The 72,089-nt window shown below is 34.8% G+C and overlaps 1 protein-coding gene across 1 annotated transcript; it reads left to right on the top strand.

Annotated features, from left to right (window-relative positions):
* The first annotated feature begins 41,927 nt into the window (after window positions 1–41,927).
* Window positions 41,928–45,254, top strand: LOC139858040 (serine/threonine-protein phosphatase PP2A catalytic subunit). Its single transcript, XM_071846891.1, has 6 exons — window positions 41,928–42,340; window positions 42,660–42,774; window positions 43,823–43,931; window positions 44,073–44,150; window positions 44,576–44,767; window positions 44,861–45,254. Exons 1-6 carry the CDS (start codon window positions 42,088–42,090, stop codon window positions 45,032–45,034), a joined length of 921 nt encoding a protein of 306 aa, XP_071702992.1. The 5' UTR covers window positions 41,928–42,087; the 3' UTR covers window positions 45,035–45,254.
* The last annotated feature ends 26,835 nt before the right edge of the window (window positions 45,255–72,089 follow it).

Raw genomic sequence — 72,089 nt, 5'->3', positions numbered from 1 at the left:
TAACACTACGCGATAAATAATCAATGTAAGCTATGTTCTTCTTTTTAAATTAATGTCTCGTACTTAAGTTATTATTATGCTTATTTGAGCCAAAGTAATCATGATGTTGGACTAAATATTAAAGACGGGGTTATTGGGCTTTGTACCTTAATTGGGGTTTGGACAAAAGAACGACACTTGTGGAAATTAGACTATGGGCTATTAATGGGCTTTATATTTGTTTAACTAAATGAAAGTTTGTTAATGTTAATATAAAGATTTACAATTGGGCGTCCCTATAAATTACCATATACACTCAATCGGACACGATGAGCGGGGTATTTATATGTACGAATAATCGTTCATTTAACCGGACACGGGAATGGATTAATAGCCACTAGAATAATTAAAACAGGGGTGAAATTACATTCAAGGGTAATTGGTGTAATTGTTAACAAAGTAGTAAAACCTTGGTTTACACGCAGTCGATAACCTGGTGTATTCATTAAACAAAGTATTAAAACCTTGTTACAATTCGAATCCCCAATTAGTTGGAATATTTAACTTCGGGTATAAGGATAATTTGACGAGGACACTCGCACTTTATATTTATGACTGATGGACTGTTATGGACAAAAACCAGACGGACATATTAAATAATCCAGGACAAAGGACAATTAACCCATGGGCATAAAACTAAAATCAACACGTCAAACATCATGATTACGGAAGTTTAAATAAGCATAATTCTTTTATTTAATATTTAATTTCCTTTATTTTATATTTAATTGCACTTCTAATTATCGCACTTTTATTTATTGTTATTTAATCGCACTTTTAATTATCGTACTTTTTAATTATCGCAATTTTATTTTATCGCACTTTTATTATTCGCAATTTCATTATCGTTATTTACTTTACGCTTTAATTTAAGTCTTGTATTTATTTTATATTTTACATTAGGTTTTAACTGCGACTAAAGTCTTAAAATCGACAAACCGGTCATTAAACGGTAAAAACCCCCCTTTTATAATAATATTACTACTTATATAATTATATATATTTTATATAAATATAGTTAAAAATATAGTAAGTATCACCAGCTCCCTGTGGAACGAACCGGACTTACTAAAAACTACACTACTCTACGATTAGGTACACTGCCTATAGTGTTGTAGCAAGGTTTAGGTATATCCCACTCGATAAATAAATAATTAAAACTTGTCATAATTTGTAGCATTCCGCATTAAAAATATATAACTATCACGTACCCCCACGCTACCACATCAAGTTTTTGGTGCCGCTGCCGGGGAGTCGGCGAAATTTTTCTATTTTGTTTTTAGAAAAACAATATAAAATCTTTAAAAAAAAATAAATAAATAAATAAAAATTAAAAATTTTTAAAACCGAAAAAAAAAATTAATTATATATATATATATAAATCTATTTTTATGTTTTTATTATAAAGTATTTTTATTTTATTTTAGTTTGTAAAATTAAGTTTTTATTTAAATTATATATATATTTTATATTTTATATGTTAAAACAGAAAAATTAAAAATTAGAAAAACAGAAAATAAAAATAAATATAAATTAAATACAAATTGAACCTTTGGTTGAACCCCCATTTGAACCGGCTCTGCAGGTCATGCGACTCGCATGACCGTAGCCTGAACCCCATGCGAGTCGCATGATGGGTGCTGACAGGCCAGGTTTTACCCTAGTTACGCATTAATTACGGTGTAATATTATATTATTATTATTAAAACCCTATTTAGGTTATTTGTTTAATATTATTTAGTTTTATTAATTTATAATATTTACTTATAATTAGTTTATTAAATATATAAAATTAATACTTTTATAATTTAAAATATAAAAATAATATTTTTATAAAAATATATAATTTTATAACTTTTTATTTCTTTTTCTATTTTGTATTTTTTTAATCGTTTAGCGTAATATTTGTATTTTTATCGTTCGTAGTTAGTTTTTAGTCTAGTTTTTTTTGCCATAATTATTTTATATTTCTAGATTCTTAGGCTTTGCCGTAAAATCTCTTAAGTGCTTTTTCTTTAGATTAAGACTTAGGCGCTTTAGAATTTTGCGACGCCGTTTATAGATTTTAGTGCCTAATAAATTGCCGTTTTTCCTTTAGAATTGCATTTACCTTTAGACTTTTAGGCGCAACTTTTTAGATTTAGTTTTTAGACTTTTAAGTTTCGACGTTTTTCTTTTTTATTTTTATTTTTCGACGTTTTTCGACGCGCAATCTATTTATTTCTTATTTCTCGACGCTCTAGTTTTTAGGACCTAGAATTTTCTCTATTTCTTATCTAATTCTCAAAACGGAAAGAAAAATTATTTAAGCGGTTAAGTTAATGGACGTTGACATTTTTCTGGTTCGTATTAATAGTTGGATTTGTTAGTGGCTAGTTGTGGGCTTCCGATTTAAAAGGTCCTGGCTACCTGCTGCATCTTTTGGCTATTCGAAACGTGGGCAAAAATCAGAAAAGTCTATTAATTAGACAACTTATATAAGTTTTTCTATTTTTATAACTAATAGGATCATTTGTGAATGTAGCTAAAATTTGGCCGTCGCAATAAAATGGAAAATTTTGAAAACAAGGCCTTGGAAACTCTTTTTGAACTCCAAAATCAATTAAATCAATACTCTCAACCGAGTGTTGATGACAATTCGTTCAGTCAATCTTGGATCACAAATGACGAAACAATAACTGGTTGTGAAATCTGTGGAGATTATCACTCAACATGGGAATGTTATTATTACGTTCCTATGGAAAATTACGTACCCACAGAACTTGAATGGAACGATTATGAAGAACGCAATTCAAACTGGGATTATTCCCAAGAATATATCCAAACTCAACAACCAGAAGACGAGGAAAATTACGTGTCCGAAAATTCTTTAGACAATATGAGAATCAAACTCGAAGAACTTGATGCTCAAAAGGAACAAATGAGAGAGTTTGTAAATAGGCAAGCTGAAACTCTATCAGATTACACACCTGTTGATCTGAGGAGTCGTGTGCAAGAAAATCTCAAATCATCGAATTTTGATGAATTCGAGAGCTCCGAAATCACCAACTATCCCGATGATACTTTTTATTCAGTCTTATCAAATTCACAACATATCGACACATTAGCCTCTACCGACGAAATAATCAATCCATCAATGGAGGATGAAGAAGAAGAAAGGGTGACAAATTGGTACTCTTGGGAAAACGATAACGTTGAAAATTTTACCCCCGAGGCCAAACCGAACTTTACCATCCCACAACTTTCCAACCCAATATTCTCAATAGACGAGTCATCTACTGAAGATGAACTACGAGCTGTAATAGATAATGACACCTCGGATTTCACCCAATTGGGTAATAAAGGTGAAAACTTTAATCCCGAGAATAAACGGAAGGACACTTTTGGAATTGACCACCCTATAGATATAAGTATGTCGGTGTATATCGATCCATTTGACCAAGAACCAGAAAAGAGACATATCCATTTACTAAAAGCTACACTTAAAAAAGAATTAAGTAGTGACGATCGGGTGAGTCTAAACTTTAAACCCATTGATATATTATACACCACCCGAGATATAAATAACTGGCTCACTATTCTAATTCGTGGAACTTATTCTACCGACTTCACATGTCGTCAGCTAAGTGTGGGGAAGTCTAACCCCACTTAACGTTAAAATAGGGGTTCAGGTTAGTACATAACTCGTTAATAACCATGCATGATAAGTTAGGGTAAAATATGTATTTTCAAAAAAATTAGCAAACAGTTCAGAAAAGCAACCATTTTTTGAAGAAAAACATGTGTGATAAAACAAAAAGGAAGGAACGATGAGGCGCGCCATCTATCATTCGTCGAGCTTTGTAAGTACAAACTAGGTATTCTTAATCACTTTTCTACACTAATCACCCTCATGAATTTATAATTAGAGTCTGATTTCATGCAAATGAGGGCATTGCATGATCTCAAGTGTGGGGAAGGGTTATAAATTCTCTCGGGTTTACACTTGGTTTATTTGCCAAATTTTGTGAAAATTTGAAAAAAATTTCAACTAAATGAATTTAAAATCATGTTTATACATATTTATGAACAATGAAAACTAGGTGTTAATACCGAAATTATCGTTACCTTAAAAAGGACATAAATTGAGAAACAACCCAAAACGCTTGAATTCATTTAAGAATGGAATAGAAGAGAATAAAAAGGCAAAGAAATAAACTAAGTGTGGGGAGAATGTACCAAGTTATTCAATTAAAAATTATCTATCACATGTTTCTGTAAAGTTATTGCAGGTGCTTTTGTTTTGAACTAAATTAATAGTTTTACCCGGTTTATTGTGATACTTTTGAAAGAAAGATGGATCTACACGATGAATCAATTCCATCATTAGAAGGAAGTAAAGTCTTCCGAAAAAGACACGCGCTTCTTGATTTAGGTCAAGAAGTTGTCGTCCAGACCAGCTGTAGGTTGACGAAAAATCTAGAAAAGTCATCACTAAAATCGGCTGGAAATCCACGGACCTCAGCATCAAACAGGGTCGCCAAGTGGTCAGATTTATCCTAACCATGAGAAGGATTTATCTCGTACAATGGGGGGGCACCGTGCAAATTAGCTTGATAAGACTAATGAATCAGATCCCCAGAAAGGATAATCTCCTTTAAAGATCAAAAATCAGCTTTTAAGCCTGATATTACTCAATCCTTGAGATTGACCTTAAAGATTGAGAATTCAAACTCATGGAATTCGATGATATCTAAACTCGAGCTTGAACGAGAAAATATTTTGATCAAAAATACAAACCGATTTGTTTTCTGAAAATCCATTTTCAATGCGTTCATTACTATTGAACGTAAAATCCTAGGAATTCACCTGGAATTCATTAGGTCACCTGAACCAAATCGGGTGTCAACCGTAAGAACGGTGGTTGCATAGCATGGTCGAAGACAGGACCTTGTGCCAGACCGAAAAATTATAGGATGATCTTTACTATTGCTCCTACCAAGGATAGTTCTAGCATCCGACACGTTTAAAAAGACCATAATCATCTGCATGTCACAAGACATTGCCTTAACAGTTTCTTGCTCATCGCTTTCCTTTACAACCGGACGGTAGTTTACCGAAAGGTAATATACGGAACAAGTAAACTGGATGTATGATTTCCGATACCGGGATAGCAGTGGATTACACGAACCTAAAAGTTTTAAGCCAAAATATTGATCCACAAATATATTCTGCAAACACCGATGATGGATCAAATCAGAAAACTTGTTCAGGGTAAAATCTAGCTTGAATTTTCAAAAGATCAAATGTTTTCATAAAGATCCAATTTCCTAAAGGATCTAAATTTTTATAGTCATGTGGGACTGTAAACCGCCTTTCAAATGTGCACTTTGCTTTGGAAACCGAAAGTAAATCGGCTATTTGATTGCAAGTGTCGTTGACCTAAACCCGAGGCAACTGTGGATGACACACCCACCTTTAAACCACATCGTTACTATCATTGTTTATACCGCCATATCAAAATCACTAATGTATAAAGTGTGAAGAATAAAGAAGTGATTTGTGTGATGTATTATATTATTTCAAGACTGTATTGCTTGAGGACAAGCAACGCTCAAGTGTGGGGATATTGATAAGGCTAAAAAGGAACATATATTTCATAACATTATCCCCCAAGAAAGACAAGATTTTAGTTGCAATTGTTCCATATTCAAGTAATATTCGTTTATATTAAATAAGTGCGAAGACAAAAGGCGAAAATGAAGATTTGAAGACGGAAAGGTCCAAAATGCTCAAATGTACAAGATACAATTAAAATGGTTCAAATTATTGATGAGGAACGTCTAAAAATAACAAGAGTACAAGTTGCGGAACGCAAAGTACACGATATAAAATAATACGCGAAGACGTCCAAAAATCCGGAACCGGGACCCGAGCCAAGAAGAAACGCCCGACGCAACGGACCAAAAATATCTAGTCTACTATGCACAAGAATAAAATATAATATATAAATAATTATATTAATTATTTATATATTTATATTTATTTTAAATTATGTCGACGAACAAGAAAACAAAAATGATTGAGCTGGATTCTGGTGGCCATGCGAGTCGCATGGCCAGAAGGCTATTTCCCATGCGAGTCGCATGAGGATCAGAATCAGGCCTGGTCTATAAATTTGCCATTTTTCGTCCGAGTTTAAAAACACACCACACACATAATAATAATAATACTCTGTAATAAATAAATATATATATAATATATATAGTATAGTGTAGTTTTATATTAGATTAGTTCGGGTTATGTAAAGGTTATTTTATGGGTTTTAAAGTCGGAGCTCTGTCCGTGTAACACTACGCGATAAATAATCAATGTAAGCTATGTTCTTCTTTTTAAATTAATGTCTCGTACTTAAGTTATTATTATGCTTATTTGAGCCAAAGTAATCATGATGTTGGACTAAATATTAAAGACGGGGTTATTGGGCTTTGTACCTTAATTGGGGTTTGGACAAAAGAACGACACTTGTGGAAATTAGACTATGGGCTATTAATGGGCTTTATATTTGTTTAACTAAATGAAAGTTTGTTAATGTTAATATAAAGATTTACAATTGGGCGTCCCTATAAATTACCATATACACTCAATCGGACACGATGAGCGGGGTATTTATATGTACGAATAATCGTTCATTTAACCGGACACGGGAATGGATTAATAGCCACTAGAATAATTAAAACAGGGGTGAAATTACATTCAAGGGTAATTGGTGTAATTGTTAACAAAGTAGTAAAACCTTGGTTTACACGCAGTCGATAACCTGGTGTATTCATTAAACAAAGTATTAAAACCTTGTTACAATTCGAATCCCCAATTAGTTGGAATATTTAACTTCGGGTATAAGGATAATTTGACGAGGACACTCGCACTTTATATTTATGACTGATGGACTGTTATGGACAAAAACCAGACGGACATATTAAATAATCCAGGACAAAGGACAATTAACCCATGGGCATAAAACTAAAATCAACACGTCAAACATCATGATTACGGAAGTTTAAATAAGCATAATTCTTATATTTAATATTTAATTTCCTTTATTTTATATTTAATTGCACTTCTAATTATCGCACTTTTATTTATTGTTATTTAATCGCACTTTTAATTATCGTACTTTTTAATTATCGCAATTTTATTTTATCGCACTTTTATTATTCGCAATTTCATTATCGTTATTTACTTTACGCTTTAATTTAAGTCTTGTATTTATTTTATATTTTACATTAGGTTTTAACTGCGACTAAAGTCTTAAAATCGACAAACCGGTCATTAAACGGTAAAAACCCCCCTTTTATAATAATATTACTACTTATATAATTATATATATTTTATATAAATATAGTTAAAAATATAGTAAGTATCACCAGCTCCCTGTGGAACGAACCGGACTTACTAAAAACTACACTACTCTACGATTAGGTACACTGCCTATAGTGTTGTAGCAAGGTTTAGGTATATCCCACTCGATAAATAAATAATTAAAACTTGTCATAATTTGTAGCATTCCGCATTAAAAATATATAACTATCACGTACCCCCACGCTACCACATCAGTTATAATGATAAATACCCCATTCGTTTTAATACACGCAAACCAACGTGTCCTAAACTCAAATAACATACGTCCGTTAAAAGGCTAGCGCTCTAGCTCGGACGGGGATGTCAAGCCCTATGGATCCATATACTGTTATTCGCGCCCACCAGTCCATATCCTATGTACTGGCAGCTACTAGTTACCAAAGCTAAGGGATTTTCGATTCAAACTCAGTGTAGAATTTAGTATGTACTTGTATCCATTGCGTTTAAAATAAATTGCATGTATTCTTAGCCCAAAAATATAGATTGCAAAAGCAATTAAAAAGGGAGCAATGAAACTCACCCATATAAATATTGTATATCGGTTAATAAAGCATTTGCATGTATTCTCAGCCCAAAAATGTAGAGAGTAAAAGGGATCATATGAAACTCACTGTTTAATATTGATATACAATATTGCAGGAAAGCACGTAGACACATCGGAGATGATAAACACGAGGTTTGATTCACAAAAATACCCCCGAACATTACCCATAATTTCCTTGGCAATAACCCATATTTTCCTTGGCTCTAGCTCGCTTGAAAACTTGTTTTGAAAATTACTTGGACAGCACACCGTCGTAATTTTTTTTTGTACATTATTATTTTTGTATCGCAAAAATAATAACACTAATAATAAAAATAATAAGATTAATAATAATCTTAATAATAATAATAATAATAATAATAATAATAATAATAATAATAATAATAATAATAATAATAATAATAATAAATAATATAATAAATACGGAGTAAAAATAATGAATTGAATCAGAAGCAGAAATCGTGAATTTATAGATGTGGCCAGCAAAAGGGTGCCATGCGATCGCATGGCTTCCCAAGCAATTTCCCATGCGATCGCATGGGAAGGTATGACAGGTCACAAACTTTTAACTTTTTATTTGTCGACATAATTATTTAATATAAATATAATATATTTAATTTATATAATTAATTATATATTATATTAAATTTACGTGCATAGTTAACTTGTAATTTTTGTTCCGATAAGTCGTACATCGTCACTCGACTTATGTCCCGGTTCCGGTTTTTCGAACGTCCTTACGTACGCTTAGAAAACTAGCAATTTTCGTTACGTGACGTGTACCTTTATCAAAAATTAAATTTAATCATTGATAACTATGTCACTCTAAGTGTAGCTTTAATCAATTAAGTGTTTTGGTTATTTGCTTCTATAAATCATCGTTTCGCAGTATATACATATCCATATATATATTTTATTTATTTATTTTGAAACAGTGTTTACTGCAGCAAAGTTACTGTAGCAAAGTCAATTTCACTGTAGCAAATAGTGATTTTCGAAAACACTGTAGCATTTTTGGGTACTGTAGCAATTTCAAAATACTGTAGCAAATTAGTGTTTTACTGGTTCATCTTAAATGCTTTAGTTAACTTATCTAAATATCAATCGAATCAATAAACGAATGTTACTATCGTTTACTAAATAACTTGAAATTATATATATGTATATATCTTTTTAATATATAAATCAGTTTTTAAATACACCTTGAAAGTTATCTATAAATAAATTTTAATAATAAATATTTCAACTTATCATATATATTCAAATAGATATTTAAACCAATAAGTTTAATGTACGGTATCAAACAATTAATACATTGTTACCTTTTCAAGTTATAGTATATATGTATCTATTTACATATAATTGTTCGCGAATCGTCGAAAACAACCGAATGGTATTTAAATATATAAAAGTAGTTCAAAAATTTTGAGATTCAGTTTTACAGACTTTGCTTATCATGTCGGAAATGTTAATCATACAAAGATTAAGTTTAAATTTGGTCAGAAATTTTTGGGTCATCACAGACTGTCACGGGGTGGCGTGTTTGTATTGACTATCGAAAGTTGAACGACGCCACACGCAAACACCACTTCCCGTTACCTTTCATGGATCAAATGCTAGAGAGGTTAGCGGGAAACAGCTTTTATTGTTTTCTTGATGGTTTTTCGGGCTATTTTCAAATTCCTATCTCGCCTGAGGACCAGGAGAAAACTACTTTCACGTGCCCGTATGGCAAATTTTCATACCGACGCATGCTCTTTGGCCTTTGCAATGCTCCGGCCACTTTTCAAAGGTGCATGATGGCCATATTCCACGATATGATAGAGGATTGCATGGAGGTGTTCATGGATGACTTTTCAGTCTTCGGTGACACTTTTAATTCATGCCTTCTGAATTTAGAACGGATGTTGGAACGGTGTGAAAAGTCTAATCTTGTGCTAAATTGGGAAAAGTGCCATTTCATGGTTCAAGGGGGCATAGTTCTCGGGCACAAGATTTCTAGGGATGGTATCGAGGTGGATCCTGCGAAGGTAACGGCTATTAAGAACCTTCCACCTCCCACCGATGTTAAGGGTGTTCAGAGTTTTCTCGGGCACGCCGGTTTTTACCGGCGGTTTATTAAGGATTTTTCTAAAATTGCTAACCCGATGAACAAACTCCTCGAAAAGGACACGCCTTGGAATTTCTCCGACGAGTGCCAAAAGGCATTCGATCTTCTTAAGGAGAAACTGATCAATGCACCAATCATAATTGCTCCGAATTGGTCCCTTCCATTCGAGCTTATGTGCGATGCTTCTGACTTTGCTGTTGGCTCAGTTTTGGGTCAAAGGGTCGAGAAACATTTTTGACCCATATACTATGCAAGCAAGACCTTGCAGGGAGCACAATTGAATTATACTACCACTGAAAAGGAACTCCTTGCGGTGGTATTTTCTTTTGATAAGTTCCGGTCCTACTTAGTCTTGTCTAAGACTATAGTTTTTACGGACCATTCTGCTCTGAAGTACCTATTTTCGAAACCGGATGCAAAACCTCGACTGCTTAGATGGATCTTGCTTTTGCAAGAATTCGACATTGAGGTCCGAGATAAGAAGGGTGCTGAAAATCTAGCGGCTGACCACTTGTCTAGACTCGAGAATCCAAATCTCGAAGTCCTTCACGAATCGGATATCCATGATGATTTTCCCGATGAATATCTCATGGCGATGGACAAGGTGGACGAGCCGTGGTACGTGGACATTGCTAATTATCTCGTTGGGGGATTCTTGGAAAAAGGGTGGTCGCATCAAAAGAGGAAGAAATTCTTCAGTGACCTTAAGTACTATTTCTGGGAGGCTCCCTATCTTTTTCGTTGTTGTCCCGATGGGGTTATCCGCCGGTACGTTTCCGGTGAGGAGTGTATGCGTATTTTGACCGAGTGCCATAGTGGGCCTACCGGTGGTCATTTTGGACCCCAAATCACGGGGCGTAAAGTCTATGATGCCGGCTTCTTTTGGCCGACAATTTTCAAGGATGCCCACCGGATTTGCAAGTCATGTGATTCTTGTCAAAGGGCCGGTAAAGTCACCAAACGAGATGAGATGCCTCAACAAAGCATCCAAGTTTGTGAAGTATTTGATGTTTGGGGGATTGACTTTATAGGGCCATTTCCGAAATCTCAGAATTATAGTTACATACTCGTTGCCATTGACTACGTGTCTAAATGGGCCGAAGCGCAAGCTTTACCCACAAACGATGCACGAGTTGTGATTTTCTTCCTTAAGCATTTATTCTCTCAATTTGGAACTCCTAAAGCTTTAATTAGCGATAGGGGTACTCATTTTTGTAACGCCCAAATGGAGAAGGTATTGAAGCGATATGGAGTTCTCCATAAAGTTTCTACTGCATACCATCCCCAAACGAGCGGACAAGTTGAGAACACCAATCGAGCTCTCAAAGGGATTCTTGAGAAGACTGTGGGGTCGAATCCGAAGGAGTGGGCGAACAAGCTCGATGAAGTTTTTTGGGCATTTCGAACCGCCTACAAAACGCCAATTGGTACTGAAATGTCCCGTTCTTATTGATTAAAAACGTTCCATATTAATTGATTTCGTTGCGAGGTTTTGACCTCTATATGAGACGTTTTTCAAAGACTGCATTCATTTTAAAACAAACCATAACCTTTATTTCATCAATAAAGGTTTAAAAAGCTTTACGTAGATTATCAAATAATGATAATCTAAAATATCCTGTTTACACACGACCATTACATAATAGTTTACAATACAAATATGTTACAACAAAATAAGTTTCTTGAATGCAGTTTTTACACAATATCATACAAGCATGGACTCCAAATCTCGTCCTTATTTAAGTATGTGACAGCGGAAGCTCTTAATAATCACCTGAGAATAAACATGCTTAAAACGTCAACAAAAATGTTGGTGAGTTATAGGTTTAACCTATATATATCAAATCATAATAATAGACCACAAGATTTCATATTTCAATACACATCCCATACATAGAGATAAAAGTCATTCATATGGTGAACACCTGGTAACCGACATTAACAAGATGCATATATAAGAATATCCCCATCATTCCGGGACACCCTTCGGATATGATATAAATTTCGAAGTACTAAAGCATCCGGTACTTTGGATGGGGTTTGTTAAGCCCAATAGATCTATCTTTAGGATTCGCGTCAATTAGGGTGTCTGTTCCCTAATTCTTAGATTACCAGACTTAATAAAAAAAGGGCATATTCGATTTCGATAATTCAACCATAGAATGTAGTTTCACGTACTTGTGTCTATTTTGTAAATCATTTATAAAACCTGCATGTATTCTCATCCCAAAAATATTAGATTTTAAAAGTGGGACTATAACTCACTTTCACAGATTTTTTTACTTCGTTGGGAAGTAAGACTTGGCCACTGGTTGATTCACGAACCTATAACAATATATACATATATATCAAAGTATGTTCAAAATATATTTACAACACTTTTAATATATTTTGATGTTTTAAGTTTATTAAGTCAGCTGTCCTCGTTAGTAACCTACAACTAGTTGTCCACAGTTAGATGTACAGAAATAAATCGATAAATATTATCTTGAATCAATCCACGACCCAGTGTATACGTATCTCAGTATTGATCACAACTCAAACTATATATATTTTGGAATCAACCTCAACCCTGTATAGCTAACTCCAACATTCACATATAGAGTGTCTATGGTTGTTCCGAAATATATATAGATGTGTCGACATGATAGGTCGAAACATTGTATACGTGTCTATGGTATCTCAAGATTACATAATATACAATACAAGTTGATTAAGTTATGGTTGAAATAGATTTGTTACAAATTTTCACGTAGCTAAAATGAGAAAAATTATCCAATCTTGTTTTACCCATAACTTCTTCATTTTAAATCCGTTTTGAGTGAATCAAATTGCTATGGTTTCATATTGAACTCTATTTTATGAATCTAAACAGAAAAAGTATAGGTTTATAGTCGGAAAAATAAGTTACAAGTCGTTTTTGTAAAGGTAGTCATTTCAGTCGAAAGAACGACGTCTAGATGACCATTTTAGAAAACATACTTCCACTTTGAGTTTAACCATAATTTTTGGATATAGTTTCATGTTCATAATAAAAATCATTTTCTCAGAATAACAACTTTTAAATCAAAGTTTATCATACTTTTTAATTAACTAACCCAAAACAGCCCGCGATGTTACTACGACGGCGTAAATCCGGTTTTACAGTGTTTTTCGTGTCTCCAGGTTTTAAATCATTAAGTTAGCATATCATATAGATATAGAACATGTGTTTAGTTGATTTTAAAAGTCAAGTTAGAAGGATTAACTTTTATTTGCGAACAAGTTTAGAATTAACTAAACTATGTTCTAGTGATTACAAGTTTAAACCTTCGAATAAGATAGCTTTATATGTATGAATCGAATGATGTTATGAACATCATTACTACCTTAAGTTCCTTGGATAAACCTACTGGAAAAGAGAAAAATGGATCTAGCTTCAACGGATCCTTGGATGGCTCGAAGTTCTTGAAGCAGAATCATGACACGAAAACAAGTTCAAGTAAGATCATCACTTGAAATAAGATTGTTATAGTTATAGAAATTGAACCAAAGTTTGAATATGATTATTACCTTGTATTAGAATGATAACCTACTGTAAGAAACAAAGATTTCTTGAGGTTGGATGATCACCTTACAAGATTGGAAGTGAGCTAGCAAACTTGAAAGTATTCTTGATTTTATGTAACTAGAACTTGTAGAATATATGAAGAACACTTAGAACTTGAAGATAGAACTTGAGAGAGATCAATTAGATGAAGAAAATTGAAGAATGAAAGTGTTTGTAGGTGTTTTTGGTCGTTGGTGTATGGATTAGATATAAAGGATATGTAATTTTGTTTTCATGTAAATAAGTCATGAATGATTACTCATATTTTTGTAATTTTATGAGATATTTCATGCTAGTTGCCAAATGATGGTTCCCACATGTGTTAGGTGACTCACATGGGCTGCTAAGAGCTGATCATTGGAGTGTATATACCAATAGTACATACATCTAAAAGCTGTGTATTGTACGAGTACGAATACGGGTGCATACGAGTAGAATTGTTGATGAAACTGAACGAGGATGTAATTGTAAGCATTTTTGTTAAGTAGAAGTATTTTGATAAGTGTATTGAAGTCTTTTAAAAGTGTATAAATACATATTAAAACACTACATGTATATACATTTTAACTGAGTCGTTAAGTCATCGTTAGTCGTTACATGCAAGTGTTGTTTTGAAACCTTTAGGTTAACGATCTTGTTAAATGTTGTTAACCCAATGTTTATAATATCAAATAAGATTTTAAATTATTATATTATCATGATATTATCATGTATGAATATCTCTTAATATGATATATATACATTAAATGTCGTTACAACGATAATCGTTGCATATATGTCTCGTTTCGAAATCATTAAGTTAGTAGTCTTATTTTTACATATATATTTCATTGTTAATACACTTAATAATATATTTACTTATAATTTAACATAATTAACCAAGTGTATCAATATCTTAATATGATTCATATGTACCTAGTAAGACGTTGTTATAACGATAATCGTTATATATATCGTTTTCGAGTTTCTTAAATTAATAGTCTCATTTTTATGTATATAACTCATTGTTAAAATACCTAATGAGATACATACTTATAATAAAATCATGTTAACTATATATATAACCATATATATGTCATCGTATAGTTTTTACAAGTTTTAACGTTCGTGAATCACCGGTCAACTTGGGTGGTCAATTGTCTATATGAAACATATTTCAATTAATCAAGTCTTAACAAGTTTGATTGCTTAACATGTTGGAAACATTTAATCATGTAAATATCAATCTCAATTAATATATATAAACATGGAAAAGTTCGGGTCACTACAGTACCTACCCGTTAAATAAATTTCGTCCCGAAATTTTAAGCTGTTGAAGGTGTTGACGAATCTTCTGGAAATAGATGCGGGTATTTCTTCTTCATCTGATCTTCACGCTCCCAGGTGAACTCGGGTCCTCTACGAGCATTCCATCGAACCTTAACAATTGGTATCTTGTTTTGCTTAAGTCTTTTAACCTCACGATCCATTATTTCGACGGGTTCTTCGATGAATTGAAGTTTTTCGTTGATTTGGATTTCATCTAACGGAATAGTGAGATCTTCTTTAGCAAAACATTTCTTCAAATTCGAGACGTGGAAAGTGTTATGTACAGCCGCGAGTTGTTGAGGTAACTCTAGTCGGTAAGCTACTGGTCCGACACGATCAATAATCTTGAATGGTCCAATATACCTTGGATTTAATTTCCCTCGTTTACCAAATCGAACAACGCCTTTCCAAGGTGCAACTTTAAGCATGACCATCTCTCCAATTTCAAATTCTATATCTTTTCTTTTAATGTCAGCGTAGCTCTTTTGTCGACTTTGGGCGGTTTTCAACCGTTGTTGAATTTGGATGATCTTCTCGGTAGTTTCTTGTATAATCTCCGGACCCGTAATCTGTCTATCCCCCACTTCACTCCAACAAATCGGAGACCTGCACTTTCTACCATAAAGTGCTTCAAACGGCGCCATCTCAATGCTTGAATGGTAGCTGTTGTTGTAGGAAAATTCTGCTAACGGTAGATGTCGATCCCAACTGTTTCCGAAATCAATAACACATGCTCGTAGCATGTATTCAAGCGTTTGTATCGTCCTTTCGCTCTGCCCATCAGTTTGTGGATGATAGGCAGTACTCATGTCTAGACGAGTTCCTAATGCTTGCTGTAATGTCTGCCAGAATCTTGAAATAAATCTGCCATCCCTATCAGAGATAATAGAGATTGGTATTCCATGTCTGGAGACGACTTCCTTCAAATACAGTCGTGCTAACTTCTCCATCTTGTCATCTTCTCTTATTGGCAGGAAGTGTGCTGATTTGGTGAGACGATCAACTATTACCCAAATAGTATCAAAACCACTTGCAGTCCTTGGCAATTTAGTGATGAAATCCATGGTAATGTTTTCCCATTTCCATTCCGGGATTTCGGGTTGTTGAAGTAGACCTGATGGTTTCTGATGTTCAGCTTTGACCTTAGAACACGTCAAACATTCTCCTACGTATTTAGCAACATCGACTTTCATACCCGGCCACCAAAAATGTTTCTTGAGATCCTTGTACATCTTCCCCGTTCCAGGATGTATTGAGTATCTGGTTTTATGAGCTTCTCTAATACCATTTCTCTCATATCTCCAAATTTTGGTACCCTAATCCTTTCAGCCCTATACCGGGTTCCGTCTTCCCGAATATTAAGATGTTTCTCCGATCCTTTGGGTATTTCATCCTTTAAATTTCCTTCTTTTAAAACTCCTTGTTGTGCCTCCTTTATTTGAGTAGTAAGGTTATTATGAATCATTATATTCATAGATTTTACTCGAATGGGTTCTCTGTCCTTCCTGCTCAAGGCATCGGCTACCACATTTGCCTTCCCCGGGTGGTAACGAATCTCAAAGTCATAATCATTCAATAATTCAATCCACCTACGCTGCCTCATATTCAGTTGTTTCTGATTAAATATGTGTTGAAGACTTTTGTGGTCGGTATATATAATACTTTTGACCCCATATAAGTAGTGCCTCCAAGTCTTTAATGCAAAAACAACCGCGCCTAATTCCAAATCATGCGTCGTATAATTTTGTTCGTGAATCTTCAATTGTCTAGACGCATAAGCAATCACCTTCGTTCGTTGCATTAATACACAACCGAGACCTTGCTTTGATGCGTCACAATAAATCACAAAATCATCATTCCCTTCAGGCAATGACAATATAGGTGCCGTAGTTAGCTTTTTCTTCAATAACTGAAACGCTTTCTCTTGTTCATCATTCCATTCAAATTTCTTCCCTTTATGCGTTAATGCAGTCAAGGGTTTTGCTATTCTGGAAAAGTCTTGGATGAACCTTCTGTAGTAACCAGCTAGTCCTAAAAACTGGCGTATGTGTTTCGGAGTTTTCGGGGTTTCCCACTTTTCAACAGTTTCTATCTTTGCCGGATCCACCTTAATACCTTCTTTGTTCACTATGTGACTGAGGAATTGAACTTCTTCCAACCAAAATGCACACTTTGAAAACTTAGCGTACAATTCTTCCTTCCTCAATACTTCTAACACCTTTCTCAAATGTTCACCGCGTTCTTGGTCATTCTTTGAGTAAATAAGTATGTCATCAATGAAAACAATGACAAACTTGTCAAGGTATGGTCCACACACTCGGTTCATAAGGTCCATGAACACAGCTGGTGCATTAGTTAAACCAAACGGCATGACCATAAACTCGTAATGACCGTAACGTGTTCTGAAAGCAGTCTTCGGAATATCATCTTCTTTCACCCGCATTTGATGATACCCGGAACGTAAGTCAATCTTTGAATAAACAGACGAGCCTTGTAGTTAATCAAATAAGTCGTCGATTCTCGGTAGTGGGTAGCGGTTCTTGATGGTAAGTTTGTTCAACTCTCGGTAGTCGATACACAACCTGAATGTACCATCTTTCTTCTTGACAAACAAAACAGGAGCTCCCCACGGTGATGTGCTTGGTCGAATGAAACCACGCTCTAAAAGTTCTTGTAATTGGCTTTGCAGTTCTTTCATCTCGCTGGGTGCGAGTCTGTAAGGAGCACGAGCTATTGGTGCAGCTCCTGGTACAATATCTATTTGAAATTCAACGGATCGATGTGGGGGTAATCCCGGTAATTCTTTCGGAAATACATCGGGAAATTCTTTTGCAATGGGAACATCATTGATGCTCTTTTCTTCAGTTTGTACTTTCTCGACGTGTGCTAGAACAGCATAGCAACCTTTTCTTATTAGTTTTTGTGCCTTCAAATTACTAATAAGATGTAGCTTCGTGTTGCCCTTTTCTCCGTACACCATTAAGGGTTTTCCTTTTTCTCGTATAATGCAAATTGCATTTTTGTAACAAACGATCTCTGCTTTCACTTCTTTCAACCAGTCCATACCGATTATCACATCAAAACTCCCTAACTCTACTGGTATCAAATCAATCTTAAATGTTTCGCTAACCAGTTTAATTTCTCGATTCCGACATATATTATCTGCTGAAATTAATTTACCATTTGCTAATTCGAGTAAAAATTTACTATCCAAAGGCGTCAATGGAAAACTTAATTTAGCACAAAAATCTCTACTCATATAGCTTCTATCCGCACCCGAATCAAATAAAACGTAAGCAGATTTATTGTCAATAAGAAACGTACCCGTAACAAGCTCCGGGTCTTCCTGTGCCTCTGCCACATTAATATTGAAAACTCTTCCGCGGCCTTGTCCATTCGTGTTCTCCTGGTTCGGGCAATTTCTAATAATGTGGCCCGGTTTTCCACATTTATAACAAACTACATTGGCATAACTTGCTCCGACACTACTTGCTCCGCCATTACTCGTTCCGACACCATTTGTTCCTTTCGTTCTATTAACCCCTGGTCCGTAGACCTCACACTTCGCCGCGCTATGACCATTTCTTTTACACTTGTTGTAAAATTTGGTGCAGAACCCCGAGTGATACTTTTCACACCTTTGGCATAGCTGCTTCTGATTGTTGTTGTTGTTGCGGTTATTATTGTTGTTGGGATGATTGTTGTAGTTGCTGTTGTTGTTGTTGTTGTTGTTGTTGTTGTTGTTGTTGGGCCGTTTGTTGTAGTTGCGATTGATGTTGCGATTGTTGGGATAATTGTTGCGATTATTGTTGTAATTGATGTTGTTGTTGTATTGGTGATTCTTATCACCGTTTTCCTCCCACTTTCTTTTGACTTGCTTCACATTGGCCTCTTCAGCAGTCTGTTCTTTAATTCTTTCTTCAATCTGGTTCACTAGTTTGTGAGCCATTCTACATGCCTGTTGTATGGAGGCGGGCTCGTGTGAACTTATATCTTCTTGGATTCTTTCCGGTAATCCTTTCACAAACGCGTCGATCTTCTCTTCCTCATCTTCGAACACTCCCGGACACAATAGGCACAATTCTGTGAATCGTCTTTCGTACGTGGTAATATCAAATCCTTGGGTTCGTAACCCTCTAAGTTCTGTCTTGAGCTTATTGACCTCGGTTCTGGGACGGTACTTCTCGTTCATCAAGTGCTTGAATGCTGACCACGGTAGTGCGTACGCATCATCTTGTCCCACTTGCTCTAGATAGGTATTCCACCATGTTAACGCAAAACCTGTGAAGGTATGCGTAGCGTACTTCACTTTGTCCTCTTCAGTACACTTACTTATGGCAAACACCGATTCGACCTTCTCGGTCCACCGTTTTAATCCGATCGGTCCTTCGGATCCATCAAATTCCAAAGGTTTGCAGGCAGTGAATTCTTTGTAGGTGCATCCTACACGATTTCCCGTACTGCTAGATCCAATGTTATTATTGGTATGTAGCGCAGCCTGTACTGCGGCTATGTTTGAAGCTAGAAAAGTACGGAATTCCTCTTCATTCATATTCACGGTGTGTCGAGTAGTCGGTGCCATTTCCTTCAAAATAGTTAAATGGAACAAGTTAATCATACAGAATATTAAGAGTAGTTAATAGTATTTCGTAGCATAATATGAACTCGTTTATAAAAGCTTTTTCTTCATATTAGCGTTTTATAAGTTTAAATTCGGGTAGTACCTACCCGTTAAGTTCATACTTAGTAGCTAATATACAATTCAACTACTACAATTCTATATGAAAAACTGATTATAATAATATTTCGCGTTCAAACTTTTACACAATATTTTACAAACTTACAATATCGCTTATTTTACATATAGCATGAAATATAGCACACAATAAATTTGATACAAGATGGTTGTGAAGATAATTCTAGCTAGTACACAAGTCGTTCAGCAAAGGCAATAAAGACACGTAATTCATACGTCCAGAAACAAGTCATGCATTCTGGTTTTACTAGGATTACTTCCCAACCTTGGTCTTGTGGAACATAACCGTTATGGCTGTTGATAAGACAGCGTGTTGTAACGTCGTCAAAGGGACGAGGGTTACGTAATGTCCAACAGTCCCGTAACAATCTAAAAACCTCATTTCTTACCCCAATTACCGACTCCGTCACTTGTGGAAACGTTTTGTTTAATAGCTGTAGCCCGATGTTCTTTTTCTCACTTTGGTGAGAAGCGAACATTACTAACCCGTAAGCATAGCATGCTTCTTTATGTTGCATGTTAGCCGCTTTTTCTAAATCATGAAGTCCTATATTCGGATACATTGAGTCAAAATAATTTCTTAACCCGTTGCGTAAAATAGCATTTGGGTTCCCCGCAATATATGCGTTAAAGTAAACACATCGTAACTTATGGGTTTCCCAATGTGATATCCCCCATCTTTCAAACGAAAGTCTCTTATAAACCAAGACATTCTTGGAACGTTCTTCGAATATCTTACAAACTGATCTCGCCTTAAATAGTTGTGCCGAGGAATTCTGACCGACTCTAGACAAGATTTCATCAATCATGTCTCCGGGTAGGTCTCTTAAAATATTGGGTTGTCTATCCATTTTGTGTTTTTAAACTGTAAAATAGACAAGAGTTAGATTCATAAAAAAATACTTATTAATACAAGCAATTTTTACATATATCATAAAGCATAAGCACACTATATTACATATATTACACCACACGAATACAACTATCTTATTCCGACTCGCTCGTTTCTTCTTCTTCGGTTTTGGTTCGTTTTGCCAAGTTTCTAGGGATATATGATTTTCCCCTAATACGAGCCGTCGTGATCCACATTGGTTTAGAAAAACCTGGTGGTTTAGAGGTTCCCGGGTCATTGTTACAACTTAAGGACTTCGGAGGTTGACGATACATATAAAGTTCATCGGGGTTGGAATTAGATTTCTCTATTTTTATACCCTTTCCCTTATTATTTTCTTTTGCCTTTTTAAATTCAGTTGGGGTAATTACTATAACATCATCGGAATTCTCGTCGGAATCCGATTCATCGGAGAATTGGTAATCCTCCCAATATTTTGCTTCCTTGGCGGAAACACCATTGACCATAATTAACCTTGGTCGGTTGGTTGAGGATTTTCTTTTACTTAACCGTTTTATTATTTCCCCCACCGGTTCTATTTCTTCATCCGGTTCCGATTCTTCTTCCGGTTCCGATTCTTCTTCCGGTTCCGACTCTTCTTCCGGTTCCTCTTCGGGAACTTGTGAATCAGTCCACGAATCATTCCAATTTACATTTGACTCTTCATTATTATTAGGTGAGTCAATGGGACTTGTTCTAGAGGTAGACATCTATCACATAATATCAAACGCGTTAAGAGATTAATATATCACATAATATTCACATGTTAAAAATATATAGTTTCCAACAAAATTTGTTAAGCAATCATTTTTCAAGTAAACACGGTCGAAGTCCAGACTCACTAATGCATCCTAACAAACTCGATAAGACACACTAATGCAAAATTCTGGTTCTCTAAGACCAACGCTCGGATACCAACTGAAATGTCTCGTTCTTATTGATTAAAAACGTTCCATATTAATTGATTTCGTTGCGAGGTTTTGACCTCTATATGAGACGTTTTTCAAAGACTGCATTCATTTTAAAACAAACCATAACCTTTATTTCATCAATAAAGGTTTAAAAAGCTTTACGTAGATTATCAAATAATGATAATCTAAAATATCATGTTTACACACGACCATTACATAATAGTTTACAATACAAATATGTAACAACAAAATAAGTTTCTTGAATGCAGTTTTTACACAATATCATACAAGCATGGACTCCAAATCTCGTCCTTATTTAAGTATGCGACAGCGGAAGCTCTTAATAATCACCTGAGAATAAACATGCTTAAAACGTCAACAAAAATGTTGGTGAGTTATAGGTTTAACCTATATATATCAAATCATAATAATAGACCACAAGATTTCATATTTCAATACACATCCCATACATAGAGATAAAAGTCATTCATATGGTGAACACCTGGTAACCGACATTAACAAGATGCATATATAAGAATATCCCCATCATTCCGGGACACCCTTCGGATATGATATAAATTTCGAAGTACTAAAGCATCCGGTACTTTGGATGGGGTTTGTTAAGCCCAATAGATCTATCTTTAGGATTCGCGTCAATTAGGGTGTCTGTTCCCTAATTCTTAGATTACCAGACTTAATAAAAAAAGGGCATATTCAATTTCGATAATTCAACCATAGAATGTAGTTTCACGTACTTGTGTCTATTTTGTAAATCATTTATAAAACCTGCATGTATTCTCATCCCAAAAATATTAGATTTTAAAAGTGGGACTATAACTCACTTTCATAGATTTTTTTACTTCGTCGGGAAGTAAGACTTGGCCACTGGTTGATTCACGAACCTATAACAATATATACATATATATCAAAGTATGTTCAAAATATATTTACAACACTTTTAATATATTTTGATGTTTTAAGTTTATTAAGTCAGCTGTCCTCGTTAGTAACCTACAACTAGTTGTCCACAGTTAGATGTACAGAAATAAATCGATAAATATTATCTTGAATCAATCCACGACCCAGTGTATACGTATCTCAGTATTGATCACAACTCAAACTATATATATTTTGGAATCAACCTCAACCCTGTATAGCTAACTCCAACATTCACATATAGAGTGTCTATGGTTGTTCCGAAATATATATAGATGTGTCGACATGATAGGTCGAAACATTGTATACGTGTCTATGGTATCTCAAGATTACATAATATACAATACAAGTTGATTAAGTTATGGTTGGAATAGATTTGTTACAAATTTTCACGTAGCTAAAATGAGAAAAATTATCCAATCTTGTTTTACCCATAACTTCTTCATTTTAAATCCGTTTTGAGTGAATCAAATTGCTATGGTTTCATATTGAACTCTATTTTATGAATCTAAACAGAAAAAGTATAGGTTTATAGTCGGAAAAATAAGTTACAAGTCGTTTTTGTAAAGGTAGTCATTTCAGTCGAAAGAACGACGTCTAGATGACCATTTTAGAAAACATACTTCCACTTTGAGTTTAACCATAATTTTTGGATATAGTTTCATGTTCATAATAAAAATCATTTTCTCAGAATAACAACTTTTAAATCAAAGTTTATCATAGTTTTTAATTAACTAACCCAAAACAGCCCGCGATGTTACTACGACGGCGTAAATCCGGTTTTACGGTGTTTTTCGTGTCTCCAGGTTTTAAATCATTAAGTTAGCATATCATATAGATATAGAACATGTGTTTAGTTGATTTTAAAAGTCAAGTTAGAAGGATTAACTTTTATTTGCGAACAAGTTTAGAATTAACTAAACTATGTTCTAGTGATTACAAGTTTAAACCTTCGAATAAGATAGCTTTATATGTATGAATCGAATGATGTTATGAACATCATTACTACCTTAAGTTCCTTGGATAAACCTACTGGAAAAGAGAAAAATGGATCTAGCTTCAACGGATCCTTGGATGGCTCGAAGTTCTTGAAGCAGAATCATGACACGAAAACAAGTTCAAGTAAGATCATCACTTGAAATAAGATTGTTATAGTTATAGAAATTGAACCAAAGTTTGAATATGATTATTACCTTGTATTAGAATGATAACCTACTGTAAGAAACAAAGATTTCTTGAGGTTGGATGATCACCTTACAAGATTGGAAGTGAGCTAGCAAACTTGAAAGTATTCTTGATTTTATGTAACTAGAACTTGTAGAATATATGAAGAACACTTAGAACTTGAAGATAGAACTTGAGAGAGATCAATTAGATGAAGAAAATTGAAGAATGAAAGTGTTTGTAGGTGTTTTTGGTCGTTGGTGTATGGATTAGATATAAAGGATATGTAATTTTGTTTTCATGTAAATAAGTCATGAATGATTACTCATATTTTTGTAATTTTATGAGATATTTCATGCTAGTTGCCAAATGATGGTTCCCACATGTGTTAGGTGACTCACATGGGCTGCTAAGAGCTGATCATTGGAGTGTATATACCAATAGTACATACATCTAAAAGCTGTGTATTGTACGAGTACGAATACGGGTGCATACGAGTAGAATTGTTGATGAAACTGAACGAGGATGTAATTGTAAGCATTTTTGTTAAGTAGAAGTATTTTGATAAGTGTATTGAAGTCTTTTAAAAGTGTATAAATACATATTAAAACACTACATGTATATACATTTTAACTGAGTCGTTAAGTCATCGTTAGTCGTTACATGTAAGTGTTGTTTTGAAACCTTTAGGTTAACGATCTTGTTAAATGTTGTTAACCCAATGTTTATAATACAAATGAGATTTTAAATTATTATATTATCATGATATTATCATGTATGAATATCTCTTAATATGATATATATACATTAAATGTCGTTACAACGATAATCGTTACATATATGTCTCGTTTCGAAATCATTAAGTTAGTAGTCTTATTTTTACATATATATTTCATTGTTAATACACTTAATAATATATTTACTTATCATTTAACATAATTAACCAAGTGTATCAATATCTTAATATGATTCATATGTACCTAGTAAGACGTTGTTATAACGATAATCGTTATATATATCGTTTTCGAGTTTCTTAAATTAATAGTCTCATTTTTATGTATATAACTCATTGTTAAAATACCTAATGAGATACATACTTATAATAAAATCATGTTAACTATATATATAACCATATATATGTCATCGTATAGTTTTTACAAGTTTTAACGTTCGTGAATCACCGGTCAACTTGGGTGGTCAATTGTCTATATGAAACATATTTCAATTAATCAAGTCTTAACAAGTTTGATTGCTTAACATGTTGGAAACATTTAATCATGTAAATATCAATCTCAATTAATATATATAAACATGGAAAAGTTCGGGTCACTACAGTACCTACCCGTTAAATAAATTTCGTCCCGAAATTTTAAGCTGTTGAAGGTGTTGACGAATCTTCTGGAAATAGATGCGGGTATTTCTTCTTCATCTGATCTTCACGCTCCCAGGTGAACTCGGGTCCTCTACGAGCATTCCATCGAACCTTAACAATTGGTATCTTGTTTTGCTTAAGTCTTTTAACCTCACGATCCATTATTTCGACGGGTTCTTCGATGAATTGAAGTTTTTCGTTGATTTGGATTTCATCTAACGGAATAGTGAGATCTTCTTTAGCAAAACATTTCTTCAAATTCGAGACGTGGAAAGTGTTATGTACAGCCGCGAGTTGTTGAGGTAACTCTAGTCGGTAAGCTACTGGTCCGACACGATCAATAATCTTGAATGGTCCAATATACCTTGGATTTAATTTCCCTCGTTTACCAAATCGAACAACGCCTTTCCAAGGTGCAACTTTAAGCATGACCATCTCTCCAATTTCAAATTCTATATCTTTTCTTTTAATGTCAGCGTAGCTCTTTTGTCGACTTTGGGCGGTTTTCAACCGTTGTTGAATTTGGATGATCTTCTCGGTAGTTTCTTGTATAATCTCCGGATCCGTAATCTGTCTATCCCCCACTTCACTCCAACAAATCGGAGACCTGCACTTTCTACCATAAAGTGCTTCAAACGGCGCCATCTCAATGCTTGAATGGTAGCTGTTGTTGTAGGAAAATTCTGCTAACGGTAGATGTCGATCCCAACTGTTTCCGAAATCAATAACACATGCTCGTAGCATGTATTCAAGCGTTTGTATCGTCCTTTCGCTCTGCCCATCAGTTTGTGGATGATAGGCAGTACTCATGTCTAGACGAGTTCCTAATGCTTGCTGTAATGTCTGCCAGAATCTTGAAATAAATCTGCCATCCCTATCAGAGATAATAGAGATTGGTATTCCATGTCTGGAGACGACTTCCTTCAAATACAGTCGTGCTAACTTCTCCATCTTGTCATCTTCTCTTATTGGCAGGAAGTGTGCTGATTTGGTGAGACGATCAACTATTACCCAAATAGTATCAAAACCACTTGCAGTCCTTGGCAATTTAGTGATGAAATCCATGGTAATGTTTTCCCATTTCCATTCCGGGATTTCGGGTTGTTGAAGTAGACCTGATGGTTTCTGATGTTCAGCTTTGACCTTAGAACACGTCAAACATTCTCCTACGTATTTAGCAACATCGGCTTTCATACCCGGCCACCAAAAATGTTTCTTGAGATCCTTGTACATCTTCCCCGTTCCAGGATGTATTGAGTATCGGGTTTTATGAGCTTCTCTAATACCATTTCTCTCATATCTCCAAATTTTGGTACCCAAATCCTTTCAGCCCTATACCGGGTTCCGTCTTCCCGAATATTAAGATGTTTCTCCGATCCTTTGGGTATTTCATCCTTTAAATTTCCTTCTTTTAAAACTCCTTGTTGTGCCTCCTTTATTTGAGTAGTAAGGTTATTATGAATCATTATATTCATAGATTTTACTCGAATGGGTTCTCTGTCCTTCCTGCTCAAGGCATCGGCTACCACATTTGCCTTCCCCGGGTGGTAACGAATCTCAAAGTCGTAATCATTCAATAATTCAATCCACCTACGCTGCCTCATATTCAGTTGTTTCTGATCAAATATGTGTTGAAGACTTTTGTGGTCGGTATATATAATACTTTTGACCCCATATAAGTAGTGCCTCCAAGTCTTTAATGCAAAAACAACCGCGCCTAATTCCAAATCATGCGTCGTATAATTTTGTTCGTGAATCTTCAATTGTCTAGACGCATAAGCAATCACCTTCATTCGTTGCATTAATACACAACCGAGACCTTGCTTTGATGCGTCACAATAAATCACAAAATCATCATTCCCTTCAGGCAATGACAATATAGGTGCCGTAGTTAGCTTTTTCTTCAATAACTGAAACGCTTTCTCTTGTTCATCATTCCATTCAAATTTCTTCCCTTTATGCGTTAATGCAGTCAAGGGTTTTGCTATTCTGGAAAAGTCTTGGATGAACCTTCTGTAGTAACCAGCTAGTCCTAAAAACTGGCGTATGTGTTTCGGAGTTTTCGGGGTTTCCCACTTTTCAACAGTTTCTATCTTTGCCGGATCCACCTTAATACCTTCTTTGTTCACTATGTGACTGAGGAATTGAACTTCTTCCAACCAAAATGCACACTTTGAAAACTTAGCGTACAATTCTTCCTTCCTCAATACTTCTAACACCTTTCTCAAATGTTCACCGTGTTCTTGGTCATTCTTTGAGTAAATAAGTATGTCATCAATGAAAACAATGACAAACTTGTCAAGGTATGGTCCACACACTCGGTTCATAAGGTCCATGAACACAGCTGGTGCATAAGGTCCATGAACAATGACAAACTCAAATGGGTCACGTATTTTTAAGGAATGAGAATCAGGTATAGCGAAACGCTGCGGCGCGATGACTTATGTCGTGGCGCGATAGTTCTGTCGCACAGGTTCCAACCCCCACGGTTTAGGTTTTAAATTAAATGGGCCAACCCGACCCACTACATAACCGACGGGATTTTAACCCTTTTTAGGGGATTTGGATCTGTATTTCACCCATCATTCTCACACTAAACTCTCAAACAAAGTTAGAGCTCTCAAACCCTAGTTTCAATTAACACTAATTGCTACCTAATTTCTTCAATTCATTGTGCAAACATGCCGATTAAGATCCGATTTTGACTAATCTCTTGTTTTTTTCTCTCATGTTTCTTGATTAATTGTATTAATTCTAGGGTTCATGTTTGAAATTTTAAGGGGTTCGTTTAATTGAAACTTTTATGCCTTAGTATTTGATGAATTGTTGATGAATATGATATTATTGTTTGTTCTTCATGAATTCTTGTGATGTTTATGCATAATATTGATTCTTGAAATTAGGGTAGTGATAAATCCGAATTTGATGTTGAATGTTTGGGGATTTTGTTTGTTAGGAAGATGTTTGCTAATAGATACATGCTTTAAGATAGTGTGGGGTGATTCGGGCGGGTCATTTGTGATTTTGGAATTTGGTAAAACATGATGATTTATGTGATTGATGAGATGTTTCTTGGGTTGTTGGAATGGTTTATTCTTGTTGGATTTGGTTAATTAACTAGATGAGTTTGTGAAATTGAGTTAAATGAAGGTTGTTTTAATGGGGAAACTTACATGATATAGTGTTTTGAGAATTGTTTTGAATTTGATACCATGGAACACAAACATATGTTGTCAATACTTGCTTTTGTCTAAATGCCTAATTGAAGTTGAGACGAGTATTAATGGTACTTGGTACAAGTATGTGGAACATGTTGATTTTTCTAACGCTAACTTTTCAATGTTTTGTGTTTGGTTTGGTTTTTGTTTCATGTGTGTAGAGAAGCAGATTTGATGCTCCATCATCCTCCTCGGCTCAATCCCGATGGGAGGAAGAGCAAAGAACTAATTCGGAGGTTTGGTTGCAACACGTTGAGGAGCAATTCTCGGAATATTTTGGATACATTTCAGCTCGGAATATTCAAGCAACTTGGTATTTTAGTTGGGATGAATTGAAAAGTGCATCTAATGAGGTAAGGGAGGATATTGCTTATATGCTGGTGATGTCGAGACAGGGGGTTGATCTTGGCACTTGGGAACGTGCTTTTTCATTAAGAGACGATCTTTACCGTGAGTTAATTGTTGAGTTTTTCTCTTCTTTAAGTTTCCGTTCTCGAAGAGATGGGACGGATCAAGGTTTTTTGACATTTCATTTAGGAGGAGAAAGTCGAGCCATGAGTCGAATTGATTTGTCTCGAGCACTAAATTTGTATGAAGAAATAGATGAGAAGTCTTTGATACGTTATTTGAAGAAAGAAACTGAGTTCATCGGGAATCAGGATGATTATAATGAGCGAGATTTTTGGTTTGAAATTTCAGGTTTGACTCCATTTGTGTCTAATGAGTCGAAGGGCTCCGATATTCGAAGCAGAGATCTACGGTTACTCCATAAACTGTTGTCGTGTACTTTTTGTGGACGAAGGAATGGGAATGATAAAGTTAATTCTACCGAATTGTGGATAATGCATCGATTTCGGCATAATGCGCAGGTTGATTTGTCTATGTTGATTGCTACCTATTTATCTAATCAGTCGAGGGAGACACGCTCTTCGAGGCCACTGCTGGGTGGTCATTTTGTTACAAAGATTGCACGATTTTTCAACATCAATTTTAGCAGGTGTACAAGATTAACCGACCCCTTGCAAGTGATGAAACCTTTCAATTTAAGGTTTTATCTTAATGTGCGTTTTGTGATGTGGGATGCGAATCGGGTTGGCTTGGTTGCATATGTTGAGCCACAAGAGCACGAGGCCGGTGGTAATGTTCAAGGAGGTGAAGAGGCGGAGCCGGTTGCTCCGAATGTGCCAGCGGGGGGTCAGCCTTGGGGTATTTCCCAAGAAATTTGGGATAACTTAGTGTCGCGGGTTAATAACGTGCGAATCGGTGTGTCAGACAGCTTTGATGAGTTTCGGGGAGAACAACGGTCGCATAATGATCGTATGTGGGAAAGTCAGCAGAGGGTAGATGAGAGGTCGGCTGAGTCTTTGCATGACCAGCAATGGATGGCATATGGAGGCGATTGGCAAAGGCACAATGCTCGTCTTTTCTACTACAACCCGGAGAATTATTATGGTACACAAGCTCAGACACCGGTTTATTATCACAGTCCAGTTCGGCCCCGAGTTCAAGCCCCGATTTACAGTGAGGAGGAAAGGTTTGAGGATGCACGTAGGAGGTTCGAGCAGCAATATCCGCACGGCAACTGGCCGTATGATGGGTTTCAGTGAGGAGGGCCTGCGAGCCCGTGATTATGTTGTAATTTGTTTTAAACTATTTCCGTTTCGTTGGTTTGTACTTGGATAATTTTATATTTTGCTTATGTACTGTGGATTTATTCGGGGACAAGGCGTTTCGGTACCGGGTGGTGCCACCTTGTCTCATTTATGTAGTTTTCTAGTGTTTTTCTTTTCTTAGGTTTGTTGGTGAAACGATTTTTCAAGTCTGGCATTAAGTTCAGCAAAACTACTTGAGTGATGATATTGGTGTGAGGATCGGGAATGGACGATGTTCTTATGCTGGCAGTAAGTTCAGCGCCATCTGTCACTGTCATTCCACGATTAGTGGTTAACTCGATAAGTTTTTATATTTCTTACCCTTTCGATTTTAATCTATTTTTGATCTCAAGTAATGGGGACATTGCTTGATCTCAAGTGTGGGGTGGGGATGTAAAATATCTCGGGTTGGTTGTTAATGAAATCATCATCTTACTAGTTTTGATATTAAAAGACTTGACGTTTCACGGGGTTTGGTCGTAAAAAAAATTGAAAAATTTAGGGTAATATAAAAAAAAACAGAAAAGTTAGTTTAAAATAAAAAAAAATAGAAAAACAATTAAAAATTCGGCCAAAACCTTTATTTTGATAATTGGCTTGGTATTTTATGGTATAATTCGCGTATTCAAAGAAGCCAAAAGTGTTCCACATGTTCATTACCATTGGACATGAAATCTTACGAGTTCGGGAAACTTAATAGTAGGTCACCTGTACCAAAACGGGTGTAAACCGTGAGAGAGCGGTGATTGCATAGCGTGATTGTGACCGAATCACGTGCCAGATCAAAAACTTTTGGTTACTTGGTATAGCAGACTTCCGAAACTATATCATTTTATTATTACATCATTTAATGGTGTGATACTGTGGGAAGAGGAGCCTAGAGCTTCACCAGTGCTGTCCTTTTTAGGAGCAATAGCTACGTGCTTGTGTTTGCTTAGACAACACAACCTATAGCCAAAAGCTATGGCACCCAAAGGTTTTTAGGATTTATTGGAAGGGTAGTATCTACTTCTTACCTTTCTTAAAACAAGCAGAAAAGCTTGTCATGTGGGAAGTAGGCAAGCCGGTGTCAATTGAAATAGATTGGCACTTCCGAGTGACTCAGATCCACTCATTAAGGAAGTAAAGTCTTCCGACCGTTCCACTTGGTACGTATACCTCTTAAGCGTGCCATTTCATTACCCATCATTTCACGATGAGGTACTGTTAGAGGAGAAAGTCTTGAACTTTCAAAACATGTTCATTATTTTGAATGTGAAATCTTACATGAACATTAAAATTCATACGTAGGTCATCTGCACCAAGACGGGTGTCAACCGTATAAACGGTGATAGTGGCGTATAGTCGAAACCGGACCATTCGCTAGATCGAAAACTTAAACAGGGCGATCCTCATTGTTTCTCCTAACAAGGACAATGTTGTACCCGATCACCTTATTTAACCACACAGGATGTATCTTTTCCATCCTTAAGGGAGTCAAGTCTCCCGAACGGCACACTTGCTGATTTGTTTCAGAAGATGTAGTCCAGACCAGTTGTAGGGTGACGAAAAGTCTTGAAAAGTCATTTCTAAAATTGACTGAAAATCTACCAGGCCTCAACGTCAAACAGGGAAGCTGGTAGTCAAAGCTTATCTCAATGAGGGAGATTTGCTAGTCAAATGGGAAGCGCACCATGATACACAAAATGTCAGTGATTGATCAGATTCCCAGTGGATAACCTCCGGAAAGGTAAGATATCAGCTTTTAAGCCTGATGAACCTCAATCTTTATGGTTGACTTAACGGATTAGATGATCACCTCATGATTATCATTGATATCTGGACGTAATGTGTATCCTCCTAAGCATATTATTTTCTTACCGACATCTCGCGATGTTAGGTACTGTGGGAGGCTTGGCTTGACCAATTGCGGGGTAGCCCGTGCGTTCTTTTGGCACATTTGTTCGATTGCTATACTAGTTGGTGCTCGGTTCCCACTTGATTCCCGTTTACTTTGAAGACTTATTTTTCGAGATTCTCTACTTCATCATTATGGTACGTAATTCGAGGTTAACTTTGGTTACTATAATCGTTACATATTGTCGTGGTTTGGGAAGTTATTTCGGGGGAATGCAAGTGGGAACCATGGTGGTTATTTACTCCAAATCGTACCCACGCTAGTTGTTAGTTGGTTTCTTGTTCGTTTGGTTCTACATACATGTTTGAAGATGTTATTATATGGTTGAAGATTATTATAGAGTTTAATTGCTTGAGGACACGCAAAACTCTAGTGTGGGGTGGTTTGATATCGCATATTTTATACACATTTTCTTTAGCGATAACAATCATAATTTAGTCCGTTCGGATACGATTTGGTGTTTATTTTGATACTATTGAGAATGTTCGAGTTTGAAGAGCTATTTGTAGAAGAGATGCGGTTTTTGAAGCTTTTGAGGCATTTTGTTGACTGATTATTATTATTGGTGCTCCTGGGTTGGAAATGTTAAGTAAATATGGGGTAGTTTGGTTTTTAAGTTATTATTAGTATTGAAAGAGTGCAAAATAGACGAAGGAATCAGTTTCAGTGTTCTGTCGCGGCGCGACAAATGCTTCCGCGGCGCGACGTTTCACGTGTTTCCAGATCAGAAGTTGGTTTAAAGAGGATAAAATTTCACGTTCTATGTCGCGGCGCGACAATTTAGGTCGCGGCGCGACCGTATGTCGGTTCAGGTGATTTTGGCAAGTTATAAAAGGCCCGAAAAATACCCTAATTATTCATTCTTCCATCCAGACGAATTGTGGCAGCTTTTGGACGATTTTTGGTGATCTTTGGAGAACTCCAAGGTCATTCTAATGCATCAATCATTCCGGAAACAAGTCTCGATTCGTTTATCGTTCAAGATTCAATCATTAATTAGGTTAATCTCTTTGTTTAAAACAATGAATTCTTCTATTACTTTGATTGTGATTTTTGTTCTAGCCATGATTTTTAGCTAAACTTTTAATGTTTGTCTAGATTGAATATTTGCATGTGTTTGGATGATACTTTGTAGTTTTATTAATTAATACATGATAATTATGAGTTTTGATTAAGAACCATTCTTGTGGGTGTTGATTATTGTTACTAGGTTGATTAGTGAATCTTGTTTGAACAAAGGGAACCCTGTTTCAATTTAGTGATCTAATTTCCAATTGATTTGTCTTAACCGATTGGGTGCTTACTGGACCAAGGGGGTAAACCGGGTGACATTGATTAAACAAAACATGGGTGAATTTTGTGGAGCGAACGCGTAACCAATTAAATCTTAATCTTATAATTAGCTAGTTACTAAGTCACAAACGAAAGAGGTCTTTGGTGAAAGGGAACCCTAAGCCAATAAATCATAGTTTGACGTGTTTGCTAAAAGAGAACTCTGGGTAAACCGACTCTGTAATTGTGTGCATTGATAAATAGAACTAGTGCTTAATAACAAATCATCCAACACTGCGAATAGGAGATCTAGGCGAACATTCTTCTATCTATTGAATTCAAATATCTTTACTTTTTGTTGAGTCAGCATTTATTTTTATAAACTTAAAAATACAAAAATATCGTCTTTTACTTTTAATCAATCTTTGATTTGGCAAATCGTTAAATAGCCACAAAACAAATATTCTCGTACTTTCGATTTTCATAGTTTAACTTAGTTTATTTTATTAGTTACAATCTTAATTCTCACGTTTAAATTGTCCTTGGAACGATCTTGAATTTACCAACTTTATACTATTGCACGATCGGGTACACTGCCCGTTAGTGTGTAGTAATCCTTTTAATCGGTATTTCCCATTATAAATTATAGACGCGATTTCACACATCAGATTCGCATTGTACGAGAAGAAGGAAAACTCTTAATGGTGTACGGAGAAAAGAGCAACGCGAAGCTAAATCTTATTAGTAATTTGAAGACGCAAAAGCTAATAAGAAAAGGTTGCTATGCTGTTTTAGCGCATGTCGAGAAAGTACAAACCGAAGAAAAGAATATCAATGATGTTCCTGTCGCAAAAGAATTTCCCGATGTATTTTCGAAAGAATTACCGAGACTACCTCCACACCGATCCGTTGAATTTCAAATAGATCTTGTACCAGGAGCTGCACCAATAGCTCGTGCTCCATATAGACTCGCACTCAGTGAAATGAAGGAACTCCAAAGCCAACTACAAGAACTTTTAGAGCGTGGCTTTTTACGACCAAGTACATCACCATGGGGAGCTCCTGTTTTGTTTGTCAAAAAGAAGGATGGTACATTCAGGTTGTGTATCGACTACCGAGAGTTGAACAAACTTACCATCAAGAACCGTTATCCACTACCAAGAATCGACGATTTATTTGATCACCTACAAGGTTCATCAGTTTATTCGAAAATTGATTTACGTTCCGGATATCATCAAATGCGGGTGAAGGAGGATGATATTCCGAAGACTGCTTTTAGGACGCGTTACGGTCATTACGAGTTTATGGTTATGCCGTTTAGTTTAACTAACACACCAGCTGTGTTCATGGACCTCATGAACTAAGTGTGTGTGCATATCTTGACAAGTTTGTCATTGTCTTCATCGATGACATACTTATCTACTCAAAGAATGATCAAGAGGACGAAGAACATTTGAGAAAAGTGCTAGAGTTGTTGAGGAAAGAAAAACTGTACGCTAAGTTTTCAAAGTGTGCATTTTGATTGGAAGAAGTTCAATTCCTCGGTCACATAGTGAACAAAGAAGGTATTCAGGTGGATCCGGCAAAGATTGAAACCGTTGAAAAGTGAGAAACCCCGAAAACTCCGAAGCATATACGCCAATTTTTAGGACTGGCTGGTTACTACAGAAGATTCATCCAAGATTTTTCCAAAATAGCAAAACCCTTGACTGCATTAACGCATAAAGGGAAGAAATTTGAATGGAAGGATGAGCAGGAGAAAGCGTTTCAATTGTTGAAGAAAAAGTTAACTACGGCACCTATATTGTCATTGCCTGAATGGAATGATGATTTTGTGATATATTGTGACGCCTCAAAGCAAGGCCTCAGTTGTGTATTAATGCAACGAACAAAGGTAATTGCTTATGCGTCTAGACAATTGAAGATTCACGAGCAGAATTATACGACGCATGATTTGGAATTAGGCGCAGTTGTTTTTGCATTAAAGACTTGGAGGCACTACTTATATGGGGTCAAAAGTATTATATATACCGATCACAAAAGTCTCCAACACATATTTAATCAGAAACAACTAAACATGAGGCAGCGTAGGTGGATTGAGTTATTGAATGATTACGATTTCGAGATTCGTTACCATCCGGGGAAGGCGAATGTGGTAGCCGACGCTTTGAGTAGAAAGGACAGAGAACCTATGCGGGTAAAAGCTATGAATATAATTATTCGTACTAACCTTACTACTCAAATAAAGGAGGTGCAGCAGGGAGTTGTAAGAGAAGGGAATTTGAAGAATGAAATACCCAAAGGATCGGAGAAACACCTTAATATTCGGGAAGACAGAACCCGATATAGAGCTGAAAGAATTTGGGTGCCAAAGTTTGGAGATGTGAGAGAAATGGTACTCAAGGAAGCACATAAAACCAGATATTCAATACATCCCGGAGCGGGGAAGATGTACAAAGATCTCAAGAAACACTTTTGGTGGACGGGTATGAAAGCCGATATTGCTAAATACGTAGGAGAATGTTTGACGTGTTATAAGGTCAAAGCTGAACATCAGAAACCATCAGGTCTACTTCAGCAGCCTGAAATCCTAGAATGGAAATGAGAAAACATTACCTTGGATTTCATTACTAAATTGCCAAGGACTGCAAGTGGTTATGATACTATTTGGGTAATAGTCGATCATCTCACCAAATCAGCACATTTTCTGCCAATGAGAGAAGATGACAAAATGGAGAAGTTGGCACGATTATACTTGAAAGAAGTTATCTCCAGACATGGAATACCAATCTCTATTATCTCTGATAGGGATGGCAGATTTGTTTCAAGGTTTTTGGCAGACATTACAGCAAGCATTAGGAACTCGTCTAGACATGAGTACTGCCTATCATCCACAGAATGATGGGCAGAGCGAAAGGACGATACAAACGCTTGAAGACATGATACGAGCATGTGTTATTGATTTTGGAAACAGTTGGGATCGACACCTACCGTTAGCAGAGTTTTCCTACAACAACAGTTACCACTCGAGTATTGAGATGGCACCGTTTGAGGCACTTTATGGTAGAAGGTGCATGTCTCCTATTTGTTAGAGTGAAGTTGGGTATAGACAAATTACAGGTCCAGAGATAATACAAGAAACTACCGAGAAAATCATCCAAATTCAACAACGATTGAGAACCGCCCAGAGTCGACAAAAGAGCTACGCGGACAGTAAAAGTAAAGATATAGAATTTAAGATTGGAGAGATGGTCATGCTTAAGGTTTCACCTTGGAAAGGCGTTGTTCGATTTGGTAAACGGGGGAAACTAAATCCAAGGTACATTGGACCATTCAAGATTATAGATCATGTCGGACCAGTAGCTTACCAACTTGAGTTACCTCAACAACTCGCGACTGTACATAACACTTTCCACGTCTCGAATTTGAAGAAATATTTTACTAAAGAAGATCTCACTATTCCATTAGACAAAATCCAAATCAATGAAAAACTTCAATTTATTAAAGAACCCCTCGAAATAATGGATCGTGAGGTTAAAAGACGTAAGCAAAACAAGATACCAATTGTTAAAGTTCGATGGAATGCTCGTAGAGGACCCGAGTTCACCTGGGAGCATGAAGATCATATGAAGAAGAAATACCCGCACCTATTTCCAGAAGATTCGTCAACACCTTCTACAGCTTAAAATTTCGGGACGAAATTTATTTAACGGGTAGGTACTGTAGTGATCCGAACTTTTCCATGTTTATATATATTAAATGAAATTGATATTTACATGATTAAATGTTTCCAACATGTTAAGCAATCAAACTTGTTAAGACTTGATTATTTGAAATGAGTGTCATGTAGACAATTGATCACCCAAGTTGACCGGCGATTCACGAACGTTAAAACTTGTAAAAACTATATGATGATGATGATGATATATATATATATATATATATATATATATATATATATATATATATATATATATATATATATATATATATATATATATATATATATATATATATATATATATATATATATATATATAGTTAACATGATATTATGATAAGTAAGTATATCACTAGGTATATTAACAATGAGTTATATACATAAAAATGAGACTACTAAGTTAAGAAACTCGAAACGATATATATATAACGATTATCGTTATAACAACGTCTTACTAAATACATATGTATCATATTAAGATATTGTTACACTATATTTAACATGATAAAATGATAATTATATATATCATTAAGTATATTAACAATGAACTACATATGTAAAACAAGACTACTAACTTAAGAATTTCGAAACGAGACATATATGTAACGATTATCGTTGTAACGACATTTTAATGTATATATATATATATATCATATTAAGATATATTCATACATCATAATATCATTATAATGTAATAATTTAACATCTCATTTAAGTATAATAACAATGAATTAATTACATTTAACAAGATCGTTAACTTAAAGGTTTCAAAACAACACTTACATGTAACGACTAATGATGACTTAACGACTCAGTTAAAATGTATATACATGTAGTGTATTTAGATGTATTAGTACACTTTTGAAAGACTTCAAGACACATATCAAAGTACTTCTACTTAACAAAAATGCTTACAATTACATCCTCATTCATTTTCATCAACAATTCTACTCGTATGCACCCGTATTCGTACTCGTACAATACACAGCTTCTAGATGTATATACTATTGGTATATACACTTCAATGATCAGCTCCTTAGCAGCCCATGTGAGTTATTAAACATGTGAGAACCGTCATTTGGCAACTAGCATGAAATATCTCACAAAATTACAAAAAATATTATAAATCATTCATGAATTATTTACATGAAAACAAACTTACACATCCTTTATATCTAATCCATATACCAACGACCAAAAACACCTACAAATACTTTCATTCTTCAATTTTCTTCATCTAATTGATCTCTCTCAAGTTCTATCTTCAAGTTCTAAGTGTTCTTCGTATATTCTATAAGTTCTAGTTTCATAAAATCAAGAACACTTTCAAGTTTGCAAGATTACTTCCAAGCTTTCTAATCCATTCCAAGTAATCATCCAAGATCAAGAAACCTTTGTTACTTATAGTAGGTTATCTCTCTAATTTAAGGTAATACTTATATTCAAACTTTGATTCAATTTCTATAACTATAACAATCTTAATTCGAGCAGAAATCTTACTTGAACTTGTTTTCGTGTCATGATTCTACTTCAAGAACTTTCAAGCCATCCAAGAATCTTTTGAAGCTAGATCATTTATTGTCACTTCCAGTAGGTTTACCTACTAAACTTAAGGTAGTAATGATGTTCATAACATCATTCAATTCATACATATAAAGCTATCTTATTCGAAGATTTAAACTTGTAATCACTAGAACATAGTTTAGTTAATTCTAAACTTGTCCGCAAATAAAGTTAATCCTTCTAACTTGACTTTTAAAATCAACTAAACACATGTTCTATATCTATATGATATTCTAACTTAATGATTTAAAACCTGGAAGCACGAAAAATACCGTAAAACCGGACATACGCCGTTGTAGTAACACCGCGGGCTGTTTTGGGATTGATAATTAAAGACTATGATAAACTCTGATTTAAAAGTTGTTCTTCTGGGAAAAATGATTTTTCTTATGAACATGAAACTATATCCAAAAATCATGGTTAAACTCAAAGTGGAAGTATGTTTTTCAAAATGGTCATCGAGATGTCGTTCTTTCGATGGAAATGACTACCTCTTTAAAAAATGACTTGTAACCTGTATTTCCGACTATAAACTTATACTTTTTCTGTTTAGTTTCATAAATTTCAGTTCATTATGAAACCATAGCAACTTGAATCACTCAAAACGAATTTGAAACGAAGAAATGACGGGTAAAACAAAATTTGATAAATTTGCTAGTTTTAGCTACGAAAATTTTGTAACAAATCTAGACTAAACATATCCTAACTAATTTATATTGTATTATACATATTATGTAATCTTAGGATACCATAGACACGTATACAATGTTTTGACATATCATATCGACCCATTTACATATATATTTCGGAACAACCATAGACACTCTATATGCAGTAATGTTTGAGTTAGCTATAAAGGGTTGATGTTGATTCTAAAATAATATATATACTTTGAGTTGTGATCTAGCCTGAGACTTGTATACACTGGGTCGTGGATTGATTCGAGATAATATATATATTGATTTATTTCAGTACATCTAACTGTGGACAACTAGTTGTAGGTTACTAACGAGGACTGCTAACTTAACAAACTTAAATCATAAAAACGTAATAAAAAATGTTGTGAATATATTTAAATCATACTTTGATATATATGTACATATTTGTTATAGGTTCGTGAATCGACCAGTGGCCAAGTCTTATTTTCAACGAAGGAAAAATCTGTGAAAGTGAGTTATAGTCCAATTTTTAAAATCTAATATTTCTGGGATGAGAATACATGCAGTTTTATAAATATTTTACAAAATATACACAAGTATGCGAAACTACATTCTATGGTTGGATTATTAAACCGAATATCGCCCTTCAAGTCTGGTAACCTAAGAATTGGGAAATGGCCCCTAATTGACGCGAATCCTAAAGATAGATCTATTGGGCTTAACAACCCCCATTCAGGTTATGGATGGTTTAGTACTTCGAGATTATTATACAGACGAGAGGTTCTGTTTTGGAGATATTCTATGCATTAAGTTAACGTCGGTTACCAGGTGTTCAACATATGAATGATTTTTATCTCTATGCAGTTTGCGAAATGCCTGATATGAGATGTGTTATAAAAATGAAATCTTGTGGTCTATTATTATGATTTGATAATATATAGGTTAAACCTATAATTCACCAACATTTTTGTTGACGTTTTAAGCATGTTTATTCTCAGGTGATTATTAAGAGCTTCCGCTGTTGCATACTAAAATAAGGACAAGATTTGGAGTCCATGCTTGTATGATATTGTGTAAAATAATTGCATTCAAGAAACTTATTTTTGATGTAATATATTCTTATTGTAAACCATTATGTAATGGTCGTGTGTAAACGGTATATTTTAGATTATCATTATTTGAATTTTTAAACCTTTCTCGATAAAATAAAGGTTATGGTTGTTTTAAAAATGAATGCAGTCTTTGAAAAACGTCTCATATAGAGGTCAAAACCTCGCGACGAAATCAATTAATATGGAACTTTTATAATCAATATGAACGGGACATTTCACTAAAAAGTTAACTTACAAAGAGGAATTACAAAACTTTAGTGATCTTATGGAAGATATGGTGGGTGAAGACTCACCCCCCTTAACCCCAAAGCCATGAGAATCGCATCGTAGAACACCCGCGGCCTCGGGAACAAATCAAAAGGTCGAATGGCGGGTTCATTAATCAATTTACACCAAATCCATTTCCTAGCAATACAAGAAACAATGGTAGGTATTCGGCCCTATTTGAATCATACCTTGAAAGTGGGAGTTGAAGGTGATGATTCCACCCAATTTGGTCAGCCTCTTTATCAACTGGTACTCGAAACTGGTTGATGGTTGCATCCTGTTTAAAACATATAGAAAATAGAGAAGGGTATTCGTCTTTTAATATCTTTCCATTCGCCCATGATTCGAACCAAAAGGAGATACTAGAACCGTTGCCGATTTTCTATCTCCAAACGTCTGGCCCAATGATTGATTGTAACGAGTCTTCTTTTTGTAACATCCGATCACAAACCTATCATTTTAGGTAAAAAGTTATTGGATTGGGGCCCAAATCCCTTTCGGGTCAATAACGAGTGGATTTTCAAACCGGGCTTTTATCAATGTGTGAAGGCGTATGGGCTAATTATCCTATACAAGGGTGGGTTGCCGTCGTCATTGGAAAAAAATCAAGGATGTTAAAAGCTGACCTGCGTGAATGGAAGCTAGCAATAAGAGAGATTATGTTTCTAGCCTTTGTATTTTGTACAAGCTCTTTCAATTGTATGCTCTTCATTGATCGTATTATCGATCTTCATTGTAACCGTTTTGCATTGTTACCATTCACTGTTTTGATGAAAGTAACAATGGTTATCAATATATTTTCCTTTTTCGCAAAAAAAAAAAAAAAGTTACTCCGTATTAACTTATTAACAATTGTTGTATTGTTTTTTTATTGTCCTTGTAATACCAATCAATTATTGTCTAATATTAATTATTAATTATTATTGTTGTTGTATTGTTGTTGTTTATTTATATTTATTTATTTATATTTATATTAGAACCAAGGTTGCAAACGACGCGAGACGGGGTCGAGACGGTCGGGTCCTAAAAGGGTCGAGACGGGGTCGAGACGGAGGTCTAGACGGATGTTGACTAACGTTGACTTTTAAATAAAAATGTTATATATTATATATATATTGTACATTACATTATTCCAAACATAAGCATTTCACACATGTTTAAATACTTCAACATTTCAAACATAAAAAAAGAAGCACAACGTTTAATATTAAAAAAAAAAAAAAAAACTTGAAAAAAATCAGAAAAACCCGTTTTTTCCCGTCTCGGACCGTGTTTGACCGTCTTTTGACCGTTTTTTGGCCGATTTCCGTTTTTTCAAACGTTTTATGTATAAACGGGACGGGGCACTCCAAAATCCGTCTACACCCCCGTCTACACCCCCGTTTTTTCCGTTTTTTACAACACTGATTAGAACTCATAGATTCCGTCGTTATTGAAGAGTTAAATAAATTACAAGGACCACATCTGAAAAGGTAGCTGAAAAAAGTTAGTTTAAACCACCACCCCCGTAATATAAAACATTTCAAAAGCTACCCCTCCCTCCCTCTTTCTGTCCAAAAACCTAAAGTAATATCTCCCACCGCCGGCATTTATGACCGAACCTTGACCAAATCGTACAGCGATCCCCCTCGGAGCTGAGATTAGCCTAACAGATGCTAATCATCTTTTCAGATCTTTAAATCCGTACAAAAAGGTTCCGTAAAAATGCCGTTACAATCGGATCTAGATCGTCAGATCGAACACTTGATGGATTGTAAATCGTTACCGGAATCGGAGGTTCGGACGCTGTGCGATCAAGCTAGGGCTATTTTAGTTGAGGAATGGAACGTACAACCGGTCAAATGTCCGGTGACTGTGTGTGGTGATATACATGGACAGTTTCATGATTTACTTGAGCTATTTCGCATCGGAGGCAGTGCTCCTGATACTAACTACTTGTTTATGGGAGATTATGTTGGTTAGTTTTCTAAATTTTACGTTAATTGAAGTATATTAGATGTTAATTGAAGTATATTAAGTTAGTTATATTTAAATGTTATGTGAATTGCAGTAATAGTACTCTGTAGATGTTAGTTAGGCGAATTGCTTTAAGTAACAATGATGATGATGGGATTATATATTACATGTGGTAGATATTACTGTATTGTGCTTATGTTATATCATACAGTATAATTTACTGTGCATATTATATTTGATTAGGTATTGTGGATGGTTTAACTTGATAATGTGGCTTAGTATGTATAGGTTTTGAGTATGTTATTGTTTGCTTGATGCAGATAGAGGTTACTATTCGGTGGAGACAGTAACACTGCTTGTGGCATTGAAAGTTCGTTATAGAGATAGGATTACAATTCTTAGAGGAAACCATGAGAGCAGGCAAATAACTCAAGTGTGAGATTTCAGTCATCTTTCTATTCTTGTAATTTGAAAGTTAATTTATATTGTTCACCGGATGTTAACTTTGATGGAGTATGTTTTGTGCTTTTTGGTTATTAATGTTCCAACAGCTTGCTTCTTTGTAATATGTGATATAGTATATAGAACTAAGGCCCAATAACATAAGACCATCCACGATGAAAGATTATAATTCAAACTAAGACCTAGTAATGTAAGTTCCAGACCTACTGCAATGAATGATTATAACAATAGATCTAGTAATCTCAGTGTAGTAAAGTTGCATCCTGACTCCAAAGTCATGCCAACTAACTTGATATGGTCTCGTTGCTCTGTTGCTGCAAATGAGTTTTGTGTTGACTCATGCTTGAAGATTATCTGTTCAATGTTGAGTTTGAGAAGCAGGGGTAGTGTTGAATCTTTTATTTGATGCTTCAGAGTGTAATTCTTCAGGGTTGCAAGTAGTTCCCTACCTCATATGGCCATACATGATTTATTGTATCCCGATACCAAGAACCACTAATTTACAAAAATACACGAACTAGGCTATGCAATTGACTATCTAAGTCGTCCTTTAGCAAATAAAAAAATGAACATCCGTAAAGAAGCAAGGTTAGGAGCGAATAATGAGATGAAAAAGAAACATATGTTTTATGGGCACGGAGTAGAAAAGAATGAGATAACATAGCAGGTTAGTTTCTATCATTTTCTGATAGCTTGCATTGATATGGACATGCCAAGCAAAAAAAAAAAAAAAAAGCAAAACTATGGCAGAAGTTAGGCTCATGGTACATTTAGTTGACATGTGTAATTATCCTTTGGGTATGATTCGTATATTCACGCCAATATCAATATGCCTCCAACAAAATTGACTAAAGTCCTCAATATAAATTCTATACTTAGATATCAGTCCTCAATATAAATTCTATACTTGATAAAAAGCTGTTGTAACTTGGGCATTGCTTATTCACTATTCTAGTACCTAAATGTGGTTGCAAATTTGTGATACACAGTAGAATTTTGTTAAGTTTATTTCTCGTTTCAGGTATGGATTTTATGATGAATGCTTGAGGAAATATGGAAATGCAAATGTATGGAAACATTTTACAGACCTTTTTGATTATCTACCACTCACTGCCCTTATTGAGAGTCAGGTCTATTTTATTGCCTTGCCTTCTCATGTGTTCATTTCCTTCCATAGTTCTGTTTACTTCGCTTTTGCTAAATCAAAATTTTGCATACTGGAATACCTGAAAAAATCATGTTATCTTGCTAACCCATTTGTCTGATTGCAGGTATTTTGTCTGCATGGTGGTTTGTCTCCTTCTTTGGATACGCTAGATAACATTCGTGCTCTAGATCGTATACAAGAGGTCAGTACATACTTGAACTTTTCTAACATAACTAGGAGGAATTAAAATTCATACACATACAACAGTGTATCAAAATTTAGAGATTTGAGGTTTGAAGCTTATTTTTCAATCCTTCTTGAATTATTGATATCAACTGTTAATTTGCACATCTTTTTTTTTGCCATGTACCTTATACATGTCTAAACATTTTTTTTTTTTTTGTTATCCTTTTCTGAAAGTTGCAATTTCAACCCAGTTACTTTTGAATCGGTCAATTCAGGTCATGTTGTGTCTTAAACGGGTCAGATGTCTTTTTTTTTGCCATATGGCTTATACATGTATAAACATTTATTTGTTATCCTTTTCTGAAGGTTGCAATTTCAACCCAGTTAGGGTCATGTTGGGTAAAGTAATAATATATCTTCAAGTGTTTTGTTTGAACTTAGGTTCCTCACGAGGGGCCAATGTGTGACCTCTTGTGGTCTGATCCTGATGACCGGTGTGGTTGGGGAATCTCACCTCGTGGAGCTGGTTACACCTTTGGTCAAGACATAGCTGCACAATTTAACCATACAAATGGGCTCAGTCTTATTTCTAGGGCACATCAGCTTGTCATGGAAGGTTACAATTGGTCTCAGGTTCGAAACATCAATAATACAGTACTCACTTTCAAACTGAATCAGCACTCGGCTTTTATTTTAAAAAAACTTTGCATTTGTTTTTGTGTGCAGGAGAATAACGTTGTAACGGTATTTAGTGCTCCAAACTATTGCTATAGATGTGGAAATATGGCTGCAATACTTGAAATTGGAGAAAATATGGACCGGAATTTCTTACAGTTTGACCCGGCCCCACGTCAGGTTGAACCGGACACTGCACGAAGAACTCCAGACTACTTTTTGTAAATTGGTGTTTTGACAAATTCACCATGCATCTTTTTATGCTATAGTTTTCTTGCCCCGTTAACGAGTCATCTATTTTTTGTGCTCTAAAGACAATGAACAATTGTTTGTTCCTTGTTCATTTTTCCTTTATTCTTTTGAGATTTTTTGCTGAACCCCTTGGCCCAAGTTCATGTATCCTTATTCCAAAGAGTGTTAATGTCAGTGCATTGGTGGTGTTCATTTTTTTGTTTCTAAGCATCTGAGTGTAAGCTTGAACCAAACCACTATGTATGTCCTTTTTTTATTAAGAAAGAAAACTAAATTTGTCAAATTGTGTATGTTAATTTGATTTCAACAAGTTTTTACGCCAGTCGCGCGCTGTGGCGGCGGACTCCTTATTTTTTTATATATAACATAGTTAGCTAGATTTTCGTTGTACACAACTTATGTTTTACATTAAATACTTAAACGTTAATAATCCTAACAAAAAATTAAAGATACAATATGTTTCAAATCACTAATTAAAATCAACATAATTTGAATATTTTTGTTATTTAATAGTAAAGTGTGAGAGTAAAGAAAATATTGTAATGATAAAGAGAAAAAAAATTAAAAAATATTTCAAAGATACAATATGTTTCAAATCACTAATTAAAATCAATATAATTTGAATATTCTTGTTATTCAATAGAAAAGTGTGAGTAGAGAAAATATTATAATGATAAAGAGAAAAAAAAAGTTTAAAAAAGATTTTAAATTAAAAAATATATAAAAAAAAAGTGATGGAGAAAATTAAAAAAAAGTTATATACATATTGTAAGAAAGATTACATTAAAAAGAATTTAAAAATAAAAGGAGCGGGATGACTAATTTAAAAATTAAAGAAATATTAAAGAGTTTATTGTGAAAAATTAATTAAATAAAAATATGGATTAAAGGTTAATGGGTGTATTATGAAAAAGTAAATAAAAATGAGGATTAAAGGTTAAGGAGTGTATTATGAAAAAGTAAATAAAAAAGGATTAAATAAGGAAGAAGGGGTACACGGGACTTGAACACGTGACCCTTTGATCACCAACAAACACATAAAGCAACTCCACCAATCTTACAATTGAGTTATAACTATGAAATGTACAACAACAACAGAGCCCAATCCCTCATGAGTGGGGTATGGGGAGGTGAGACGTAGACAATCCTTCCTCTACCCTAGATTAAAGAGAGGTCATTTCTCACCCCGAGTGAGACACTCCAAGAGTAGAGAAAGTCCTCCCTCTCTATACTCGACGGATGGAGAGATTGCTTCTAAAAGGACCTCCGGCCATAAAAAAAATAAAATAAAATAAAATAAAAAGGTAAAATATAATAAATAAATAGATAAATTAAAATAAAGAGAGACGTCATGAAAATGATATGATCAAATTTCCATGGGTCTTAGATCATGCTTGGAATTCAATATAGACTTTAAGCGGCAGTAAAATCGTCACTAAATCGACGATTACTGTTGCCTTACTTAATAGAGCCATAAAAAAAAAGTAACGTACCTTAGAGTGTTGTGCGGAGCTCGAGCCATATCAGAGATGCTACTCTAAAATAACAATCAATATGTATGACGCAACATAAACACTCTTATCATACATATCTACATACATAAACCTACATACATACATGTATGCATAAATCCGTTCCTAAAGATACATAAAACATAGAACATACCTACGTACATACCAGCACACATTTATACATACACACACGCATACATACATACATACATACATACATACGAACATACATACCTACAACCATAAGCATACATACATACACGCATACATACATACATACGTACATACATACCTACCACCCTAAGCATACATACATAATGCAAACATATGAATGTGATGAAATGTGATATATAATATTGAAAAGCAATGAATTTCAAAATTGAAATTAAATTGGATTACACTATTCATTCATTTACCAAATGAATGTATATATAATATAATTGGATTACACTGTTCATTCATTTTTCAAATGAATGTATACAAGTTTTGGAGTCGGTCGCCGCTGCAGCGCCGAACCCCTTATTTTTATAACATTGTTAGCCAGTTTTTCGTTGTACACAATTTATGTTTTAAATCAAATACTTAAATGGATTTGGAAAAAATACTTAAACATTAATAACCCTAACAAAGTCAAAGAGAAAGTATGTTTCAAATCAATAATCAAAATAGTTAAAATCAACATAAATTGAATATTCATGTAATTAATAGTAAAGTGTGGGAGTAGGAAAAAAAATTATAAAAGAAAAAAAGGAATTATAATAAAAGATTTAAAATAAAATATTAAAAAACAAAAAAAGTTGGTAGAAAATATAAAAAAAGTCATATAAATATTAAAGGTTAGATTAAAAAATAAGTTGAAAATAAAAGAATTGAAGTGGGAGGACTAAATTTAAAATAATAAACATTAAGGGGTGCATTATGAAAAATTTTTAAAAAGAGAGATTAATGGGTTAAATGTAATAAAAAAAATAAAGTTTAGAGGTGTCAAGACTTGAACCCATGATCTTTTGTTTAAGGGTGCGGAAACCTAACCAATACTCCATTACTTCCTTTCTTCTATAATTTCCACAATTGTTATATGACGCTTAAAACTATTGATTTTTCGAAATTGAAAATTGAATTGGGCAGTTACTGTTCATTCATTCTCCACATGAATATATATACAACAAGCAATTGGTCCACCGCGCGATGGTGCGGTAAACTTAAGAATTTAGAAAAGTCACAGGTTATCGCAAAAAGTTGTTGGTTGTTACATACAAAATGTTATTACATGAATTTGCATACATTGCATAATCACATGCTCTTTTTGATCTTGGAATGTCTTTCCTGCACTTGTAGTTAGCGAAAGTTGTCCAAGATGACTGTAACATCCGGAATATATTAACACAATTTAATAAGGCACCCTAAAATATAATAGCCGAGATATTTAGCGTTTTCTGAAAATCGTCCATTTTGTGTATAGGTAGTTGCGTTGTGTTCGTAAAATTATTTCGAGTTGAACCGTGGTTTCGAAAAAATATAATGTGTGGCGAGAAGATGTGGTCCGTTGAAGATTGGGTGATTTTTTTAAGCTTTTTGTATTTAGAAATATGTAAGTTTCACTTTAGCCCTTTGCGGTGTTTGACTTTTAGTAGTAAAGGATGCTAGTGGGTACAACGATTTAAGCAGAACGTACAACTCCTCTAAGCATGAAAGTGGGTTACTATTCATGAATAGTAACCCAAATTTGCTGTAATAGTAATAATAATAATAATAATAATAATAATAATAATAATAATAATAATAATAATATAATAGCTCGATCAAACAACTGTTGATTAGTCAAAATTTAAGATGACGTGTAAATTTGACCATGTTAATTTTTTATTAGCTGATCCTGAAGTGGCATTTGAGAAACTTCTAATTAAGTTAGGTCATTAACTTAAATAGTTATAAACACCTTTTAAATGTTTGATAGTTTCTTATTGCCTGAAAAAGACTTGGTTACCTTTAATTAAAATACGACTAAACATCAACTTTTTCGGCACTTTGCACATATATTTACTTTGCACATATATAAATCACATATAATCAGTAGAGTTACACCGTGGCTGCAATTGTACATATACAGAAAATAAGTATACAGATTTACGTGTCGATATTTAAAAGAGGATAAAAGGAATCAAAAGCATCTAACAAGAGTGTGATCAGTACACAATTTGAAAGCATAAATCAGAAGAATATATATCCAGCTTTCATAACTTTATAAATATTTATATGTTATAAAATATCTAGATTGTGTTATAAAATATCTAGATTGGATGTTAATTTTATTATTATTATATTTCTTGCATAGTAATATTTTATACTATAAATAGACATGTATGGTAACCATTTAAGGTGCACCATTTCTCTTGAAATATCAATATCAATATTTCTTCTCTCCTTCTTCTCTCTTTGTTCTTATAACCATTAAAGGTAGTTATAAGCCTACTGAATTATAACACGTTATCAGCACGAAAAGCTTAGTGTAATTAAAAGATATCTCAAACGATCACGAATCACTAATCAAGGTATGAAATTATTAATAATTTTCAGACTCGAATATATCAAATTTTGGACTACTAACATTTATATTTATGTTATTTAAGTTATATATGGTCGGTTATACCACCTGAATTATATTTCTGTAATCTAACTTTTACTAACTTCACTAACATTTATATTTATGTTATTTAAGTTATATATGGTCGGTTATACCACCTGAATTATATTTCTGTAATCTAACTTTTACTAACTTCACTAACATTTATATTTATGTTATTTAAGTTATATATGGTCGGTTATACCACCAGAATTATATTTCTGTAATCTAACTTTTACTAACTTCACTAACATTTATATTTATATTTATGTTAATAAGACCTCATGATTGTACGCAACACGTCATTTGACAACACGGTACTTTATGTACGCAACACGTCATTTGACAACACGGTACCATGGGTCGAGATTAATTCCGATCAATACGAATACGACGGGGTCTTTATATGTTATCTAACATTTATGATTACTTATGCAATTAATCATTATTTATTTCATGCATACTAATGTTTATTCTTAAATTTATAATTTTAAAAGTTAAAATAAAAAAATAGTTTGTATTTTTATTAAAAGTAAATCTTAAAAGTTAAAATACAAAAAGTAGTTTGTATTTTTATTAAAAGTAAATCTTAAAAGTTAAAATAAGAAAAAGTAGTTTGTATTTTTATTAAAAGTATATCTTAAAAGTTAAAGTAAGAAAAAAAAAGGGGATGGTAAAATGGAATAGTTTTTTGTCAAAAATGAAGTATTGAAAATGAAGTGGTCTCCTTCTATAACTAAAAAAAATATATATACTTTTATCAAATGAATTTTTTTGTGGCCGACAATTTCAAACACGAGTCCGTGTTTAGTTTATCAAGAATATCTCTTGCTTTGGTGAAAGGTCACGATCACGATATCAGGTGTTGTGAAAGAATTAAAAAATTGGTCAAGTGGCCTTTTAAAAACTAGAAAAAAAAATTTAAACAAAAAGTTTTTTTTATATATTTATAATTTACGGGTAACGTAAAAAAAAGGAAGTTTTTTTTTGAAAAAAAAAACAAAGAAAGTGTTTAAATGAGTTTTACAGAAAGGGAGAAAGCAAAGTAAAAAAAAAACTTTTTTCCAAACAAAGGTAAATGAAAGTAGGACTTAATACAAGAAAAAAGTAAACATCTCCTAGACGTGATAAAATCTATCAATGATAAGTATTAGACTTGATGAGCTAAATGTGACAAAAATGTTTCAACATGTCTTATGTTAATTTTCTAAAATAAGTTATTATTATTCCGAGTTTAACACATATACATATGTTAATTAAAAACAACCTTTTTGTTCTTATGTAGTGTTGGGTTGCAATTTTGGTTGTATGTCATAATTCCATCCAGTAGAGTGACAATAGAAAACTTTTGATGATAATCAATAAAAAACTTTTTTCCAAACTTGTCAAATGTTTTGTTAAAAACGTGACCGTTGAAAAAAGGAGGTTGAATAATAAAACTTAAAAAACAAATTATTTTTTTAAGAGTGTGCATCAAAATGGCCCGTTTAATAATGGGGAGTAAAAATATAGTCAAATTGTTTCAACGAACAAGGGTTCAATTGGATGTCTCTTAAAAAAAATCCGCGGGTACGGGTGATGGATCCAATGGATCCGCATCCACGACCCGCGGGTGCTATCCCTAATTGTGACAAGTACAAATCAACTAAAAGTCTAAAAAATAAATGTTCTTATAGGGACCAAATGTTCACAATAATTGCCTAAGCTAGATATGAAACAAATAGTTCATAAAAAAAAAAAAAAAGTCGTTGTGCGTTTTCGGGATGATAGCCGAAATACACTTACAAAAGTAGGTCAGCCGTCAATTCTTTATGGCCATATCAACGTAGATCAATAAAATCATTTATGGTTTTAATAAAAGATTAATTAAAAATTAATTGTTTTTTTTTTGTCTTGGATTCTCGGTAACAAAAGCAAAGGTTGTTTTTGGTTGCCACAACAAACAAGACAGAGGTTGTTGACTTTTGTTGTTAAACATGGCACAAGTGAACAATAACAATAGATTATTGTTTTTGAAAAGAATAATGATGCGTTAATTTTATTGTATAAAATAAAATTAAAGAAAATGGTTTTCATTGATGACTATGAACAAACGCAAACAAAGTGTTTGTGGTATTTGGTGATTAAAAAAAAAAAGTGCATCTAAAGCTTCTACTGAAAATAATATGCATCTAAAGCTTCTACTGAAAATTAATGTGCAAGGTACAACGTATAACTATATGGTCAAATTCATTTGAGCCTTCGGAGTCACAAGTATATGATGTATATATATATTACTCAATTAACAAAATAGTAAATCTAAATTAATTCATATGAATAGTAAAACGAAATTAATTAATTTACTATTCACATAAAAAAGCGCATATGATAAAAAGCGCATCGCATATGATAAGCGCATATGATAAAAAGCGAATATGATGAAAAGCACAACGCATATGATGAAAATCGCATATGATTAAAAGCGCATATGGTGAAAAACACAGCGCATATGGTTAAAAGCGTATATGGTGAAAAGGATATATGATAAAAAAAAAAAAAAACGCATATGGTGATTTATAAAAAAAAAAAAAAAAAAAAAAACACATATGGTGATTAATGGAAAGCACATATGGTGATTAATGAAAAGTATATTGTGAAAAAGAATCACAAATGTTTCTTGAAAGAATTCAAGGTAAGATATATGAACCAATTCATCCATCATGTGAACCATTTTGATATTTCATGGTTCTAATAGACGCATCTAGCGGATGGTCTCATATTTGTATGTTATCAAGCCGTAATATGGCATTTGCAAAGTTTCTTGCACAAATTATTAAATTGAGAACACATTATTCTGATTACACCATTAAAAGGATGAGACTTGATAATGCTGGTGAGTTAACATCTCAAGCATTTAATGATCATTATATATCTACAGGGATTGTTGTTGAACATCCAGTTGCTCATGTGCATACACAAAATTGGTTTAGCTGAATCAATAAATAAACGCTTACAGCTAATAACTAGACAATTGATAATGAGTACAAATCTCTCAATATTTATATGTGGACATGTAAATTTACATGCTGCGACATTAATTCGCATTATACCATGTGGAAGTCGTAAATATTTTCACTTAATACTTGATTTTGGCCAAGAGCCAAATATTTTCTACCTTAAAACATTGGTTGTGCAGTGTATGTTCCAATTGTATCACCACAACACAATAAAATGGTTCTTCAAAGAAAGATGATAATATATTTTGGATATAAAACATCTTCAATCATAAGATATATTGAACCCATGATGGGTGATGTTTTTACAGCACGTTTTGCTGATTGTCATTTTAATAAAACATTGTTCCCTAGATTAGGGGGAGAAATAAAAATAAAAAATAAAATGATGCTTCATGATGTGAACATCAATTAAGGTATATTGAACTCGCACAAAAGAATGTGAAACGAAAGTTCAAAAATAATGCATATGCAAGAACTTGCAAATTAATTACTTTATGCATTTACAGATATAAAAAAGTGACTAAATCATATATACCAGCGATAAATGCTCCAGCTCGAACTGAAATTCCAAAAGCTGGCAATAATGTCACTGTTGAGTCTTTGCCACGCATCAAACGTGGAAGATCAATTGGTTCCGAAGATAAAAATCCTCGAAAAAGAAAATCAGCTGATAATGAGGTAAGAGAAAGTGTTCAAGAAGAACCACAAATCAATATTCCTTCTGCAGAGGATATTGATAAATGTAAATACTAAAATTGCGATAAATTATGCAATATTATGGAACCGAAATGAAACTAAAATCTCTATGAGATATTTTCATATAATGTTACAATGACATCATGAATAAAGATGATGATCTGGAACTAAAATCTGTCATTGAATATACAAAATGGACATGATTGAGCTCAATGGAAAGGAGCAATAAGAGCTGAATTAGAATTGCTCGATAAAAGAAAAGTTTTCGGATCAATCGTTATCACTTTTAAAGATGTGAAACGTATGGGATACAAATGAATTTTTATCCGAAAAGAAATGTGCAAATGAAGTTACAAGGCAAAACTAGACTTGTAACTCAATATTTCCCACAAAGACCAGAAATGAATTAGGAGGAAAAATTATCCTCCTGTAATGGATACAATTACTTATTAGATACTTAATCAACCTGGTAGTTATTTAAATGCATCTCATGAATGTTGTTACTACTTATCTGTATGGATCACTTAATAGTGATATATATGAATATACCTAAAGGGTTAAGGTATCATAAGCATCTAATGTAAAACCCAAGGGAATATATTCCATTAAATCACAAAGATTTCTAAGTGGGTTTATACAAACGGGACGTATGTGGTATACCCGATTAAATGACTACTTGATAAAAAAAAGGGGTATAAATATAAACTTATTTTGCACGTATGTTTTATAAAAACAATGTTCGGATATGAGATCGTAGTTGTTTATGTCAATGTTCTTAACATCATATGAACAAATAAAGAGATCTATGAAATCATTCAACTTCTAAAGAATTATTTTGAAATGAAAGATCTTGAAAAAACCAAGTATTACCTTGGATTGCAAATTGAGCATATGCCTAATGGTTTACTTGTACATCAAACAACTTATACCGAAAAGATTTTAAAACATTTTTTTTAAAGACAAACTCATTGTTGTTAGATCACTCAATATTGACACTGATCTATTTCATCCCTGCGAAGATCATGAAAATTTTAACAAATCGGAAGTTCTATATTTTAGTGCAATTGAGGTTCTTATGTATCTTATAGATTATACAAGATCTGACATTTCTTTTGCAGTTAATTTGTTGACAAGGTTCAGCTCAGCCCCTACCAAAAGACATTGGAATGGGATCAAACAAATAGTTTGATACCTTCGGGGAACTACTGATTTATAATTATTTTATTCTAACAACTCGAAACAAGATTTGTTTGGTTATACAGATGCAGATTATTTATCCGATCTACATAAAGCTAAATCTCAAACTGGATATGTATTCCTAAATGGAGGCACCGCAATATCATGACGTTCTCAAAACAAACACTTGTTGCAACATCATCAAATCATGCCGAAGTGATTGCATTACATGAAGCTACTCGGGAATGATTTTAGTTAAGATCAATGATACAAATCATTATTGATTCTTGTGGACTAGAACGCTATAAAAGCGTAACAACTATCTATGAAGATAATACAGCTTACATAATACAAATGAAAGAAGAGTATCAAAAATGACAGAACAAAACATAAATGCTGACGAGGCGCTAAAAATATAAACGGTCTTAACGGTCATAAGTTTGATGGAAAAGAATGGTATATTGGTAAGGCTCAGAAAAAGACTGAAAGGGAATAGGAACTGAAACAACGGTTTGAACAAACCATGAAGGAGACTGTAGACAAATCACGAGGGCCAAACTTGTACATAAAAGATTTAGATGATACAGTTTCAGATGAAAACCTCAGATTTTTCTCATATACTCAAGATATCGTAAAAGACAACCAGATTAAAATGAGATACGTTCAATCAACAACTCTGCTGATCTTTATACCAAAGCACTGCTAACTGCTATTTTCAGAACACACGTTCATAATATTGGCATGAGGCATGTTCAGAAGATGTAACAACTCAGGCGTTGCCTACTTGAGGGGGAGTCAACTCTATGCTGCACTCTTTTTCCCTTAGCTAAAGTTTTATCCCAATGGGTTTTCTTTAGCAAGGTTTTTAACGAGGCAGTACTAGTTATTCTCTAATAAAATTGTCATCCAAGGGGGAGTGTTATAAAATATCTAGATTGTGTTATAAAATATCTAGATTGGATGTTAATTTTATTATTATTATATTTCTTGCATAGTAATATTTTATACTATAAATAGACATGTATGGTAACCATTTAAGGTGCACCATTTCTCTTGAAATATCAATATCAATATTTCTTCTCTCCTTCTTCTCTCTTTTTCTCTCTTTGTTCTTATAACCATTAAAGGTAGTTATAAGCCTACTGAATTATAACATTATATATGTAGTATAGTTTTCCCTTTACGAATGAGACTCGACATCTTTATAATCAATGAATTTTGTTAGTGAAATCGCCACTAGAATTTAATCAAACTTAGCACTAACTAATACACCTAATGTACGTTCCATGACAATTACAATTCATGCTATAACCATCTTTTCAAACTTGCTACTATTTAATTACTTTCCGAATAATGCTTGTCAGGAATCTAAAGAAAATTTTCAATGCAGAACAAGAATAATAATACATTATAAATGGATAAAGTTTTTCCTGTTCAGGATACTCGGAAAAAATGCACAGTGCCTATCCGAGTATCCTGTGACCATTTTCGACCCTTTTCCCCAGCTATCTCAAAATATGCTTCCAGTGAGTCTCGAATCTTTGAAAGAACTCGGGGCCTTAACCACTCGGTTATCTTTGGATAGGTTAACGTACATTAGTATATTGTAGTGCAAAATTCTTCTTATCATCTAGTATGGCCTTTTATAAAGAAGATTCGACTAGCATGCTGCAAGATATTTTGAATCAACGAGTAACAGCACGTCACAACAGCACGTCACGAGAGATTCGTTTGTTGCTTCCTAATGATCACCACATGACCCAGATACTACACACATATATAAGCATATGCTTCTCTTTTCATCTTATCGGTGTTTCGATCAATTCATTTTGTTATCACAAGTGTGTCATGAACAACAAAAGTAGAAGCAACAAATCCATTTGTGAGAAATCGATGAAGTTGATGACAAATATAATGAAAGTATCGTACATATCTATAGCCAAAATCGGGTTTACACCAAGTGCCCCTCCACAGACACTGGCTCGAGCCACTCACAACCCTACTCCATCTTTACCTCGATACCCAAGAAACGTTAAGTCGCAAGAGCCAAAACCAGTTTCTTATTTGATACATCCAAGTGATACGAACAAGTCTTCGTTAAACAAGAATAATAAAGAAGACGAAAATGTCGATAAGGAAGCTTGGGATTTCATCAAGAAAGTTCATGAGAGAAACTTAAAGGATGCAAGTGAGATTTCGAGTTCTGAATTCATAATGCCTCCACCGCCTCGTATCATGTGGCAATCGTCATCATCATCGTCGATCGCTTATTACTAATCTCTTATAATACCATATAATTAAAGTGAGTAAAGAATTTAAATTTGCTTGTTTTGAATCTCTTTTGGTTTTTGTTTGTTGTTTGAAGAAGTACATGTAATCCCTAAATATTTTGTGAGTAAAGTAATTAATAAGAAATGTTTCAACATGTGTTCGGTTGTATTAATCCAGTAATATCTATAGCTAAAATTGTTGAATCGTGCGGTGGTAGTTTTCTTGCATGCCAAACTCACTATATAAGATTAGATAAAGACGCAAATTATAAAAGATACATAATAAATAAAAACTTTAAGACACTACATACAATAGTTTTATGATACACATGTAACCACAACAGCGTTACTTATCTTATAAATATAATTAAATGTTCATATATATAACAAACATTAGTAAAAAACTCTAAAAGGATGTTAAACATCATCTGCTCACATATGTCCAAAGATTATATGTGCATATGTGAAAGAATAATATCTATTTGGTTTTAAAAGTTGGATTTGAGGTTTTATAATTTAAACAATATGCTTTTATCTTAATTATTAATGTATTTCAATATTCATTTATTTATGACTAAATCTACTCACATGTAAAATTTTATAATTTAAAAGTTCTTATAGTTTTATGCTTTTTTTATTTATTTATTTCCGTTTGAACCATAGATATATGTGTGTTTTATATGAACCTTTATTAATTAAAATTAAATTAAACTGTATGATATAGACAAAACTAAAGATAATATTGGTAAGACTTTATTACATATGTAGGCCCTATCCATCCGTCGTTATAGGATTGACATCGACTACAATGGTAGATACAAGATTGCTTATGTGCACACTAAAGGAAGAATGGTCACAATTTTGTTCTCAATATATGATAAATTACCTTTTTCTATTATAAGTTATTTATATCATGTTTTGAAGTATAAATGACTTAGTTGTTAAGGAATAGGAGGGCACTATATATCCCTAGCTAGGAAACTACAGTGAAAAGGGTGCTTTAGGAATGTTCTTTATGAGTATGTGTTTATACAAAGTAACCATAACAAAGAAAAATAACTAACCATTATCCAAATATATACATATATTACTCGTATTATTGAAGTAATTACACTAAATTGTGAAACACATTGTAAAAACGAATAACATATGATAGGGATTAGAAATGTGATCTATCCTTAGATATACTCCGTATTTAAAATAAAGATTTTTGTGTAAGACGCATATGAATTAATAGATTTTTTTTATTTTGGCAAAAAAAAAAAAAAATGAAAATTTATATAAATACGAAAAACATTTTCGCATAAAAAACTTTTTCGATGAAAGATACAAAAGAGAACTTCAATGAGACTTGTACCTAGTAACGGAAAGCTTACAAACTATTTGATGCCAACCTCATCTTGTCACTACTAAAATAGACCCGAGATAAATTGGGACTAACAAAAACATCACTCTAAAACTAAAATCACCACGAAACCCGGAACCGAAAACCGATCTCAAATATCCTTAATAAAAAGAGCCAAATTCCTCCATCTATGCGCCTTGAACCAATTTTTTATTCATCTTTTGTTGATACTTATTTTTTTAAACGGGACACTACGGGGCACACTTGGGTTAATAAGATTAGCATTAACCGGATCGCTCTCCTCGGTCATATTCGTCATCATTTCATCAAATGTCGTAAAAGCTTCTTCGGACATTTTACTTATCCCAATTGCTGATGAACCGCATTTACCCCATTTCATTGAACCACCCTTATTGATTTCCTTAACTCCCATATACAAGTTTTGAATCGCTTCCTCATAGTCTGTCTTTGAGCTTATAAACTCAAAGATAGCCACGTGAAATATCACTATGTTAATTAACCATTAACTACCGACTGTTGTGTGAAAACAACTCCCACAATATATATCACTATGTTAAGGGTGTTGACATTGCACCACATATTTAACAACATGTAATGGTCCTTTTTTATTTATTGGTTCTTAATTGTTAATTTAATTTATTTTATTTGTCAAGTACTAATCATATTTTATCACATTTTTCACTCTCTCTACAACCCTCTTTCACAACCTTAACTATAAAAACCATATTCTTTCACGCAACATTACCACGTCATACAACTCTAAAACATGCTCTAAAACAATACTTACCTTATGAAATGGTCTAAAACAATACATTACCACGGGCTCTTTTTTTTATGTGGAAAATAACGCCTACAACGACTGTCGTAGAGAGATGTTTTTTGGTGGTTGAAGGGAGTGTGAGGCTAAAACCATGTGGTAAACAACCGAATATTTCCACATTTTTCATTAAATATATTAAGATTTATTATTTTATATTCAGCTTTCAAACATATTTTATCTTCATCTAAACCTTCCCTGAACTCTCTCGTATAAATTTAATTATAACAATCTACTTTCAAAATATTGTCACATCAATACAATTTTTCCTTATAATACACATCATTACAACAGTCCCATTACCATACTAATGGTCTTATGTATACCACCTTTGTTATTTCCTTTGGCATTATTACAAGATATTTAGGAATTAGGAGTTTTATAGCCTCAACTAGAAAAATACAGTCCCGCGCGATGCGGCGGGGACTTTCGGATTCTGTATTCATATTTAACGTAACGTTATGTATTTACAGATTTGAAAACGCGTTGCTACGGGTGTGTTTGGAAACACGTGGTTACTACCTAGTATACCTAATGGACTCCGCATTTTTAACGCCAGAAAAATTGAATAAATAAGGAAACAGAACCATCGATATGATGTGGTTATTTAGGTTGTTTATTATACGTGTGCGTTTATGTATGAGAAATATCCCAAAATATTTCGCGTTTTTTAAAAACAGTCCGTTTCGCGCATAGCTAGTTGCATTGTGCTCGTAAAATTATTTTGAGTTAAACGGTGAAGTTAAAAAAATTTAACTCGCGACGAGTAGGAAGGTTGGATCTGTTGAAAGCTTGGGTGGATTTTGTTCAAGTTAATTTAATAAAACAACAATATTACATTTATTATTCCTGAAAGATTTGTTAAGTTAACATAGTTGGAGGGGGTTTATGAAACTTGTCGTTTTGGTGTAGTTCAACGTCCAAAATTTGCATCACCATTAGCGTATTGTCACAATCCAACAATTTTATGGCCCAACCCACTAAGTTTATGGCCCAATATGTGAAAATCAAAGAAGGCCCAAGAACCTCATGGAAGTTCACTAGAACTTTCCCATGAGTTCTTCCATGGAATGGTATAGAATGTCCATGGAAATATCTAGATACATGAAGCTTCTAGTTCTTAGATCTTAGCCATCCATTGTATTTAATCCTAGCCATCCATTTTGTGATATGAGTAGTATAAATAGGGGTGGTCTCATTTGGCACACCACACCTCAAATCTCAAACATTCTCTCTTGTAAAGCATTCTCAAGCAATATAAGTATTTTCTTCAATTCCACTTGTTCTATAATATTTTCTCTTTTGGTTACTTGAATCATTTAAGGTCCGAGTAAGGCTGACTTAGTAGAGACTAAGTGCCGCACGTGAGCTTATCGAGATAAGTCCGTGACATTTGGTATCAGAGCAAGGTCGATTCAAGGAGATGGCAACCGAGACCGAGAAGAATGTGAGCGCAACAAGTGGTGTGATGGGTGATGAGACTCGTGGTCGGGTAGAGACTCGACAAGGAGCCAAGAAGAACCGAGGTATGTCCAAAGACTTTGTCGCAAACTTGGACAAGAGGATCATGGATGTAGAGACATCCATGGACGACGTGAAAGCAAAGGTCGAAGACGTCCACCAACGTTTGGATGGTTTGGACGGGGACTTTGACGAATTGAAAGATGATTGCAAGAGTGCAATCAACGTGCTAGACGTTGACATGCGACGTGAGATCCATGACTTAAGGGGTATGCTCATGGGTGAGATTACGAAGTTGCGAGGCGAAGTGGAGGGGGAGGTCTCCACTATTCACCAACGCCTCGTGGATTTACAAACCAACATGAACTCTTGTTTGAGATTCATGGCCAGTGGGGGTAGCAACACTGGATGCAATGATCCGAAGGTGGACGTTCCCAAGCCGTCACCGTTCGTGGGGAAGCGGGAAGCCCGAGCGGTTGATGATTTTATATGGGAGATGGAACAATACTTGGAGGGAGTCAACATAGTGGATGATGCAATGAAGATCAAGACGGCAACCCGTTACCTGAAGGATACCGCAGCGTTATGGTGGCGTCGTCGATATGGAGATATCGAGAAAGGTACGGTTACTATTGATACTTGGGATGATTTCCTTACTGAACTTAAGAATCAATTCTACCCCAAGAATGCTCAAAAGAATGCGATGAGTCGTCTACGTAAATTACATCATTCCGGGACGATTCGGGAGTATATTAAAGAATTCACGAACCTTAGCCTGGAGGTCCCAGATATTCCCGATGATATTCTTCTCTTCTATTTTCTCGATGGTTTGCAACCTTGGGCTAAAACGGAGTTGGAGAGACGAGGAGTCCAAGACCTTGCCACCGCAATTGCTCAAGCGGAGGCACTAGTCGACCATGCTAATAGGAAAGATTCGTTCAAGTCAAAAGATAAGAAGGTGAGCCATGAGAAAGGTGGGGGAGATAAGCCCGCCCAATCAAGGAATGATAATACACGTAAGCCACCAACCGGGAATAACAAGAGCATAAAAACTTCTTACAAGAATGATGGATGTTTCATATGTGATGGACCTCATAGAGCCCGAGATTGTCCGAAGAAAGCTAGCCTTCATGCTATGGAAGCTCAAAAGGCAGGTTGTCAGGATGAGGAGCGGTGCATAGGATCAATGCATATCCTCAACGCAATCAAGGCCAAGACGGAGATACCCAAGGTAGTGGCTAAAGGACTCCAATTCGTAGATATTAACATTTGTGGAGATCGGGTACGAGCTTTGGTGGATACGGGAGCAACTCATAACTTTATCTCCACCGATGAAGCCAAAAGGCTAGGACTTAAGGAAACAAAAGAGAGTGGCATGATGAAGACGGTGAACACGAGTGCCAGACCGATTAGTGGGGTGGCTAAAGACGTATATGTGAAGATTGGAGAATGGGAAGGAATGATTGATCTCTCAGTCGTGCCTATGGACGACTTCAAGTTAGTACTTGGGATGGAGTTCCTAGATAAGGTACGCGGTTTCCCTATGCCGTTTGCTAATTCACTGTGTATCTTGGATGGTGAGAAGACTTGTATGGTGTCAACCGAACGTGGAAGCAAGAGTGCATCCAAGTCACTTTCGGCCATGCAATTCAAGAAGGGGTACAACAAGAATGAGACATGCTATTTAGCGGTAGCAAAGCAAGAGACGGTCGAAGATAAGGGAGAACTAGAGGTACCCAAGGAAATTGAGAAGGTCCTTGATGAGTTCAAGGATGTCATGCCCAAGGAGTTACCAAAGAAGTTACCACCTAGAAGGGAGGTTGACCATGCGATCGAGTTGGAGCCGGGATCAAAACCACCTTCCAAAGCCCCATACCGAATGCCACCACCCGAGTTGGAGGAGTTGCGAAGACAACTCAAGGAGTTGCTGGATGCGGGATACATCCGGCCGTCAAAATCCCCGTATGGTGCTCCGGTGCTATTTCAAAGAAAGAAGGATGGGTCCTTGCGGATGTGTATAGATTACCGGGCACTCAACAAGGTAACTATCAAGAACAAATACCCAATCCCACTTATTGCTGATTTGTTCGATCAACTTGGGAAGGCGAGATACTTCTCCAAGTTAGACTTGAGATCGGGATATTATCAAGTCCGAATTGCCGAAGGAGATGAGGCTAAGACCACATGCGTGACGAGGTATGGCGCTTATGAATTTCTAGTCATGCCCTTTGGTTTAACCAATGCCCCTGCCACATTTTGTACTTTGATGAACAAATTATTCCACCCGTTCCTCGACAAGTTTGTCGTGGTGTACTTGGATGACATAGTCGTATATAGCGACACCATGGAAGATCATGTGAGGCACTTGAAGCAAGTATTTCAAGTACTAAGGGACAACGAGTTGTATGTGAAGCTAGAGAAATGTTCATTCGGATTAGAGGAGGTGGATTTTCTTGGACATAGAATTAAAAATGGGAAGTTACTCATGGATGGGGCTAAGGTCAAGGCAATTCAAGAGTGGGAGGCACCAACGAAGGTGACTGATTTACGATCTTTCCTTAGTTTAGTAAACTACTATCGTCGTTTTATCAAGGGATACTCGGCGAAAGCGGCTCCATTGACAGAATTGTTAAAGAAGAATAAAGCTTGGTTGTGGGATGAGAAATGTCAAGCAGCATTCGAGGAGTTAAAAGGAGCTGTCATGGAAGAACCGGTGTTGAGACTTCCGGATGTGACCATTCCGTTCGAGTTACACACAGACGCATCGGACTTTGCTATTGGAGGAGTTCTAATGCAAGAAGGTCACCCAATCGCGTTCGAAAGTCGAAAACTTAACGAGGCGGAAAGGAAGTACACTGTGCAAGAGAAAGAGATGACAGCGATTATTCATTGTTTGAGGACATGGAGGCATTATCTTTTGGGATCAAGGTTCGTGATCAAGACGGATAATGTGGCAACGAGTTATTTTCAAACCCAAAAGAAGTTGAGTCCCAAACAAGCTCGTTGGCAAGACTTCTTAGCCGAATTTGACTATGTGTTGGAGTATAAGCCTGGGAAAGCCAATGTGGTAGCTGATGCCCTAAGTCGTAAGGCGGAGTTTGCAGCGATCACAAAACCACAATTCTTCCTTCAAGATCGTATAAAGGAGGGATTAGAGCATGATTCTATAGCCAAAAACCTTGTTGGATTGGCTCGAGATGGGAAAACGCGAAGGTTTTGGCTCAAGGGTGATCTATTATTCACCAAAGGAGACCGGTTATATGTGCCTAGGTGGGGTGATCTTAGACGGACAATCTTGAAGGAGTGTCATGATTCAAAGTGGGCTGGTCATCCAGGTATCAAGAGGACACTGGCATTAGTAGAAGGCACTTATTATTGGCCAAGGATGGAAGACGATGTAGAGACGTACGTGCGGACATGCCTAATATGCCAACAAGACAAGATAGAGCAACGCCAACCAGGAGGACTATTACAGCCGCTACCTACACCGAAAGGACCATGGGAGAGTGTTTCCATGGACTTCATTACTTGCTTACCCAAGTCGGAAGGGTGTGGGAGTATTATAGTCGTGGTAGACCGGTTTTCTAAGTATGGTACCTTCATAGCCGCATCATCCGAAGTTACCGCGGATGAAACCGCAAAACTATTTTTCAAGAATGTGGTGAAGTATTGGGGGATACCACATGTGATAGTAAGTGATCGAGATCCGAGGTTCACAGGGCGTTTTTGGACAGAGTTGTTCAAGATCATGGGGACGGACTTGAATTTCTCCACGAGTTTTCATCCCCAAACGGACGGACAAACAGAAAGGGTGAATGCACTATTGGAGCTCTATCTTCGACACTATGTAAGTGCAAATCAACATGATTGGGCTAAGCTCCTTGATATTGCTCAGTTCTCTTATAACATGCAAAGGAGTGAGTCCACGGGGAAGAGTCCTTTTGAGTTGGTGACAGGACGCCAACCTTTGACCCCAAATGCTTTGGCCGCTTCATATGATGGAAGCAGCCCAGCCGCTTATAGAACGATGAAGGAGTGGCACGAACAAGCCGACTTGGCCCGAGCATCACTAGATAAGGTGGCCAAGAAAATGAAGAAATGGGCGGATGAGAAAAGGCGACATGTTGAGTTCAAAGTTGGGGACCAAGTGATGGTGAAGCTTTTACCTCAACAATTCAAAACATTTAGGAAGGTGCACAAAGGATTGATCCGGAGATATGAAGGCCCATTCCCAGTAATTGGACGTGTTGGGAACGTATCTTATCGAGTCCAACTACCGCCCAAGTTAAAGATTCATCCAGTCTTCCACGTAAGTTTTCTAAAACCTTATCATGGGGACGAGGAAGAACCAGAACGAGGAGTTTCCAAACGAGCACCAATGGCAGTTGCGACTTCGTTTGATCGTGAGGTGGAAGATATCTTGTTACATCGAACGGTACGAAGACGAGGTGTGCCGAGCTATAGAGAATACCTAGTTAAGTGGCGTAACTTACCCGATAGTGAAGCAAGCTGGGAGGCCGAAGACCTATTGTGGCAGTTCACAGACAAAATCAAGAAGTATCACGAGGATCACACGACGAGGACGTCGTGAGCTTAGGTGGGGGAGAATGTCACAATCCAACAATTTTATGGCCCAACCCACTAAGTTTATGGCCCAATATGTGAAAATCAAAGAAGGCCCAAGAACCTCATGGAAGTTCACTAGAACTTTCCCATGAGTTCTTCCATGGAATGGTATAGAATGTCCATGGAAATATCTAGATACATGAAGCTTCTAGTTCTTAGATCTTAGCCATCCATTGTATTTAATCCTAGCCATCCATTTTGTGATATGAGTAGTATAAATAGGGGTGGTCTCATTTGGCACACCACACCTCAAATCTCAAACATTCTCTCTTGTAAAGCATTCTCAAGCAATATAAGTATTTTCTTCAATTCCACTTGTTCTATAATATTTTCTCTTTTGGTTACTTGAATCATTTAAGGTCCGAGTAAGGCTGACTTAGTAGAGACTAAGTGCCGCACGTGAGCTTATCGAGATAAGTCCGTGACAGTATAGTAATAAAATAATAATAATAATAATAATAATAATAATAATAATATAATATTAATATTAATTAATAATATTAATATTAATATTAATAACTAGTTGTGAAGCCCCCGCTTCGCGCCGGGGGCTCCATTTTGAATGCGAGTTTAAAAAAAAAAAAGTCTTGATCTATTTTGTAAAAAAGAATTTTTTTCGACATCTAACATTGAAGGGTTGTTCCTTTTGCGAAAGTTGTTTCTTTTAGCGTTTTTTTAAAGTTAGTTGATCTTTTTCGACATCTTTTGGTAGCATTGAAGGGTTGTTCATTTTATGAAAGTTGCATCTTTTATCGTTGAGGGGAAAAAAAGGTAGTTGATTTTTTTGTAAATTTTTTTTTCCCGACATCTTTTGGTAACATTGAAGGGTTGGTTCTTTTACGAAAGTTGCTTCTTTTATCGTTGGAGACAAAAAAAGGGTGAAATGACGAAAATGCCCCTGGTTACTATTGATGAATAGTGAAATAGTGTTTTGTCTTTTAGATAGTATATATATATATATATATAAATATTAATATTAATATTAATATTAATATTAATATTAATATTAATAATGTTAATATTAATAGTTATTTGATTGTACGCATTTGTTTGTAGCTACGGTTGGTTTGATAGTTTTCTATATACTTGTTCAATGGTGTTAGGAATGATTTTAACAGAAGTTTGTATGTCAACAAGTAGATTGACGATCTATTCAATTTAACCAAATTATCACTTCAATTTTAATTTATGTTTTCGCAAAAAAAAAAAAAAAAAATAAGAAAATCATTTTGTATTGTCATCAGTAAGATCGGCGTCAGAAAAAATTGTTAATGTTATTTTTTCGAACGACGATTTTTTTTTTTGGAATTAGTAGATCATTTATTTCAACGAACCTCATCATTTGCACGTAACACACACGTTCGGGCGGAAACTCGAACCCGATCGACGGTACCCGGGAACACATCCATTCGAGCAGTGGTCCGAGTAGAGGTCCGTGAACGAATCCGGTAAAACCTCCATATAGGGTCAATATATACCACCATTGTTGGTGTTCAATTGTTTAAAGAAAATCATGTCATCCCTAAGGATCGAACCCATTACCTCCCCCTATCCCATGACACAAAGTACATGGGAAGAACCATTGGGCTATGCCCGCAAGTTCAAAATTGTTAATGTTATTGTAGTGGATGTTTTTTCATTAAGCATAAAATCCTCAAATTTTCAATACATAAAAACAGTTTTTTTAATGGTTTTGATTCTGTGTCATTATTGTATATATGGTGTGTGTGTGTTACACTAACTTTTTAAAATTCATGATATTTTTAAGTTTTTTGTTAAGCATGTCAATTAAGTTTTGTGTGTTATGTTTTTAAGTTTTTATTTATGTTCCATTTATATGTTTACTAGTGAAATGACTCGTGGTATTACGAGTTTGTTTAAACGAAACAGTTCAATGTAATGTAAATGTTAAAGTCATTTAGTTTAATGACCCGTAGAATCACGGATTCCAACTAAGAAACTTGTCGTTGTTTTTACAAACATAATATTTTACTTAACTTGGTCAGAATAAATGAACTACAACACCAATCGGATGCTAGTCCGTATATAACCCGAAAACAATATATAATATTATTTGTAACTTTGAAAATCGAAGTAAAACTTACTACAATACTTTTTTTTTACAAAAACAAATACTCAGTATATCTTATCTTTATCGAACAACAAAAATACTAAAACTTGACATTTTGTTTCTGCTAATCTTTTACGCCTCACACACCAAGAAAATCTTTGAGGTTTGTTTATTTATTTATATCTAATATATATAAACTCCGTATGATATATTACATATCTTTAATTAGAAAAGAATTAAAGATGAATTAGAATAAAAACATAACTTTAATATTTCGACCAAAAATACTTCAACAGAAAGATCATGTTTTAAAAATATTATTTGTTTTTATGTTGTTTTTTTCTAATTTTTAATTAAGTAATTAATATATAAAATATTAATGACATCATTATTTAAGTTATTAAATAATTAGTTACTATAAGTACAATTTTTTTAATAATAAAATACTTAAGATTAATGACATCATCTAAGTGACCTAGATTTTTTTCATTTTATTTTTGATTTTTTCTTTAGAAAAAAAAATTAGTCTAATAATAACATTATCATTATAGAATTTTAATAGAAACTATAGATGTTTCAGTTGGTATTGGCTAACGATAAATTCACTTTATTTCTTTTTATATAAATTAATCACAAATAGTTTAAGACTATTTGTTAAGGTTCAGGAAGTATTGTGGATTTTTATTTTATTTTTTATTTTTATTTTTCTGCTAAAAAGATTAGAACTCATATAGAATCAAAGACGTTTTTAAAAAGAAAATGCCAACAACCGAGATTACACAAAGCGGACGGAAAAGTCTCGAACCTAGAAAACACATAATAAACTAAAAATATCTATATCGAGCCTCACCCTCCAAACTACAGACCACAAAACAACAAACTCACCACTGAACCTTTGGCTGAGTGGTATGAGAGGCTAAACTTTGAGGACTTTGTCCCGGGGTCGAATCCTAGGAGAGGCAAACTTAAAGGCTTTTCACGGGTCTGAATCTCCTCGGGGGTTTTTCCTTCTCAGTTTTCGGGTGGGTGTCCTCCATAGCATGCGTGGGTGGAAATGATCGGTGATTTAGTCCCCTTGGGCGATGCCAAATAGCCGTTCAGAAAAAAGAACTCACAACCGAGTACAACATTAAAAGTAAACAAACATCATGGGCATTAAACCGATAAGAAACCAAGGAATATAACGACCTACCGATCCGGCTTTTTTAATTTTCCATCCACTGTTTCGCGCCGAATATTCTTACCAAACTGATTTTCAATCTTAAAAGAAAGAACGCTGGATGACCCGTTGCCGATTAAGGTTTCCGTTGAAGAAGCTATCAACCCACCTAAACCTTGAAAAAAGCCTACTCTAGCCGAATCAGAATGCAAACTCGATGACCCTCAAGCACCACCACTCGATCGACCCTCAGCAGCCGGGCAACGGCCCGAAATAACACCTCCGAACCCACTAGCGTCAACAAATAACCTTTGGATGGCATTCCATTATCAATGTCATTGACGTTATAATGTGTAATTAGAGAGGGAATTATGATGACATGACAATGTTATGGAGAACAAAGTTGCTATTTGTGGAAGGTTGTTGATTCGGTACTATTTGAGTGAAAAGAAGGAGAAAAAGAAAAAAAAATATTCAACAAACCAATTAAAAATCACCACTCTACGTTGTTATGCCAATGAAATTCGCTCAACATGTACCCACAACGCTTATCACAACGTCCTGTACCAGGCGCGGCAAGTGTTGTGAAGTGACAACTAAACTAAGATATCCAAAAGCCCTTTTTTAAACCATAACAAATGATCTAATAAATCATACATTCATACAACACAAATTATTACAATATTATATATGTTTGATGAGTTTGCAAAATTATATTGAAGAAAGTATCATCGGATTAGGTATGGAATGGGGTCGATTTTTAATATTGTTACAAGGGTGGAATTATCCATGTATGCGGCTAATTGGATGTTTGGTTTTATAAAGGCTTTATAATTTTGGTTAAACTTTAGCTAAATTCAGATAATTGGTGCATTATCGTACTTTAATTAAATAATTAAGGATTGTAAAAACTTGACGATAGTGAGACACTTGGTTGTCACTATCTTGATTGAATATCCTATCAGTTACAACTTTATTTCTATTTGATATTTGGATTATTGAAGTTAACCAATAATAATGGTCCTATAAACTATAATATCATCAACATACTACTATGTTTTTTTAAGGCAAGAACATACAACTATGTTGAATTTTACATCCTTATGTAACGGTGTAAGGCCACTAGGTTAGGAGTCATCAGCACGATCATCCTATAACTTTCATGGGTCATGTTCAATAAATAAAAATGAAACTTTTATATACAAAAGTTTTTCATATATTATAATAACGAGGTGAGTAGCCCTCGCTTCTCGTAGGGGTTCGTCTTTGATAAATTTGATAGACAGAAAAGATGAAACAATGAAGGAAAAAATCTAGGGTAGGCATTTTCTTATACATTTATTACATCTATATATATTTAGAATTTTTCTAATTACAGCCCTAAAGGCTATATGTGCTATAATGCATATTGAGATAGATAGATGTACTTGGCACAACCTACCATATATGAGTCCGTAGATGAGTCCATATTTAAAATAACGACCATAACCCATATATTAACGCATTTAGATTCATATTTAGATAAATCACAATAGCCCGTATTTAGATTCTCGTAATTAAGAAAAATAATGAGTCCATCCTATATAAAAATTTTATTTGACTTATGGTTTGATTTTTTTAGGAAGTTACTGGGCCACATGCCAACTATTTATGTTATGTAGCCCAAGTTAAGCTTCTTGCTTAGGCTTTTACTCCGTAATTGGTATTTGGTGAGTTGCTAACTGTCAATATGTTAATCTTAATAATCGAGTATAAACCATAAATCAAATATCCATCCAACAAACCACCTTAAACTCTCTTTCTCTCTCTCTCATATCTCTTTTTGAGACTTTGCAAACCCTAGGGAGACAAAAAAACCTCTCACCCTCCAACTCCCAAATCTGTCGCCACCACCATTACTCCGGCGAAACTGACCAACTCCGGCCACCGGCTTTTACCATCGTACCTCTGTCCATTAAATCTGGCGCCCCTCCGTCTACTACTCATCCCCTGTAACGACCCCAAATCCGTTTACCAAAAACGAAGCACATTTTTTTTTTATAAGTTGGGTCTCATTAAAACGTACATGATGCATAACACCTTCAACACTGTTTTAACCATAAACATAATATCATAATGATACGTTTCACAATTTAATGTAACCCTTGGTACACAAATGACACATTACAAATCATTTGTAACAATGACCCAAACACACAACGTACGAGTTAATACTCAATAACCCAACCCGATATCAAGAGCATAATCCCGGAGACTACCAAATCCTCAATTCGCGTCCAAATCTCCGAAAGCTACCCCATCGAGCCCAAACGCTCCTACACATCTAGTCTAACGACTAGCTAGCCTTACAATCACGATACCTGTAAAAAAGTAAACAACGAGAGGGGTAAGCTGACGCTTAGTGAATGCAATAATTATACACATACATATATAATTTACCTACTTGCAATCACATACACAATTACCTCATACACGCTACCAATTTATATAGCATACCATCGCAAAGTATAACGCTAAACCTTCAAGACCACAAGCTAGCACAAACAATAGCATATATAACTCGAACAATACAATATGCTACACTACAACACATAACCATGGTTAACCATTCGCACACGGGGATGGTACTTGAATTTTTCATCGGTGTTCATAACAACCGTTAGTGTACAACGGCATATATCACTAACCCTTGGGCGGTAACGACAACACATATCCGTTCATAACAACCGTTAGTGTACAATGACATATATCACTAACTCATGGGTGGTAACGACAACACATATCCGTTCATAACAACCGTTAGTGTACAACGACATATATCACTAACTCATGGGTGGTATAGACAACACATATCCATCCTACACAAATAAATACATTATATACATACACGTATAATTATTCCACTCACCTCGAAATGCCCGCACAAGTCATATATGTAAATCGCTTCCAAACGCAACCGAGCAAGCTTTTTCCTATAATACGCATATAGATATACACACAATCAACATACATTCTCTACAAGAGAATTCGACGCCAAAAGCCCTTTACCAAGGGTTTATACCTATCTCCAAAATCCGCCCATTTAGACACCTACGCGGACTTCACTAATTACCACTACGGGTGGTAATTCTGACCCATTCAAACAAGTATAACTTAATCCAAATTATACTCGAACCAATTAGACCAACCTAGGCCTTAACACCAAATTACTACTTAGGTGGTAATCATTTCGAACGTCATTTATACCAAAACTACAACACGTGCAATATTGACCCATATTGCGGTTGACCACGTATGACATATGTTAAAATACCATTTTAACCCAAAATCACTTCCCACGATTATTTTCATTCAAAGGCGCCATTTAACACTTAACAAAAGTGTTTAACATCCATTAAATCCAAAATTAGTGTCATTACCAAATTCGACCCAATCAAAGTCAACTCATTTGACCCAAGTCTCAAAAACACCCAAAATCACTAACGACTAGTGATTATATTTCCAAAACACCAATTAACTCAATTTTGTACTTTAACTTAACTCATTTTAAGTTTACAACCCTCACACAATCGATAATCGCTCCATTATCCCCAACAAACCCTAATTTAGACTCTATTCGAAATTAGTCAATTAAATGAGCACAAAAGGCTTCCATTACTTCAATAATCAATAAATACTAGTGATTAAACTCATTTGTAAGTATTAAACTTGGTTAATGAGTTTACCAAACCAAAACCCGCCTTCATCACTTATAAACCCGAATCTTGGTGTTAATCTTCCATTAACAACTAATGTGGTTTCATTATGAAATCACAATAAAAAACTCCTAAATATGAACATGAATCACAAGAACGAAATTCGGATAGGAGACTTACCACTAGTATCAAATCGTAGCTAAGAACGAGGAGAACGACGTTTGTTCTTGCTCCAAAGATCGAATCACGAATCTTCACACCCGATTTACACTTTGAATCTAGGAAGGTTTTAGGATTTGAGAGAAAAGAGAGAAAGAAAAGAGAAAATAAAATGAAATAATGAAATCGGTGAACCAGATTTGAGGTCCCAATCTGCCCCATACGCGAAATGACCAAAACGCCCCCGAAAACCCTAAAAGTTGCAAACTTTCGGACCTGAGCTACAGTGTGGTCGCGCTGCGACCACTTCTCTCTGCACCGCGAGATTGGTCGTGGTCTGGTGGCTGTTTTGTCGAGCTGCTGTTCGTGGAGTCAATGATATGCCGCGCCGCGACCCTTTGC

Source organism: Rutidosis leptorrhynchoides, chromosome 7 (assembly GCF_046630445.1).
Source record: "Rutidosis leptorrhynchoides isolate AG116_Rl617_1_P2 chromosome 7, CSIRO_AGI_Rlap_v1, whole genome shotgun sequence".
In the NCBI taxonomy this organism is placed as follows: domain Eukaryota; kingdom Viridiplantae; phylum Streptophyta; class Magnoliopsida; order Asterales; family Asteraceae; genus Rutidosis; species Rutidosis leptorrhynchoides.
The sequence above is the reverse complement of the archived record's forward strand: the minus strand, read 5'-3'. Positions and strand labels throughout refer to the sequence as shown.

Coding starts and splice junctions, on each gene's coding strand:
- LOC139858040 (XM_071846891.1), top strand. CDS start 42,088: ATGCCGTTACAATCGGATCTAGATCGTCAGATCGAACACTTGATGGAT. Junction 42,775..43,822: donor AGCAGGCAAATAACTCAAGT/GTGAGATTTCAG, acceptor TTCTCGTTTCAG/GTATGGATTTTATGATGAAT. Junction 43,932..44,072: donor CTGCCCTTATTGAGAGTCAG/GTCTATTTTATT, acceptor GTCTGATTGCAG/GTATTTTGTCTGCATGGTGG.